This window comes from Protopterus annectens, chromosome 4.part1 (genome assembly GCF_019279795.1).
Source record: "Protopterus annectens isolate FY-2018-M chromosome 4.part1, PAN1.0, whole genome shotgun sequence".
Lineage (NCBI taxonomy): Eukaryota > Metazoa > Chordata > Ceratodontiformes > Protopteridae > Protopterus > Protopterus annectens.
In genome coordinates, this window is record NC_056734.1 from 640,860,213 (window position 1) to 640,932,301 (window position 72,089).

The following is a 72,089-nucleotide window of genomic DNA, read 5'->3' on the forward strand; positions in this document are numbered from 1 at the left end:
TTTCAAAGGTATGTTAAAGTCTGCTAGACAAATCTTTCCCACCAACATGTATTACTAATGTCACATACTAGATTAATGTCCTTAGATTAATCCATCAGTTATGCCACCTACAGATATGCAGCATGTACAATAAAGCAAAGTTACACATTGCCCCCTATGCAAGGCAGGGATCACTTCTGAGTAGTCTATATGCCACAGGCTACAATGACACTCATTTTGGACAGTTGAACACATACTGAAAACCTGAAATTCCCTTGTGATGGACCATACTGTTGTGTGCAATTACCAGAACTGCATGGAAAGGTACACAAACAAATTGCCATTGCACTCAGATATTGGCATGCTGAGGGAAGAGTACATGGACATCATGCGTATGTCAATTATGGGTGATTGTGCCCTCAGCTATAACATATGGTTCCCATCATATGGCTAGGAAGACATGGTGATCTCAGGCACATTAGGTGTAAACCTGTGTGGCCAAGTCTGTGTGCCCAGTTCTTTCACCTCTGAGTATGTATATCACAAGATGTGACCAATGTGCTACTTACTAGGTACATGTTTGTTAGGGATGGAAATAATACTACATATATATATATTTGCATGGAGTTTATGGCCAATAGTATGTCAACAGGCATTTCTTCATCAATATCCTCTTGCAGAATATTGACATAACTCACAGACTTCATGAGTGCTCAAAGTTTGCAGGCATCAGCCGACATTGTTAGCCACAGACATTCAGTATTCACTTGTATCATGGTTAAATGGATTCCAAGCAGTAGAGGACCCAGGACTGAGCCTTTTTGAACACTGTTGTTTACAGATCAGCTATTGGAGTTGGATGTCCGTATGTTGGGAATGTGTGCCATCAATGGGCCACTTAGTTACCCTAACAATGATAGAACCAAGGATGCATAATGGGTGCTTTGTAAATGATGCCTGGGCAGGGGATATAGTCAGACAGCTTGGCTCAATCCAGGGGGTTGTATGCCCTGATGTCCCCTCACCCAGGTCCTTGGTGACTGCCTCAGAAATGTCCACCACAGTTAACAGTTGTGATCCCCCTGGCAGACATCCAAACTGTGTACTGTGAGCTCTGTGTAGACCACATATTTTTTTGCTGATCAACTCCATGATGATTTCCCCTATGGGCATACAGATATGGATACTCAGGCAAAGAGGTCCATAGTTCTGGTGGTCAGTGGATGCACCACTTCTGTGCAAGGGTACAACAGCTGCCATTGTCCATTGAGCTGGGGTGCAGCCAGTGTTTTCAATATGATTGCAAAGTGTTCCCAATGGTGTTTGTAATCCATCTCAGATCCCATGTAGGATGCAGCCTGGGATGTTAACATGTCCAATAGATGCTGTGTATCCTCCATAGGGAGGCCATTTATGACCTGCTCTTTAAACATGGAAGATATGGGACAGGTTGTAGGAATGTCATGTGCCACATGTGGGGATTTGGGAGTGAAGTTGATGCAGAACATGCAGGACTACAGGATAGCTATGACTACAAACCCATTATTTGTGGCATCATTATGTATGAGTTCACCAACAATCTGAGCCTGTCCTTTGAGGTTACACATTTAACTACACCATGCTTTGTGGTTCTGCTTTGTGTGGGTTACTAATGTTGTCACTTACTGTGTCTATTATTGTACAGCCTGATAATGGCAGTTGTCCACCAGGCAGGTTTGCTGTGCCATAAGGAGCCTGTGTTCCTCCTGTCAGGTACAGCCAAATTCATGCAGTTGTAATGCTGCTGGCATAATGCAGGGGTGTAGAGCTCTGCATACTTGCCTGTCCCATCTGAGGGGGGCAGTGCAGACAAGCTTTGTAAACCATCCCACAAGAGGTAATAAATTGCTTTGTTGAAATATATGTTGGCATTGTCTACAAGGGAGGGTTTCTGCTGGTTGTTTTGTTGAGACTGATCTGTGGTCAGATCCTGCCAGGGAGGACCTCACACTGGGGGGCTGCAGTGTTCACCCATATTAGTAAACACATGATGCATTATGTTGGTTCCCATTGTGGGGATGTTATGGCACTGCTCCAGGTCATTATAGTTAAGGACATGGACTAATCTCTGGGCAAGTGAGATGCAGCATGACTAAGCAACACAGTTGGTGGTCATTTCATGCCACCCCAAACCATGATGTAATGATATATCTTGATAGACACACGCACATACAAATATGCACAATGGGTGTCTGGATTTGCAAAGCTGCTCATGTAGCTGGCTATTGCTTGATAACGTGCCTTTCCATTTGTGAATGACACATGCAGTATCTCTGGGAAATCACAATGTTTCACAAAAATTGGATGTCTAGCTATCCTTAATGACTATGTATACACCACCTGAATTACCTTGCACACTGCCACTTTAAGGTCTGAAAATGTGGATTGATGTGTAGTCTAGTATGGCTGTGGTGCTGTCCACAGCCTTGAACCTGATGGACTTGACTGCATGCATTTCTGCATGTTCCAGGGTGGGACACCTTGCACAGACTGGGGATCAGTGTTGCTATACCCAGTCTGTAGTAGCATAACCATGATGTTGTATATACAGTGGATATAAAAAGTGTACACACCCCTGTTAAAATACCAGGTTTTTGTGATATAAAAAATGAGACCACAATAAATCATTTAAAATCTTTTCCCACCTTTAATGTGATCTATAACCTGTACAATTCAATTGAAAAACAAACAAATCTGTTAGGGGGAAAAATATAAAAAATAAAAAAAGTACAACACACTGGATGCATAAGTGTGCACACCCTTAAACTAATACTTTGTAGTGTGTGCACACCCTTAAACTAATACTTTGTTGACGCACTTTTTCATTTAATTACAGCATTCAGTCTTCTTGGGTAGGAGTCTACCAGCATGGTACTTCTTGACTTGGCAATATTTGCCCACTCTTCCTTACAAAAGTGTTCCATATCTGTCAGATTGTGAGGGCATCTCTTGTGCACAGCCATCTTCAGGTCATCCCATAGATTTTCTATTAAGATTTAGGTCTGGGCTCTGGCTGGGTCATTCCAAAACTTTAATTTTCTTCTGATGAACCCACTCTTTTGTTGATTTGGATGTATGCTTGGGGTCATTGTCATGTTGAAAGGTGAAACTCCTCTTCATCTTCAGCTTTCTAGCAGACACCTGAAGGCTACGGACTGAAAGTGACTAATATTTGGAATCGTTCATAATTCCCTCCACCTTGACTAAATCCCCAGTTCTAGCTGAAGAAAAGCAACTCCAAAGCATGATACTGCCACCAACATGCATCACTGTGAGGATGGTGTTCTTTTGATGATGCAAAGTGTTGCTTTTGCACCAAACGTACCTTTTGGAATTGTAGTCAGAAAGTTCAACCTTTGTCTCAGCAGACAATAACACATTTCCCCCCATGCTTTTGGGAGACCTGATGTATTGTTTTTCAAATTTTAGCCGGGCTTGGATGTTTTTCTGTCTAAGAAAATGCTTCCGTTTTAAACCCTACCCCATAGTCCAGACATATGGAAAATATGGGAGATTGTTGTCACACGTAGTACTCAACCAGTACTTGTCAGAAATTCCTGCATTTTCTTCAGTGTTGCTGTAGGTCTCTAGGCAGCCTCCCTGACCAGTTTTCATCTTGTCTTTTTATCAATTTTAGAGGGACGTCCAGTTTTTTGCAATGTCACTGTTGTCCCATATTTTCTTTACGTTTTGATGACTGTCTTCACTGTGTTCCATGGTATACCCAATGCTGTGGAAATTGTTTTGCACCTTTCAAAAATGAGATCCCATTGATGCTTTGTAAGCTCTCTGTGAACCATGGCTTTTGCTACAGCAGGCAACTGAGTAAATATCAGGAAAATCCTACAAGGACAGCTGAACTTTATTTAGGGCTAATGAGAGTCTCTTTAATTGATGGTGGGTGTGTACCCAAGAAGGCTGAATGGTGTAATTAAATCAAAAGGGGCTTCAACAAAGTATTATTTTAAGGGTGTGCACACACAACAAAGCGACAAATGCAATTTTTGTTCATATATAGAAACCGACCCTGTCTTTCGATATCCATATGGTTCGGGTATTTACTACATCAGGACGAGGGGCAATTGTATGTCCAGAGATGTAGTTTACCTAGCCTGCTGCACAGTCTGTCCAGCCTACTATGTAGGCAAGACCAATAGGACACTGAGGGATAGGATTCGTGAGCATGTGTACCACACAAGGAGAGGTACTACACATAATGCACTATCCAAACATACTAATGACAAAGGTCAAGAGCATCGTTTTAAGTTCAGGATCTTGGAACAGATCTCAAGGACATACAGGAGAGGGGACATTAACAATTATACAGAGACCAGGGAAATCCATTGGATTATTAAGTTTAGGGCAGATATCACCCCAGGTCTCAATGGAAGGGTTCCCCTGCGACCTTTGCTGAAATCAAGAAGGTTATTGTCCAAAAGATGTTAAGAGGCTATGAAGAGTTTTTACTTTGTGGCCAGTAGGGTCTTTTTGAACCTTTATATGCATAGATGCTCTGTCAATGTTTTGATAGTTATGTTATTAAAAATTTTTCCTCCCCATCTGTCACACATACTTTTGATTCATTTATTCCAATAATGGATTTGAATATGAATGGCTTTGTTTTGAAATGCCGTACTGTTTTATGATGGTGTATAGGAATTTTATATATGACTTTTTTACATGATATTTTTAATGAGCCATGTACCTTTAAATAATGGACAGGATTTTGGCGCCATTTTGGCTTTTTAAACTGATGTTTACAGACAGTTTAGTTGTATAGGTCTGAAGAAGCTCATGCAAAGCGCCACCTCTTTTATTAATAAACCTGCTTTTTACATACCTCGCCTGCACTTGGATTATTTACATCATTGGCTATTGGATTTAGGAGCTACTTGTGATTTAAATGAGACTGCAATCCTCCATTGTTTTGCTCAGCGGTGTTTGTTTTTAACTATACAACAAAGAATTAGTTTAAAGGTGTGCACACTTATGCAACCAGTTTATTGTATTTTTTTTTTTTTTTTTTATATTTTCCCCCTAACAGATTTGTTTTTCAATTGAATTGTATAGGTTATAGGTAACATTAAAGGTGAGAAAAGTTTTGAAATGATTTATTGTGGTCTAATTTTTCTATATCACAAAAACATGGCATTTTAACAGGGGTGTGTGCATGTCTTATATCCACTGTAGATGGTGTTCTCATTTCTATCTTTGACCTCAACAGTCCATCTAAGATGCATTGTGGGGGTGTCATCAACCTTGGCTGGTACTGCAAGTCTCAGGTGTGAGAGATGAAGACCATCACTGGTGAAGCATTGTTGTCTGTTGAGCAAGGCATCTCAGGCAGACATGTAGTAGATCCCATTACAATGGCACCACATGCTAGGGCAATTATTGACTTCCATCAGTTTCCATGTGTATGGAGCCATCATCCTAGGTGAGAGTCAACTGCACCTGAAAGCTATGTGGATCACCGCAAGAGACACAGACTGGCTAAGCTCATTCATGTGTCTGCATACAGTCCGGTGACATATGCCCCTAGTTGTACACACCTGCAGGAACTATGATGTCAACATTATGTTAACTGATATTACTTGATTTGTGGCAATGTGTGATAAGGTCTATCATGTCAACCCACAGACAGCTATCTGTGATCTTTCCCATAAGTAGCCACTTCACACAGACATCAATGTGTCTCTCAATGTAATCACCTATGACTAAGAGGTGTGATTTTGTGTTTTGCCTCAGGTGTTTGACTGGTGAGGGAGTGGTGCCTGCAGTATTATGTGTATTGTGCTAACTAGAGGCAGGAGTTTCTGATGTGCCTATTGCTTAGCAATGTGTCAGGTAAGAAGCTGCACAATGCAGGTGTGTGTGATGTGGGTCTAAGTGGTACAGGATGTGAACACTGCATGTTGGCATAATGCCCATTGCCATATGTAATGACTGCTCTTGGATACACCATGGCAGCAAGGCTTGAAATGCAGTCACATCTGTCACACCTTGTGTTTGTGTTTTATAGGAGTAGAGGGGTGTGGACACTCCCGTCATCTCATCATCACGTCCTGCAAAGTTTGGGTCATGCTGCCACAACATTGGGGTTGACAGCCTGATATACATTGTTTGAAGACACACATTGCAGTAAAGATGTGGATGCCCATGCATGCATAGAGGACTTGTACAACTTTGTGACATTATATTGGCCTTGCAAGCATAAGATGCCTGTCAAGCAACCAGACAACACACTGGTGGTTGGGTGACATGATGTGGGAACACAGATATGTGTTTCAGGTACATAACTGCACAGTATGATATTTCTAAGGCATGTGACACATGGACACACATTAGCCAATGGTGGCCAGTCCACTGGAATAAGCCTCACAACCATGTCAAGCAGATATCCACCATTAACCTTTTGAAGGGGAGGAAGTATAACTAGCTGCAAAATTGCCACCTATGATGCCTCACCACCAGTGTGCTAATTGTTTCAGCAAGACTTGACATCTATGTCACTGGACATTGCACATTATATTGTGGTACTACAGCAGTGCTCCTAATCACCATCTTGTCAGTTCCCCAGTGACATACCACCAACCCTGGAACAGAAGGCATAATACATGCAAAAGTAAACTGAGTGCCCAGGTTGTTAATCAAGGCATCTACCTGGAGAAGGGTATGTGAAACCAACAGAGCCTTTCATGATGGGGACAGCTATGTGGACGAACAAACAGGCTGCATCCTGCTTCTCATCATGGGCTTCATAGTAACATGTTGTGTGTGATGACAGAAACTGTATCAGAGCATGGTATCCTATGTGAGAGTGGTGTCGGTGAGACCAACATTGGAAGTTGCCAGGCACTGGCAATTCTGTGGACTGCCATGCTTAAAACGGTCTTCACAAGGTAATTGTGTCCTTCCAATACTTACTGCTTTGGTAGTGTCCAACTGCAGAATACATGTGTAAAATCCCCACCTTACCTTCACAGAGTATACATATTATACTTCCCTAACTTGGTTGTCTGTGCTCTGTAAAGACACTTTGGATGACTCTCTTCTTGGAACATGCTGGAAGTAACTGCAATACTTAGTTGTACAAAGGACAATTAGCATGTATTGCTAATCAGTGTCCCTGGATCTCTGAGTTGTGTGACATGAAACAACATGAAAGGAGTTAGCATGGATAAGAGCAGTAACACTGTCGTATACCTACTGACACTGGACCAATCACAGTTTATTTTGCTCAAGCCCAGATCATGCCTACCAACTCTAACCAGTGGACCCCATTGAGTGTTACACTATGCAATGGATGACTGGAACATGACTCACTCTACCTGCCATGGCCTGGCAAGGTGTTTGAAAATATTAGGCCAGCAGGCCTGGCTGGAAATTGTGTAGGTTATCTACAGAGTGTTATGCCAGCTGGTGGATAGGCAAGTGTCTGACACTTATAATCTGGGAATATAGCATTGGGAGACCTATGCTACAATGATGCCAGTCACCAGTGGATTTCCCCAGACATCATTAATGGTGTACACTTCTATCCATTACCTTTTTTGCAGTCACAGCCAGTGTCAGTGCCTCTGACTTACTACATTAGCAGATGATTGCTTATTAGGACCTGTCACTGAATCCCACACAGAACCAACAATTATCCATGATGGCCTAAGACACTCATTCAGCTGTTGTCTGAGCCACTGCTAAATTATAAATGCCAACAAATACACAACATGATCTTTTTGGAAGTCATCCACCCCTGGAAAATATTGTAGTGTTTGCACACCACACATAGTTGAGCCATCAATGATGGACTTATGGACGCAGAGAGTAATGTAACCTTTGTCTGTTACTGGTCATTAAGGTGGGATACATTCAATTTAGTACAATCTATAAAGAAAGGTATGGGATATAAATCTCAGACTGTCATTGTTATACTGACTTTGGCACTCATCACACCTATTATTGGGTGTAACGGCACCCTTGCTATGTCACTACACAGGCATATCTTACAACTGTAGCAGCCACAGAGGTTCCATGGTAAACCAATACACATTGTAGATAACATGTCCTATAGAATCCATGTCAGGACTGTACATGTACAGTCTGTCTCCTAAATGCTTTGGAGGGAATGTGTATGGCTACCATACAGGGAGGTGTCAGATCCCACTGTGTGCCTCCTGCATATCCTTGACAGGACTAGCACATGTCTTACCTGTTCTACACACCTACATTTTCACTGCGGTATAACTATTACATGCTAGAGAGACAGGTATGTAACATAGACAGTACACCCTATATGTAACTGGCCCTATGCATGTGAAGCACACATCTGCTGTGATGCACATCATGTTCAAGTTACACAATGGGATGCAGAACAAGACACACATAACTGGTGATGGACAAATGTCTGTACTGGACACAATAAATTTGTAGATGAGTCAACTCCATCACTACAGCTTGTAGATGTGTTAGCTCTCAAAACCCTGGTGATACTTATCAAGGGTATCAGACCTTTTCACATATTAGGGGTCCATCAGTATGCTGAATGGTGCCATTGTCCTTGTTAGCCTGTTATATACCTATGAACCTATGGAGCCATGCACCTATAGTGCTGTACCTTGTTGAAGGCACATTTTGTATGTGTTAACATTCCATCCTGTGCTGTGACATGTATGGCTTTATTGCTGCTGTGTACCCATAGGTGTTCCCAACAGAATCCTGAAACAGAAACATAAACATGCCCATGATGTACATTTCATTGTGTAAGTATACTGCTATTACAATGTTATACAACATAAGGTACACAAAATTATGTGGCTTACTCATTACAAATGTCAGCATACAGTATTTGGCATTAGCAGTACAAGTGACATGGCAAAAGAACACTGCATTACACAAATACATTGTAATTTATATAGCCACCCTGTGAATGAGACAAATAGCTTCATTTCACTGCATCGATGATGAGAATGACAGGGATGTGGCACAGGTATCATTAGTTGCACAAGGTGTTGTGTAGGGGTGCAGGAGACCTAGGCTGACCATAAAGGTTGACAGCATGTGGTGAGTCAGGAAGGGAAGTAGGCAAGATGGACCATGGAAATGTGCCATGTGTGTCTGTAGGTGACCTGCATTTGACAGTGGTGTGTAAGTGTGTGCATGTACACAGTCATGCTCAGTTCTAGCCCTACATGTGTGTATGTTGGACAGCTTTGAATCACACATGGTAGAGCTGACAGTTCACCGTCGCTGGCCCCAAATATGGGAACTGGTGTTGCTAGAAGTTGCACTGGCTCCTCCATGGCCAAGGTCAGAAGTAGTGCTAGTACCTGACGGTGACTGCTATCTGCTGGGACCACGTCCTCCATGGGAATGCCAGGACCATGAACCTATGGCCTGCCACATCTTGGTGTGGACAACACACTCCCCTCTGTAGAGCTGGATGTACTGCTACTATGGGAGTGTGATTGTGGATGGCCATGTGGACTCTCAACAGATGGGGTTGCTGACCTACATCCATGAGTCTGATGCTCAACTCCAACCACACATTTCAGCACAGACACTGTACGATCCAAAACATATAGTGTGAGGTCTGTCTCAGCCCACCATCTTTCCACTGCATTAGTAAACTGATCCAGGGTGCCAGCAATGTAGTGGAGGTAGTAATGGATGTCAAACAGTGCTGTATCCATAACCCTAACCATACATTTGGAGTTCCTTTCAGAATGTGCATGTGCCTCCATGATGGCCCAAAATATGTACTGAGTGACTAGTGATGGGACACTTGCAACAGCTGGCGGACACTCAACAGGCCTCCTACAAGCACCCCTATCAATCTGCCTGTGTGGAACCTCACCAGCTCTCTGGATATGGTCAGTGCCTACACTCAATAGAGCTATAGTTGCCACACTTTCCTGTTCAATGCCCCACCCTCTGACTGTCCAATATCTATGGCCTTTGAGATGGAGTATGCGTGGGCATACTGACTGTGTGCAGTGACAATGAGGGCAGAAGAGGGTTGTCAACCTTCTGGGACAGATTCAGCCCCTGAGACCACCACCTGTGCCCAACTCTGGTCTACATCATCACAAAGTCTGAAGAAACACTGACATCAGGTTGCGTAGAGGACAGAGACCAAACCCCTGGTCACCTGTGATAACAGAGGAAAAAGCAGTACACTAATACCTGCACTATTACGCTCTGTAGTACTAAGTTGCAATATATGGAAAGCTCTATACACTGTTGTCACTATTACAGACCTGTTGAAAACCCAACCTCATATAGTAGGACAAGAGGACATTACTTTTCCCACAAACAGCTGCAGTTACTTGTAAATAAAACCTCTTTACACAGCAATCTCATCATCAACAATGAGGTGCACTGTTGATATTTGTGAAGGCTCTGGGCATTTGACACATATGATAATGTGTAATGTCCTGACAATACTGTCACATCTATCAGTGCCTGCACAAGGTAGCAGCATGACTCACACCTACAAGGCATAGGTATTACTCTAACATGTGTACAGTCAGAAAAATATCTATGCAATTGGCAATCATGCCAACAGTACAGCAATCCAGGCAGCTGGCCTGTGATGACACATTAGGAGTTACATTAATGTAAACCTACATCTATATCAAAACGGTGTCATGCTTACAAGAGCAGGACCATGGCCTTGTCAGATCCTCAATAAACATGTGAAAAGTTGAGGGAGAGGTAATGTCAGTACCACTACATATTGCGCCACAAGGTAATATGTCCATACACCTCACATTTACAGGAACTACTGTGTTATATCTTATATTGGTCAATATCTGAGCATGGAATCAAACAGCAGCTAACTCCCTGAAATGACAAAGAGTTATGTACACCCTGACACACTGAATGCTACAGTATTGCAATGCTGTTCAAACTAAGCTTATCTGCACACTCCTCTGCCATAGAAACTGTGACATCCACATCCTTGCTGTATGGTGTGATGGATCTCAGGAGTGGCTGTGTGTGCCTAAGTTCACCATGAATTCATCTGTGGTTCAGAGTGGTTGTTCTGCTGCAGGGCCTCCACTAGTGATGCCACAATCTCTGGCTACATCTGCTTCTCTTCTGCATGCAGCATTGATCATGTCCATTGCATAGTGTTGAACCTGCTCATATGTCCTACTCTGATGACCTGTGGCATTCATGTCACAGACAAGGTCACCCCTCAGTGCAGTACAGTCTTCCCTGCTTTGCCTCCCATGGACAATATGAGTTGATGAAGTTATGGGAGTCCTTCCAGTATAATATCATTCTCTGCATCTGTGAAAGGTGCACAGCATCTTGGATACATGTTTCCCAAAAGGAAACAAAATGGGAACACATGTCAGAATCATATACACGGAAGCGTACTATGTAGAGATACTGAAAGAACAAAATGGATGGCAATATCCACTGCTTGATCACACATGTCATATTCCACAGTGTGAAAACATACTAAGCGTGCGGATACAACTAAAATAATAGTGATAGTCAGCTGTTCCGATGTGTGCCATGACAGATACTGCTGTAAGATCATACACTCAACACTGGAGTCTATTGTAGTCTATTATATTGTGTCCCCTAGGGGCAAACCTCTCATAATATGTCAAAACAACAGTGCCAAACAAATAGCAGTGTACTATTACAACCACTATAAAGGGGCAGTCCCACAAGGCCAGTGTGCCACATAGACAAAAACATTCCCCCCTTGGTGGATTGAACTTCCTCTGTAGGTGTAACAAATCTGGAGATCAATAACATGTCACTGTTACATTTGCAAGAAAGGCTTAATGTTGTAATCCCTATTCCCCATAGGTATATTTACACTATTGCATCCTGTTGTAAACAAAAAGGTTATATACCTGATGGAGTGCAAAACCTCTCTGTTGATATGTGGTGATATTTAAGTTTCTGCAAATGTGTGTTCTATGTGAAGAAAGTCACATACAGAATGGTTCCCCATATCCAGCTGTTTTGCCTTTTTAACATACTTCGCATTACCAGGTGATTGGCTCTTAACCATTCTGTGGTTCTGAAATGCTAAATGCAGCCAACACAACTTATTTGCACTATCATCAGCCAATGACATGCAACACTGTGCAAGATATAAGGCCTTCATGTAGATTAGAAGCCCTTTCTGATATGTTGTGCTGGACATTACTGGGGTGAGGAGACTATGTCATCACATAGGGCAGGTCTGTAGGAGATACTTTTACATAGAGATGTGTGTGCTACAGGCTGCAGCTTCTGCTGAAGGTAATAAGCATAGGCAGAGAGTGTGAATACTTTTGAAGACAACAAGCTGTAAGAGTAACTGTGGGAGCTGTATCAGCCTTGTTGTAGTGCAGTGTAGTGCACTCTTCAGTGCAGAGTGAGGGTACAAATTCCACTCCAATTCTGGCATGTGTTTAAGGTAAGTATGTTAGGGAATGGTGTCACTAACAGAATACTAGTTAACATGCTTATTGTGTCCTGGAGCAGCATAAGGAATAACTATAACATTATGTCCACTATTTGGGAAACTGTCAGGCCATGTGTTACAGTCTGGTACTCATTTGGAATGTGTATGCTGGCACTCCTTGTTACAAGCAGGGGCTTCATATGTCTATATTAGCACTGTGAGTATGAAAGGATTGCATGCTGCACTCTGATATTAGTGGGGCTCATTTGCATAACCTAACTTAAACTCCTCTGTGAATGCATAATAATGAATGATGTGACACTTTATGCACTTATAGTTTTGCTATAGGGATGTGTGAAGTGTGTTCCTTTCTCCAGGCCTGTGAATTCCATCAGTGAAAAGCAGATATTTCATTTGAAATGCATTGTGTGGATAAAGAATACATGACTCAGTAATTAATTGCTGGCTTCACAATAATGTAATTTAAATACTACACACCACTGGATTTGAACCCATGACTGTGTGTGGCAAAATGTACTGTCTGTAAGACATATAACAGACTGCACTACTGAGTCACTATTACAGCAGGTGTATTTGCAAAATATACATGCACACATACAGGCTATGACATACTGTTTTTACATCCATCATTATGTGCATGGTTTATATGGATGTATTTTTGCACCAGGGTCCCAGTTGGACATGGATTTTGCCATTAATGCCTTAGCAGGTGTGTTTCTAAATGTTTCTGATAAAAGGGCACATTTACCTGCTAATATAGACTTTACTTACATTCATTATTCTGTGTTTGACTTTCTAGTGGTGTATTCTTGCACCAGACTTGAAGGTATACTCTGATTGTGTTCCATTACTCTTTAAGCAAGTTTCAAGTTTGTGCGACTTGGCACGATGCACAGCTATGCTTAAACACACTTAATGACTGTAAGTTGCAATTACTATGTTTGCTTAAACCACCTGTTATAATTAACAGCTGTCTGGCATGGCAGGTTGATGCAGTGGTCTGCAGGTGTGATGGGCTTGGGTTCACAATAGGGGTTAGGTGTTTATTTTGTATGTGTTTATTATAATTAGAACACATATATCAATATAGCTCCATTTAGCTGAGCATAGTGAAACTGTGTTACATGGTGCATTGTGCAAAAAATATATAAAGAAAATAAAAATGGGGAGACAGGAAAGTGATGAAATGGGGTGCAAGCAGGAGGAAAAACAGTGAAAAGCAAGAAGGGTGTAGGGAAGAACCATAGCTATCCATTTTTTGTACAGCAGTAACTGTATATTTTGACAGAATTTGTAGATGACTTGGGACTCTATCTCACAGAGAGGGGGTGAGGACAACATAACTGCATTGTTAAGCCAACTGGACTAAATTATGTGTGTCCAGTGGACACGTGCAAAATGGAGAGCTATGTATGGGACAATAATATTTTTGGGGACAGGTGCCCATTTTTTCTTTTTTTAATGTGAGAATACAATGTTGGGGAAGGGACAGAGGTATGTGTGAGGGAGGTAAGTTGGGTAGGTGAGGAAGCTTTGCAGACAGACAAGACAGATAAGACAGCAAATGGGGTGGTGTGTGACACAAGAGGGCTGAACAACTTGGATGTGGAGGGTGTTGTGGGTTTGCAATCCAATGTGCCTGCACAAGGTAGCAGCATGACTCACATACCCACCCATGGGACTGCTGGCACAACTCCGTCACTGCCCTGAGGGTGGCAGTGGTAAAGGCTGGACTCTGGGATGAAACTGCTCCACCAGGGTGGCCAGCATGCTCTCCATCTGGTGCAGGCGTTGTCCAAACCCACAGAAGACAATCCCATTCACCAAACCCAGCAGTTCATCATGGGTGAAAACTCCCCTTCCACCTCCGCTCCCAGAGGGGGGCCAGTCCCTGTTCTATGGGGCGGTACTACCTAATGCCACAGATAGTGCAGGGGCAGCAGAGGGGGCACCATCAGGCTGGGTTCCAGACATGATGAGGCCCAGTGCCACAGCTGTAGGAGGCAAGGTAGGTGGATCTGGAGGAACCAGCTGACCTTAAAAGTGTTATAGTGAAGTTATAACAATAAGTTAAGGTTAGTTATAACCAAACCAATGTTATTATTAACAGAATGGAACATAATGTAGATTAATCCAAATACATATTAAAGTATATTATGTGTAACAAAACATTAAGTAACATAACAGTAAGTATGTCAACAGCAAGCTAGTATGAAATAACTCATAAGGCCAACAAAACAGTTTAACAAAATATTTTAATATTAAATCATAATAATAAATAACAATAATAAATTAAAAAAGATAAGGGATGGAGAGAGAGAGAAAAACATAACATTAGTGACATCGCAGATAATATCCATAAAAAGACCAGTAATACATACTTCTACAGATGTGCACTGTCAGTTGTGAGTACAGTGACTACAATTCTTCTATAGCTGATGTAGCACATACATACCTCTCAAGCTGTTAGCATGGGACAGTATGGACCAAGCACTAACAAATGCAGGTACACAACAACTCAGAATAGTTTCACATAATGTCCACATACATGACTACCAAGGTGTTCTGTAAATCAATTTGAAAATACATCCCATTGTAGGTAATCATTTATCTGGTAATCATGGACCAGACAGATTAGGTGGTTGTAACTACATTATGAAAAATTGTGACAGTTGAGAGGTATGTCTATGTACATTAAGTAGACTAGACAGCAGTCATGCCTTTGTTGGCAGGCATGGGAGTAGAACCCAAAAGCTGTGACTGCAGGGGACATCTGCAAATAATATAACAATTGACTGCAGCAATTTAGAACAGGCATGCAGTGAAGACAGTCCTACTGCAAATATTAACACATATTTAGTTAGAAGACCGCAATCCTGCTTGACACTTTATTTGTACTGGTGTTAATTATCTATGAAGACTACACACAATATCTGCCCATAAAGTGGGCTACCTCACCCATATACCTTTTGTTCCTGGAGTGGGAGGAAAAGAGAGCATTATGTGACTGAAACTGGCCTGTAGACAGCCTTGAACAATACTATGAGTTGTGCAACAAATTTCTCAGGCCATTGATTTTGCATTCTGTAGCTATTACAGTTTTACAGCTGAGTACAGAAAGATTAGAGCAGATATGCAATGAATACACCCTACTGCAAATATTAAGATATATTTAGTTAGGACACCACTATTCTGCTTAACACTTTACTGGTATTGGTGTTATCAATGAAGTTTACACACAATAAATGCTCATAAAGTGGGCTACCTCACCCATACACCTTTTGTTCCTGGAGTGGGAGGAAAACAGAGCATTATGTGACTGAAACTGGCCTGGAGACAGCCTTGACCTGTAGTATGAGTTGGGCAATACATTTTTCATTCCATTACTTTTGTATTCTACAGTTATTATAGTTTTACAGTTGACTGCAGCAACCTTGCCATAGACATGCAATGCATATAGCTCTACTGCAATTATATTATTTCACCACAATCCTGCTTTACACCTTTTTCCTTACTGTTATTGGTATTGTTTATTGCACTACAGTTTTTATTGCTCGTTTATTGCACTACATTTCTAATTGTCACTTTATTGCACTACAGTTTGTATTGTTTATTCTTTATTACACTACAATTTATGTTTATTCTTTATTGTAGTACCATTTTTAATGTTTATTGTTTATTGCACTGCAGTTAGCATAACATATCCTTATTTACCACACTCATAGCACAACCTGGCCAGGCATCTGGCATGGGACTGCATGTTGTGAGCCCTCTCAGCTGCAGCTGTTGGGAGAGAAGCATGCCATTATGCATACCAATTTTGCACAGACCCAGCTTGCATTTTAGTAAAATCATGGAAGAAATACTTACATATGGCTATGACATGCCAATCCTGGCCTGTTGTACCCAGGTGTCCAAAGTTCACCTCTTTCTATGCTTCAAGTCATCATAGTGGGGGCGGGTACCAGTAGCACTAGTAAGTTCCCTAGCCAACTGATCCCAGGCTTCAGCCTTAAATTCTGAGCTCTGGTAATCGCTCTGCAGCAGCCTAGGTTCATAATTGCTTATCAGAAGCCCAAAAAAACCTGGACTCCTGCACACCCCATCTCTGCACCCAAAAGAGCGCACCCTCACCAACACAGCCTGACATACTGACACAAAGACTCCAACTGTTACAGAATTTCCACTTACTGGCCATAATATAAACTGTTTTCCCACCCTTACATGTCATTCAGCAACATTTAAAAACATGACACATTGCTTAGCATCACACAAATCAGTTAAGTGAAGCTGAGCATCGTGAAAGCTCGCATAACCATGGTTTTAGTGAAGCTTAGCCAAGCACAAATATCAGTAGACATTAATCATGTTTAAGCAGTGCTTAGCACCGCACAGCTCTTCCAAATGTAAAAGTTATGTTTTTACATTCAACAAAAATTTACATTACATTAAGCAAATGGTATGTCTGCTAGGTGCTCTAAACCTGGACCTATGAAGCTTTAGAATGTCACTCTACCCATTTAGCTACATGGACAGTATATAAACTAGTATACCTTCACATATACTGCTAAGCTACTGCACCGCGCTGCACAAACGGGCTTAAACATAACCAAAAATAAATACTTAATTACATCCGGTTTCTATTTTTAGATGTCTGGCAGGTGTCAGCTGTCTATGTGTAAGTGCAGCTGTGCAAATGGATATTAAAAAAAAAAATTAGATATTTAGAACATAAACTATTAATTCACAGCACATTTCAACAGTAGCAGGGAACATTACATGGAGCCTCACTTTGTACATAACATATGACCAGGCATCCACAACCATGGGATAGCCTCAAAACCTCTGCCTGCATGGATTCAGTATCCATGCTATTATTCTCTCCCTTGGCAGCACACCATGATTAATATGCATAGGGCTCTGTCAAGGGGGAGTCGTGGCCATGTACATGGATACATTCCATGTTGGCTCTACATGGAGCCTGCACAGATTTTATTGAATCCTGGGGCATACCTAAAATTTTGCAATTTATTTCTATTATTAATAATGGTTTCATTATATATACCTCTTTCATATCAAAAGCATATAAAATCATTAGAAATTACTTTGGCTCTTTAGACATAGCTTTCTAGGATTATTCAACTAAAATTAACAAAGAGGAATTTACAATAAAAAATAAAAAAAAAATGTTTGGAATCATTAGGAAAGAAAATCCCCCAGATTTACGAAAGCTTGTACGGAGTGCAAGAAGAGTGTAGGAGTTCACGCCACAATATGTCTGCTGTGCAATCCAGGTACAGCCGGCAGGGGCATGCACGAGAGCTGCTAAAGCTACTCTTGCATGGACAGCATCATGGTATGCAAATGACCTCATTTGCTGGTGAAAGCCATGCAAATGAGGTAAATTTGCGATCCAGGAAACACTAACCTGTCCGTGGAAGATTAGTGTTAGCTGCAGAAATGTACTCTGTTGGTAACGGAGTATATTTCAGCAAATAGCTAAACGGAGCAATGACAGCTCCAAATAAAGGATGCATACAGTTGAGGAAGCATGTCAGTGGCCATATATAAGGCCATTGGCATTATATAATGTTTAAAAATATAACAATTTAACTTTTTTATTTTCTCCGATCTCTGATGTTTAAGCATAGCGCAGCACTGTGCAAATGTGCGGCACTTATAAAAACAAGAAAATAATTTAAAAAAAAATCCAAAAATAGGTATTTTCACTAAAAAACTTATTCTGCCATTCAGGTGAATGGCAGGCTGAAGACCACATGGCCACTGAGTAGTGGTTGCTAAGGGGGTGAAGCTCAGTGTGAGAGATGTAACCATGCATTACTAGGCAATCCTATGCAAATGAGAATAAGGATAGTGAATCCCAATTTTCCCTAGCATGTGAGGCATGTCCCAAGAGTGTAAGAGTAGGAGTAGTAGAGTAGAAGAGTAGAATATAGGTGACATCAAGAGGCCGCAAGCTAATTGGAGCACAGTGGCTTGTGGTTGCTGTGAGTTGCTCAGGATTGCAAGAGGTGTGCCTACAGTTGTCCTACTTGAAAACATGAAACCAAAGGTGCACACTGTTAAAAGATAGGAAACTCCTTGCAAACATACACACAGCGTGTCCACACATGTGTGCGCATTTGCGTTCGTTTGCACGGCACTGCCCTGGGTGGAAACAGAAAGGCAAAAGGAAGGAAAAGAAGTAGTAGGAAGTTAACCAAGGAGAACTAGCAGAGCTGCCAGGTGAAATATATCAGAATCATCGAATTACAAAGAGAGCAGACTGGCCCAGCCCAGTCCAGCACATTAAACTCTGCAGACACCATTCCTCCTGTTTTTTCTCAAGAACTCTGCAACACTGCAGTATACAAAGAGGGAAAGCTTAAAAAGCTTAAGTCAGACAAAATGTTAGGGGCTGCTCTTGCTATCATAAACCAACATGTGCAAGGTGCTGAGGGTGGTGATGTTGTGAATGCTGCTAAGCAACCCACAGTGAGGAGACGGAGATGAGTGTACAGACCCAGGGTAACCTACCAGGGGTTACATGAGCTGGAGATAGTGAAGCATTATAGGGTGGACAGAGACCTCCTACAGCAAATTTTTGAGCTTTGACGGCCACGCCTCACACACAGAACCAACAGAGGGAAACCCATCCCAGTGGATACCAAGGTATGTGTAGGCCTAAGAATACTAGCTACAGGTACCTTTCAAAGACCAACTGGTGATATGATGGTGATTTCACAGGCATCCAGGGTACTCCACCAGTTCCTGGATGCCATGTCAGCACATGTCGGTGACCACATATATTTCCCCAGTTCCCATGAGGCATTCGCCAGTAATATGCGTCTTTTCCACCAAATAGCAGAATACCCTAAGGTAGTGGGTGCAATAGACTGCACGCACATATGCATCAAAGCACCACCCGGTGAGCGTGGTAGTGTCTACATCAACCACAAGGGTTTCCCCTCCATCAACTGCCAGTTCATGTGCGATGCCCACGGATTAATAATGAATGTGTGTGCTGGATGCCCTGGAAGTCATCACGATTCCCACATTTGGCATCTGACCCAGCTGTACCAGAGATTTGCCAATGGGGGCATCCCTGAGGGTCACCTAGTGGGGAATGCTGGATATGCACTAGAGCCGTGACTGATGAAACCCATCAAAAATGCACATACACCTGAACAAGAACTCCATAATGAGGCACACACACAAACAAGAAACATAATTGAGCATGTGTTTGGGATGCTCAAGTCATGGTTCCAGTGCTTGGACACATCTGGTGGAGCCTTGCAGTACTCACCAACTACATGTACCCAAATTGTTATGGTATGTGCCATGCTACACAATATGATCCTGCAGAAACAGCTGCAGCAAGAACAGCATGGGGCAGGGCCAAACAGTCCCACACCATTGCCAAGGCCTGCACAGGCACAGCGTGACTCAGAGGAGGAACAACCTGAGCCTGCCCCCAGTAGGCAGAAGGAGGCGTGCCCAGTATGCCCTGGCCTTGGCAAAGAGGCAGTGCATAGCACATACACTGACTCAGTAGGAACCCTGGAAATGACACCTCTCTCTGACTTGCACATACAGTAAAAGGGATGCCTAACTTGACACTACCTGTTTTCAAACATGTCTAGGGAGTGTACTATGTGCATCTGACATAGGCAGCCCTGCAGCACCACCTGAGGCATGAATGCCCTATTTTAAGCAATATAAAGCACTGCTAAGCACATTTTACCAGTATTGAGCATATTTAAATACAATTGGGCGTAGCTGTGCACCGCGCTAACCAGCCCAACGTCGGGCAACATTGTGGAAAGTCAGACAAAGTCGGGCAAAGTCGGATAAACATGCTCACACCTGCTTTACTGTTCCTTAACCAGTCAGGTCTGCACAGCAGGAAAATAAAAAGCAATGACAGGGCTTGAACTCAGGATACTGTGCACTATAGTCACAGTACTGAACCACTAAGCCATGACAGCATTTCACTGGCACAGACACAACTTAAGTTACTTACACATACCAGGTGGGGGGGGTCACATACCTAACAGTCACAGCTGGCAGGACAATTGTAGACAAACACAAACACATACTGTATCATGCCCTCTGAAGACGCATATGAGTAACCACCCCCCAGGCCTATGCAGACAGATAACAGCAGGCCAGGCAGTGTGATGTGAGTTGGGTAGGCTATAAAGTCACAAACTAATATGCATGTAATTGGAAGCTAAGGTCTGTAGTAGAGTGGTATGCCTCAAGCCAGTATGATAGACAACAGTACAGACTGAAATGGAGTACCTGACATAGTAATGCAGGCCTAGCAAATGTGTATAAGTGTCAGATGTACCCCTCATCCTATGTACACTCACAGTAACAATCAGGTGTGCCCCCCCGGGTAGAAATGTACAAACAATAGCTGTCCCACTTGTATGTAGAAATGTTGATAAGTCTATGCAAATTGACTCGTGGAAGCCCTGCAGGCACAGCATGCTTCCTGTCAATGTACAACACAAAGGTGAGCCCTGAAGTAAAAAACAACTTGAATTTTCACACACATATATAGTGTATATATGCTCATACTGGGCATGCTCATACACTATAACAAATTTAGCAAATGTCAGTCAACAACATACTGAAAGGTCATACTGGGCATGCTCACACACAAACAAACAAAGCAAATAGTCAACAACATGCTGAAAGGTCATACTGGGCATGCTCACACACTTAAACAAACAAAGCAAATTTCAGTCAACAGCATACGGAAAGGTCATACTGGGCATGCTCACACACTTAAACAAATGAAGCAAATAGTCAACAACATACTGAAAGGTCATACTGGGCATGCTGACACACTTAGGCCATGTCTGAGTACAGCAGTGGGCCACACATATCTGGCAGTTGCAGTTCTTACTCTAGACACATGTCACTATTCACCAATTCTACCTTGCATACACAGTGATATGAAAACAGACCCATATAATATATTGCACCCCTGTCATAATCAAACTATGCAATACAAATACTTAAGTTGTTCAAAGAAAGAGAAAATCCAAAAAAATCAATAAATCTCAAATCAGTATCAAGAAACAATGAGCACTCCTAACATTATCCAAGCCAAGCTCTGCCAAAAATATTGCCAAAGAGTCCACAGAGAACCATAACGCTTTCTTTAGCTATGTCATAAATATCGATGTAAACTCATTTATGTTCTGAGTCAGTGCAAAGTGTAAATTAATACATGTACATGACTGACATTGCCAACATCTTGTCAGACAGGTTCATACATATTTACCCCCCATCTCACTGACAAAAAGGCCCATTACCATACCTGGAGATTGTGAAAACCCAGAAATCACATATACAATAGTTAAACAGCTCCATCCAAACCTAAAAACATGGCGTCTATGGGATGACATGGTGTCCCAGGCTGTGTCGTATGTGAACTCCAAAACAAACAGACCCTGCACCTGAACAGTCTGTTGAGACTCACCCTCTGTACAGGATATGAAACTGTTGAATGGGTTACAGCAACGTTTGGCATATTCCACAAGTATTGGTGCACAACAGACCATAGGAACTATTGTCTTATAAGCCTAATAAGCCTGATCTGTAAGGCCATGGAGTCCATCATTATGGAACTCATAAACAGAGCTATTGGGAGCCTACAAACACCCAACCCTATCCATTTTGGTTTGGTCAGGGGCAGATCATGGTCCCTAAACCTGCTAGACAGTTTTCAAGGCAGTTACCCAGGACATACATCAATGAAATGAGCTCCACATGGCCTACATGGACCTTGAAAAGCCCTTTTCCAACATCCCACACACGTTGTATCCACAAAATCAACAACCTGTGCATAAACACGTATGTCATCTGATGGATTGCCAACTGTAGCACAGATAGATTCCACAAGGTAAGAATTGTAGTCTCCCTGTTGGACTGTAAGCTGGTAACAATTGCTGCCCCCCATGGCTCAGTTCTGGGACCCCTCCTGTCTGGTGTATACTTTTCAGAAATACAGTCAAACACACGAGGGCTATGTTTAGCAAAGTTTGTGGATGACTGCAAAAAGGTTGTCATAATCGATGTTTGGGACAACAGAGACATCCTTAAAAAGGGTCTCAGTCAGACAGATGTGGTGTCAAAATTGTGGCCTCAAGCTACAGTCATACAAATACCACCTAGGTGCCAACACCCTAAATATGGAGGTAATAATAAGGGATCTATGGACACATGTGGATAGTCATCTCTACTTTCAGAAACAAATTCACAAAGTGGTTAGACAATCATGCTATGTGTTCCCACAAATTGCCAAAGTCTTTGCATGTAGGTCAAAGGTGGTTTCCTCTACTCATCAGTCATCAGACCCATAAGAGAGTACCATGACACACTTGCAATGAATCAGACTAGGCACCTTCAGCAGCTGGAAAGTCCACTGAAGTACCTCAACAAGAGGATTACTGGCCTTTCTAGTGGGACTGCTGATGTGATGCCTGGCGTAAATTGTCTGTTTCCCATCCACTCATCAAGGTTCCTATTGAAGAGTGTCAGCGAGGGGCTCTGTCTGATGTACATTGGGACTCTGTTCCACAGTAAGGCAAGTCTGTGGGATGGTACTCTATCCCACCAGCATGTTGTATTCATTGTTGTGATGAGGTTCATACCCCTGGAGTGTGTAGTGTGACTCAGTTTTGTTATCCTTAGATGGAGCATGTTCAACAGTTATGTGTTGGACATGGCTCTGTATGTTAGGCAGAGTGTGCCTCTGAGTACGCAGTATGCAATGGAGAACAGAATTAGTTTTACCAGTTGTGTTGCATAACACAACTGTTTAAGGCCAGTAATCCTCTTGGTGCGGTACCTCTGTGGTCTCTCCAGCTACTGGATATGCTTAGTCGAGTATATCCAAAATGGTGCCATGTACTCAATGATGGGTCTGATGACTTAAGAGTAGAGGGCCACCACTACCTCTTTTGATCCTGATGCAAACCCTTTGTTGATTAGGTGGGCCACATAGGATTTCCTAATCACTTTGGCAACATGGTTGACAAAAGAAAGATGACTATCTACTTGTGTCTCCAGATGCTTTATTACCTTGCCAGTTTTTAGGGGGTAACACCTATGTTCATAGGTTGATAGGTTCATACTAGGCTATCTGCCCTAGGGCATTTACAAGCCTAGCCAGAGTGTGTTTGGCTTTCGCCACCCTTTGAATTGAGTTTACTGTGCCCTTTTTTAAGTTAGTTTACTGGGCCTCTGTCTAGTAGTGACACAGACGTAATCCCCAGGGTAAACCTACAATCTCCCATCCACTCGTCAAGATTCCTCTTGAAGAGAGTCAATGAGGGGCTCTGCCAAACCTGGACAGGGATTCTATTCCATAGCGAAGGGAGCCTCTGGGTTATGAATCTATCCCTCCAGCATGTCCAATTTATTTCTGTGCTGAGGTTCAAGTTCCTCGAGCGCGTAGCTCTAAGGGATTTGGATTTTCTGAGGTGGAGCATGTCCATTAGTTCCGGGTTGGACATAGCTTTATATGTCAGGCATAGATCGCCTCTAAGTATGTTGTATGCAACTGAATAGAGCTGGAGTTTCTTTAACCGAGCAGCATATGGCATCTGTTTGAGTCCCTTTATCCTCTTTGTGAGGTACTTTTGGGGTCTTTCTAGTTGCTGCAGGTGTCGGGTAAGGTACATCCCAAATGGGGCATTGTATTCTATTATGGGCCTGATGAGGGATGAATAAAGGGGCACTATGACTTCCCTTTATCTAGATGTGAATCCTTTCATGATAAGGTGGACTATATAGAAGGTATTTCTAACCACATTGGCAATGTGGTTGTCAAAGGAGATATTATTATCAACTTGGGTCCCCATGTCCCTAATTATTTCCTCCGTACTTAATGGATTACCACCTATGTGGTAATTTGTGGGCACGTTATTTTTGCCAAAGGGTATGACTATACACTTTTTGGCATTTAACTTTAGGCTGTGGCTCTGGCACCAGTTATCCGTCTCTGTGAGGCCGTTTTGGAGGATGCTTGTATCAGCTGGAGAGACAATTATGGCGCCCAGTTTGCAGTCATCTGCGAACTTGGTCAGCCACAATCCTCCCATGTTAGCCTGTACCTCGGAAAAATATATACCGAACAAGAGAGGTCCCAGGACTGAGCCTTGTGGGACGCCACTTGTAACTGGTTTTGAGTCTGACATGGCTCCGGCAATTCTGACCATGTGGGTTCTGTCCTTGAGACAGTTTGCAACCCATCTTATGACATAGGGGTTTATATTCAAACTGGAGAGCTTATCTATGATGCCTGAGTGGGGTTATTGTGTCGAAGGCTTTTGTGAAGTCCAGGTAGGCAGTTTGGACTACCTTCCCTTCATCAATGGCCTTGGTGACTGTTTCAAAGAAGTCGACCAGGTTCAAGAGGCAGGATCTGCCCTTAACAAATCCAAATTGGGTAGGATCCAGTGTCTGTAGGTCCCCAATATCTTTGTTTATGAGTTCCATGATGATCCTCTCCATAGCTTTGCAGACCAGGCTAGTCAAGCTTATGGGGCGATAGTTTCCAGGGTCTGTAGAAGCACTACCTTTGTGGAGTGGGACCACTGTTGCTGTATGCCATTCTTTGGGTACATATCCTGTAGTAAGGCTGAGATTGAACAGCAGCTGTACGTGAGGGTTTAGCTCTTCTTGGAGTTCATGTAGGACGCAACCTGGGACACCGTTTGGTCCCATTGATGCTGTGCTTTTTGCTTTGCGGAGGGCGGCTTTCAACTGAGCATCTGAGATGTTAGGGAGGCAGCACTCTGCTGGGAGAGATATTTGCTCTTTTGGGGGGGGAGTTTGCACTGAATCTGTCTGCCAGGATGTTGGCAATGTCTGTGGGTTCAGTGTATTGCTTGTCATTTTGGATCAACTCTGAGCATATCTGGGAGTTGCCACCGAGGTTCCTAACATAACTAAAGAAGGCCTTATGATTATCTTTAGTGTCCTGTGCAATTTTTCTCTTGAAGCTGGCCTTGGAGGATTTTATGAGGCATCGTAGTTTTTTTCTGGTACTGATAAGAGATGCCTTCCCTTTTAGGGATTTTGCTCTATCATGTAGTAGCTTCCTCCTTCTGTTGTACAGCTTATTTATGACTGGGGTCCACCAGACTGGACGCCTGCCTTTGGAAGATTGGGTCTTGGTTTTGTTTGGGATAGCATGGTCCATGCATTCCTGGAGGTGTCCATAGAATGCGTTTATAAAGGATTCTGTAGTTTGGGCTGTAGTTTCCACTGGCCCGGGGGCCTTGAAGGATTCCACCTCGGTTTTGAGAAGTGTGAAGTTAGCTTTTGAGAAGTTTTTCACTGTGGTTTTCTGGGCTGGGGGTGGGTTCGGGATGTGGATATCCAGTGAGATTAATTTATGGTCCGAACTTACCAATGAGGGGTGCACCTCTGGTATGGAGCATAGAGTTCCCATGTTGGTGATGACCAGGTCCAGTATGTTTTCCCCGCTTGTGAGAGTGGTGACTAGTTGTTCCATAGCATTTGTGTTCATAAATTCTAGGAACCTTTGGGCTAGGGTGTTTGGGCTTGAGTAATGCTCACAGTCTATGTTTGGATAGTTGAAGTCACCCAATATAATGGTGTTTGGAGAGATCTTCATATTCTCCAGTGTTCTCAGGAAAGCAGAGTGGGATTCCTGATTTTGAGTGGGTGGTCTGTAACATGCTACAAACTGAAAGGCAGTTTTGCCCACTGTTAGTTGCACATGGATGGTCTCCGATGCTTCGTACAATGCCACTAACCTGGAGGTATGGGTATCTTTGATGAATATGGATACTCCCCCTCCTTTTGTGGTTCAGTCCAAGTTTTGAGGCCGAAAAGCATGATATGAGGTATAACTTGATAGTGCTGGGGTGCTCTCTGGAGCCTTGAACCAGGTTTCTGTCACTGCACAGATATCGATGTTCTCCATACCGAGGAGGGCTTCAAGTGCGTACATCTTGAGGTTAAGACTTCTGGCGTTGAGCAGCATTACCATTAGTTTCTTATTCTTTATGTTGTCTATGGAGGTGGGTTTGTCTTTAGAGCTTTGCCTAAAAAAGGCACTATGGGGGTGGCAAGAGCCTTTGCCAATATCCAAAAGCCCAGAGGTGACAGGTGCAAGCCGTCCCTAGCAAAGCAACATGGCTTGACGAGCATGTCATCCCAGGCTGACATACACTGGATCCCCTTTGAATGACACCAAAGTTTTAGCCAATTGTTAAAATTGATCATTTTGTCTTTATACTGTGGCATCATTCTAGGTGAGGGTAAGATGCTGCTCAAGGTCAGGGTCATACCAGCCTGGGCTGCAAGATCAGAGAACTCCTCTATGTCTCTTTTCATGTAGTCCAGGGAGGTATGTCTCAGGTCATTCATGCCAGCATGGATAATGACTGAGTCATATTTGTACTTGCTTTGGAGTGACCTGAGTGCTTGTGTTATGTGGCGGATCCTAGCGCCTGAAAGGCAGCTCACTGTGACCTTCTCTTTGTTCAGCCCGGTGAGCAGGACTTCAGTGTGTCTGACTGTAGAGTCACCTATTACAAGTGTATCAGGTGTGTTATTTAACTTTAAGGGCTGTGACTGTTTGGCACACTGACTTTGTGAGCTATGTGTTGCACGTGTTTTGTTTTGTGGTAGCGTTTGCTTGGATGTCTGCTTTGGAGGTCTCTGCTGCTTAGGCAGATTTTTATTTAGAGCTTCTGAGTATGTTTTTGTGTGTTTATGTGTTTGCTTTGCTGTTGTGGTTTGACTATGTGAGACTGGATTTGTGGTGTGTGAGGTTACCTTCTCCTCCTGTCTGGTTGCACCAGTTTTGAGTTGAGAGAGTTCAGCCTCCAGTTTGCCTATATAGTTGCATCTCTCACATATATTTGAACTTGTTGGGAGGAGGAGAGGGTTGTCTGTATACATGAGGCAGTTGTAACTCGCCTCAAGATTCCCAGATGCACCAGCTGGACTGGAGAGAAAACCATTAACTAACCTTTGGACATGCTAGAATAGTATAGGGAACTCCTTTATCACTGAATCAAAAAGGACCAATAGGGGCAAGGTATTCGAAGGGAGTATATGAGAATGTAGTGCTTTTAGTTTAGTAGTGCTTTTAGTTTACCAGTGCTAACTTGTAAAATTGCTTATATAAGTAAGTGCAGGGCCTTAGATTGAGAATAGGGTGTTTAGTTTGAGAGATAGAGCAGTTCTAAGGGAAAAAGTGAAGAGTAGACTTTGTGGAGCCAGGAATAGTCTAAACCCGATTAAGCAGCGCGGCCTGATGCTGTGCTATGCACACAATTGCGCAAAGACATGCTAAAGCGGGTTTTTATACAGGGGACTTGAAAGAGCTAGAAATTAGCCCAAAACGGCCAATCGACTACAAGATTATGTGCTGAGATCACTCCTCTAGGGACAGATAGGGTGCTCAAAGCTCCCCGCTCCCACTGGTGAACAAAGAAGCTTCCTTCTATCCAAGTAAGGAAATGGGCAAGACAGGAACTATACTAAAGTCCAGAATACAGCAAAGCCTGTATTAGGGACTATTCTAGGCCAGGAAAGGTGGGAAACAAGGATTTTTTTTGTTTTTTTCTTTTTTGAGTGCAAACAGTAGAAATACGTACAGTAATTGCTTAACACATCTGTGTGGTAGTTTGGGGGTACTTTATTTTCCCCAAAGGGGATTACTATGCATTCTTTCGCATTGAGCTTGAGGCCATGATTCTGACACCACACATCTGTCTCATAGAGTCCCTCCTGGAGAATATTTGTGTCATCTGGTGAATCTATTATGGCAAACACTTTACAGTTCCCAGCAAACTTAGTCAATCACAACCCTCCTGTGTTGGCATATACTTCTGAGAAGTATATACCAAACAGAAGGGGCCCCAGGACTGAACTCTGGGGAACACCAGTTGTTACCAGTTTAGAGTATGACATGCAGCCAGCAACTCTTAATTTGTGGCGTCTATCTGTGAACCAGTTTGCAATCCATCTTGTGATGTATGGATTTATGCCCAGGTTGGTGAGTTCATCTATAATACCTGACTGGGTGAATGGTGTCAAAGGCCTTAGTGAGGTATAGGTAGGCTGTGTGGAGCTCCTTTCAATCATCTGTAGCCTGGGTAACTGTCTCAAAGAAATCCATCCAGTTCAGGAGGCATGATCTGCATTTGACGAAGCCAAACTGGGTGTGCTCAACTGTGTGAAGGTTCCCAATGTCTTTATTGTTGACTTCCATTATGATTGGCTCCATTGCCTTGCAGATCAGACTTGTCAGGCTTATAGAGTGGGAATGCCAAGGGTCATTTGTGGCCCCACCCCTGTGGAGTGGGAAGAACGTTGCTGTGCAACATTCTATGGGTACATATCTGGAAGAGAGGATGTAGAGAGAGGTGTAGGTATCCTTGATGAATATGGCTACATCCCCACACTATGTGCTATGATCCAGGATCTGATGCTGGAAGGTATGGAATGAGTAGTATTCTGGTAGTGCTGGTGTGCTCTCTGGAGCCTTGAACTAATTTTCTGTTACTACACAGATATCAATATTCTCCATACTGAGAAGTGCCTGGAGTGTGTGCATTTGGAGGCTGAGACTTCTGGCAATGAGTAGCATTTAGCTCACTTTGTGGTTATTTGTGTTGCTTACGGGGTTTGGTTTGTCTTGAGTGACTGGTGTTCCACACCTGATGTCAACGCCTCATTGGTCCGATCCGGCCATAAGCTAATTACCCTACATATCCACATTCTGCCCCCACCCCCCATTAAGGAAACCATGTTAAAAAAATTTCTCCAAAGCCAACTTCATGCTTCTTAAGACAGAAGTGGTGAACTTCATGACCCCCGTGCAGCTGGACAATACAGTTACGACTACTGAATCCTACACAATTGCACTTTATAAGCACTTACATGAGTGCATGGATTGTGCTATCCCAAACAGAACCAAGATGCTATCCTCCAAAAAAAGGAAGATAATCTGGTGGTCTCTCTGCCATAAACAAACTGTACAACAGAAGGAAGAAACTGTTGCAAAAGAGAGTAAAATCCCATGCGTGGAGGAGCTCCCTGGTCAGCCTCAGTAAGTAGCTGCGATCCCTGATAAAATTCTCCAAAGCTAGTTATGAAAACAAAATTGCCACTGATTCTTAAGACAACCACAAAGCATTGTATAGCTATGTCAAGAATCTCAATGGCAGCACTCAGATCTGCTCTGAGTTACAGCACAATGGCACTAAATATACAGACCCAACTGATATTGCTAACATCCTGGCAGATAGGTTCCATGCTAACTTTGCTCCCCTCTCACACATTAAAGAGCCCATCTCCATACCGGAAGAATGCAAAGTTCCTGTAATCATGGCTGCACAGGTAAAAACCACACTCTCCAAAGCCAGGAACACAGCATCCATGGGACCAGACAACATCCCAGGCTGCATTTACATGAACTACAGAATGAACTGGTACCACAACTAAGTACCATGTTCAATCATAGCCTCACCTCAGGCTTTGTGCCTGCTGAATGGCACACAACAATGGTTATCCCACTACTCAAGGGGGGGAGCCACCACGGACCCGGGAACTAGCGCCCCCATTACCCTGATGAGCCTGGTCTACAAGGCCATGGAATGTATCATCATGGAACTTATAAACAAAGACATTGGTAATCTCCAAACTCTGGACCCCAATCAGTTTGGGTTTGTAAAAGGCAGATCATGTCTCCTAAACCGGATAGACTTCTTTGAAGCAGTCACCAAAGCCGTAGACAAGGGTAAGGTGGTTCACACAGCCTATCTAGATCTTGCCAAGGCATTCAACACCATCCCCCACTCTGGAATTATAGATAAACTCACTAAACTAGGTATAAATCCCTATGTCACAATATGGGTTGCCAACTGGATCACTGACAGAACCCACTCTGTGAAAGTAGCAGACTCTAAATCCGACTTCAGACCAGTGACAAGTGGAGTACCATAGGGTTCAGTCCTAGGTCCTGTCCTGTTTGGTATCTACTTCTCTGAAGTACAGACTAACACAGAAGGTCTTTGCCTAATGAAGTTCACAGATGACTGCAAACTAGGAGCCATAATCAAAACTACTAACGATGTGGACATCCTACAAAAGGGCCTCACTGAGACAGATGCCTGGTGTCAAAGCCTTGGCCTCAAGCTCAATGCCAAAAAGTGCATTGTCTTCCTCTTTGGTAAAAACTGTGTACCCATGAACTACCACATAGGCAGTGGTATACTTAACACAGAAAGTATGATAAGGGACCTTGGGACACAGGTGGACAGTAGTCTCTCCTTTGATAATCACATCACCATAGTAGTCAGGAAATCCTTCTACATGGTACACCTCATCACAAAAGGTTTCTCATGCAGAAAAAAAGAGGTTCCCCTCTACTCATCACACATTAGATCCATTATAAGAGTACAACACCCCTTTTGGTATGTACCTCACAAGACATCTACAACAACTGGAAAGGCCACAGAAATACCTGATAAAGAGAATTACCGGCCTCAAACACATGCCCTACACAGACCGTCTCAAAAAACTCCAGCTTTACTCCATCACATATCACCTACTCAGAGTTGATCTCTGCCTAACATACACAGCTATGCCAAACCCAGAGCTCTTGGACATTCTCCACTTAAAGAAATCCCAATCCCACTGAGCTACACACTCTAGGGACCTAAGCCTTGTCACCACAATAAAAAGAACATGCTGGAGTGATAGATTCCTGTCCCAGAGACTTCCCATACTTTGGAATAAACTACCTATCTATATCAAACAAAGCTCCTCATTAGCACTCTTCAAGAAAAATCTTGATGATTGGATGGGAAATAGGAAATTCACCCCGGGGATCACTTCTGTGTCTCTGCTCGACAGTGGCACAGGAAAGTAAATTTCTTGGGTGGCAAAAGCCAGGGTACCTTTTTGGCTGGGCTTGTATAGGCCCCAGGGCTGATAGTCTAGTACAAACCTATGAATCTATGAACCTATGAACCTTTGAGCCTTGCCTAAAAAAGGTAATATGGGGACAGCAAGTGCCTTGGCCCATATTCAGAAGCATAGGGGTGACAGATGCAAACCATCTCTAGCGAAGAAACGAGGCTTGTCTGTCATGTCATCACAGGCAGTACAGAGACTGGATCCCCTTTGAATGACTCCAGAAGCTCAGCCAATTGTTGAAGTTTATCATCTTTCTGTTATATTGCAGTATCATGTAGGTGAAGGTAAGATGCTAGTCAAGGTCAGGGTCATACCAGCCTGGGGTACATGATCATAGAGCTACTATATATCTCTTGTCATGTTGTCCTGGGAGGTATGTCTCAGATCTTTCATACTGACATGTACAAAGAACACGTCATATATGTACCTGTTCTGGAGTGATGTAAGTGCTTGTGTTATGTGGCAGATCATAGCACCTGACAGACAACTGACAGTAACCTTCCCCTTGACCAGCCGAGTGAGTGGAACATCTGTGTGCCTGACTATGGAGTCACCTATTACTAGTGTGTTGGGTATGTTGTTTTGCCTTTGGGACTGTTGTGAGGCACACTGCTTTGGTATATTATGTGTTTTCTGGTGTGTGCTTGGAGGTGCATGTTGCTTGCTTGTCTGCTTAGGAGGACACTCTCTCATTTTCAGATTAATATTTGTATTCTCTGAGTGTGGTAATGTGTATTTATGTGTGTGTTTTGCTGGTGCTTATATTGTAGGTCTATGTGAGACTGTTGGTGTTGAGGTTGTATGACCCTACTTCTCTTGACTGTATTGTCCAGTATTGGGTTGACACAGCTTAGCCACCAGTTTGACCCTGTGTATGCCAGCATGTGGTGCATCAACCCATATATGATATGGTCATGGCCTATGTATACAATACACTCAAAATACACCTAGTATGATAAGCCTGCTGAGGTTAGCAAATGTGAAAAAAACCTTTGAGCAAACTGTCAGCGAGTAATGTCTGTATTGCACCCTGTAACTCCATATTGCTCGCTAAAGTGTAAAGACATACGAAGTTTAGATTAAGAACCCCGCATATGAAAAACTGTATGTGTGTGTCTGTCTCTCCCTGGGGAGAGGGCAATCTTTTTGGAGAGTACTCACACCCCTTAAAAGTGGTATATTCATCGTTGTCATCTGATGATGTCACCATCCTACAAATATACCTGTGGAAAGGTGAAATCCCAGTAATGTATATAGTGCATCGTACAAATGCGTACTACTGTAGTATTCTAACCTAGCTAGGTAGGGGGTTGAATTCTGCACTTGTCAACTGTGTGTGTGTGTCTCCCTAGGAAGGAACAACCTTTTTGGAGACTACTCACACCCCTTAAAAGTGGTATACTCATCTTTGTCAAGTCTGATGATGTCACCATCCTAAAAATATACCTGTGGAAAGATGAAATTCTAATGATGTGTATAGTGCGTCATTTAAATACGTATTGCTGTAGTACCATAAATTGGGTAGGGGCTTGAATCCTGTCCTTGCCAACTGTGAGTGTGTGTTTTTTCCTGGGGAGGCGCAACCTTTTTGGAGACTACTCACACCCCTTAAAAGTGATATACTCATCTTTGTCAAGTCTGATGATGTCAACATCCTACAAATATACCCGTGGAAAGTTGAAATCCCAATAATGGGTATAGCACATTGTGTAAATGTGTACTGCTGTAGTATTATAATGTAGTTAGGTAGGGGTTTGAATCCTGAATGTGTCACCCTGGGGAGGAAGCAACCTTTTTGGAGACTACTCACACCCCTTAAAAGTGGTATACTCATCTTTGTCAAGTCTGATGATGTCACCATCCTACAAATATACCTGTGGAAAGATGAAATCCCAGTAATGTGTATAGCGCGTTGTGTAAATGCGAACTGTTGTAGTATTATAACGTAGTTAAGTAGGGATTTGAATCCTGCACTTACCAGCAGTGTGTGTGTCTCCCTGGGGAAAAGCAACCATTTTGGAGACTACTCACACCCCTTAAAAGTGGTATACTCATCTTTGTCATCTGATGATGTCACCATCCTACAAATATACCTGTGGAAAAGTGAAATCCCAGTAATGTGCAGAGCATGTCGTGTAAATCCGTACTGATGTAGTATCATAATGTAGTTAGGTAGGGGTTTGAATCCTGCACTTGCTGAGTGCGTGTGTTTCCCTGTGGAGGCACAATCTTTTTGTAGACTACTCACACCCCTTAAAAGTGGTATACTCATCTTTGTCAAGTCTGATGATGTCACCATCCTACAAATATACCTGTGGAAATGTGAAATCCCATTTATGTGTATAGCGCGTTGTGTAAATGCATATTGTTGTAGTATCATAATGTGGTTAGGTAGGGGGGGTTGAATCTTGCACTTGCTGACTGCATGTGTGTGTTCCAAGTGTGTGACACCATTGGTCAATGTGGAGTGGGCTTTGATTCTTCTAGTGTATGACATATCACAATGACAACTGTATGTGCATAACACATGTAAGGTAGCTGTGGGACAAAGCCATATACTTACATGTGCCCTCAATTATTTCATAGGTGGGTACTCTGCTTTCTCCATGAAAGCATCTATTTTTGCCAGAGCGTGCTGGTGCTTTTCAGACCTTAGGTCACTTCTGTATGCTTGTGACAAGCTTAGCCACTGCAGTGATCTGTGGGCTATGTCTTCTGTTTCACATCCACTCATCATGGTTTCTACTGAAGAGTGTGTGCTTGAGGTATATTTGAATCCTGTTCCAAAGCAAGCAAAGTCTGGCAAAGCTGACTAATCATTATTTTGTGCAACAACCTCTGTGGATCTGCATGCAAACCCTTTATTACTTATGTGCTCCACAGAGGGATTTCCAAAACCCTTTGGTCATGTGATTTTCAAAGGAGAGATGACTAAACACATGGCTCTATGTATACATTAGTACCTGTTCCACATTTTGGGGGCTACTACCTATGTGGTACTCTGGGGATACTTTGTTTTCTAAAAGTGGATAACTATCCTTTCTTTGGCTTATAGCTTTACAGCATGAGTTTGACACCAGGTATCTGTCTCTATGATACCCTTTTGGAGGATGTGCGTGTCATCTGGAGAATAAAGTATAGCCCACATTATGCATTTTCATCAAACATGGGCAGACATATCCCTACTGTGTTTGCTTGTACCTAAGAAAGCTATATGCCAAACAGGAGTGGTCCCAGGACTGAGTGCAGGTGAATACCACTTGTTACTGGCATATAATTGTACATGGAGGCTGCAAATGTTACTGTGTGTCCTACATCTGTGCGTCAGTTGTCAATCCATCATCTAACAATCATTTATGGTCAGTCTGTTGAGGTTATGTATAATACCAGAATGTGGGATGGGTATGAATTGCTGGAGAGCTATAGCTTGGCTTTGTGGACCTCCCCTCCCTCACCTATAGCCTTGTTAACTGGCTTGAAGTCTACTAGGTGTAGGGGCCATGATCTGACCTTTAGAGAATCTAAGTGGGTATGGTGCAGTGTTTGCAGGTTATTAATGTCTCTGTTAAGTTCCATAATGCTGTAGTCCATAGTCTTCCAGATAACATTTGTCTTTCTTATAGGGTGAGAGTTTCTAGGATCTGTTGTAGTTCTACCCTTAATCAATTTATGTTAACATTTGCACTGAGTGTGACGAGAGTGGACAGGATTAGGAATAAGTATATTAGAGGGTCAGCCCAGATTTGAAGGTTAGTAGACCAAGCCAGATAGGCAGGATTAAGTTGGTTTGTACATGTGTCGAAGAGGGATGTAGAGTATATTGTGAAATAGATGCTAAGGATGAAGCCACCAGGTAACAGGAAAAGAGGAATGCCTAAGATGAGGTTTATGGCTGTGGTAAGAGAGGACATGCAGGTGGATGGTGTGACAGCAGAAGATGCAGAGGGCAGGAAAAAATGGAAACAGATAATCTACTGGAGCAACCCCTAATGAGAGCATCTGAAAGGAGAAGAAGACACTGTAGCTCAACCCTTGTGGACTGTGAACACCATTACCGTGCGTCATTCCACAAGTATGCAACCTGTATAGAGGCTGCATCTGGACAGAGTGTTTAGGTGAGTGGTGACTTCATATGTCAGCTTATGTATGACACAGCCAGGGATACTGTCCAATACCATTGCCACTGTGGTTTGGACTTTGGTAAAGAGATGTTTTAACTAGAGTGTCTGTGAATCATCAGGTTTTACATTCTTCAGGTCTGGAAATGTGGCCCTTGTGTAATGACAGGGTGGTGAAATCCACATTCAAACTGTCTGACAAGAAATTGGTAATGTCAGTCATATAAGTGTACTTTGTGACCATTTACATTAACTGTGACCCGATCTGAGATTTCCTCTGTAGATTATAAACAACACTAAAGAAAGCTTTAGTGTTGTCTTTGGAATTCTTGCTATTTTGTATTTTGAAGCTTGCCTTGTATGTTTAAGGAGGGCTTGTATTTTTCCAATGATACTGACCAAAGAGCTTATCCCTTCTTGGTATGTAACTCTTTTTTGGTACAACTTCACACCTTCTATTATATATTTAGTTTATGCCAGGGGTCCATGAGACTAATGCGCTTTTACTGTATAAGTGAGAATTTCTTGTGTTTGTGATCGCACGGTCCATGCAACCCTGTAGGTGAACAGTGTGCATTACTAAAGGACTATGCAGCTGGGACAGTGTTAACCTTTGTAATGCAAACCAATGACAGATAGCAACAACAGCGTCACCCACAGCACAGTGTCAACCCATGTCATACACACACATGCGTACTCAAGTTCCAAAATGTGTGTAGTACAATGCATACTGGTCACCAATAGAAACTATGGAGTGTTAACACTGGCCAATACAGGGCATGTCACCCTGCCCATGTGTCCAATATGCATGTACATGCAGACAGTGCACCTCCACCATGTTCACAAATGGATACCTGCAAATGTGTGTTGCACACACCCCACACTTACTGTCCACTGTATAATGCATGCTGACACAACTACACACTTCAGCCAAGTGGGACATGGGCAAACAAAACACAATTGTAATAAACACTGGTGAAAACAATACAACATTGCTAATTACAGCTTTAATGCATCATGCCTGCTCAGCTACACCTTCAAGGATATCATTACACTTTACTGCTGACAACATGCTACACATCCAACCATTGCTATACTTTATTTAAGTCACCCTGTGCATCAGCACCATGTTAGCCTGTTCCTGCATCAATGTTATAGATGACAGGAGGTGGCACAGGTTTCATCATATGCACAGGGTGTGTTGTTGGTTTGCTAGAGGCCTACACTGAGCCATACAATCGACATGTGTGTATGAGTGTGTGTATGAGGGACATGAGTACTGTTATGGGCCAATGTGGAAGTCATGTGCGCGGGTATGTGTTTGCCCTAGGTTTCTGGTTTATGTGTGTGTGTCTGCATGCACACAATTCCATCATGTGGCTGCCATATACGGGGATTTGTGAGACAGCTACAGACTGTACCTGGCAGGCTTTACAGATCACCATCTCTGGCCATGAATACAGAACCTGTGCCTGGCAGGGGTGCTACAGACAGTATCAGGTACTAATCCAGATTGGGTACTATCCAAGGAGGTTGACAAATGTCCAATGGATCCAGGTCCCTGCTGGGACCAGCCAGAGCCATGTGCACGTGGTCTGCTAGGACGGTCTATGGACAGATCCCCCCAACATTGCTGTGGTTGGTACTGGCACTACGGAAGCGGCTGTGACTTGCTGGACGTCCACGGTGACCTCCAGCTGGTGATGTTGCTGGCATACATCCACATCGACGTCTCAACCGTCCCGCACTGTCCTGACACATGGACATGACATTGTGGAGAACATCCAATGTCTCACCCCAACGTCTATCAATGACCTCAGTGTAGTTATGTATGGCACCTGCTAGGTCATGGATACTGTAATTTACAGAGGTGTAATGAGCCCTCTGTGCCCTTAGCCCTTGTCTAGTGTAGTGCTCCATTCGTGTGTGTGCCTCCATGACAGCCTGGAACATGCGTGTAGTAGAAAGAGGTGTGGAATGTCTGCCAGGGGCATGATGACCAGCAGTGCTCTGATGACAACCCCTGGGCATCTGCCTATGTGGTACCATTCCAGACATCTGGCTATGGCTGCTGTGTTCTGATACATGTGCCATAGATACCACACTGTCCTGGCCAGTGCCAACCATACACTGTCCTCAGCTAAGGGCAATGGTGATGATGGATGTTCAGGCAGTATGACTGCGTGCATGGATGGGGTGGAGACCTGTGTACTGCCAATTGGTGGCCCAACAACAGACCCTGACAAACCTGCCTGTGCCCCAACACACCTATCCTCATGATCACTGTCTATCTCAGTGACATCAGGTTCCCTGCTGTACTGAACCAGCCCCACCCAGCCACCTGTGAGAGGAAAACAGGAAACACACTTCAAGACCTGAACATGACTTCAGACCACATGCACACATGCACACATGCATACATGCACACATGCACATATCCACACATGCACACACACAAAACTACACTCCTCCTGAAAGCAGACACACACAACACCAGCAATCACAGAACATACACAATAGCAGGTGATGGTGGGGTACAGTATCACAAGCAAAACAGTCATATCACGCTTTCAGCATGCAGGACATGTGTTGCTCAACAGCATGCAGTGCAAGTGTAGTCATTCCTTATTACTAACAGTATACATGGCTTTGATGCATGTGTTTTGTTATTAGGTGATGACCCTCCCCATGGAACACAATGCATACATAGACACAACATTGCTATGCAGGTATTCATAACCCTGTGATGTACTGTGCACCACAACTGACAGGTGTACATACCATTGCTGGATGTGTATCTGTGTGTCAGATAGGTATCCAATGCTGATTACAGCCTCTGTGTCTTTAGCAAATAATTGTGGACACACTTTTATCACATGCATTATGAGTATTCACACAACATCATCAGTGGTGCATGGATAATTGATGGAATACCATTCGGCCACATACCCAATGTACGGTACTTATGGTGAGTGTAGATAATATTGTGGACATGCCAGTCTCATCCATGTCATGGCATGCTAAAACACAACTGCATATTTAAACACTCCACATACCCAATATGTGTCATATGACCTAGCCACTCAATAGCATCACAAGACATATATGTATCAGTTGTGCAAATGTTGATTAGTATGCATACTGTTTAGAGGTGCATATGTGTGCACACACGCATCGTTATGGTGTGTAGCAATAACAGCTATGTGTAGTACTGTGGTTACAATAACTGGATGGGGTATAGTACCATAAGCCATCATCATGAAGCATCAGGTGGTCACACAAGGCTACAAATGTTTCACAAACCAGCACTAATCATGCTGTGCCGGAACTGTACTACCTTGGCTAAATTCATCATTTCACAACCAGTTGTTATGTGAGTTTGTAAGGAGGCCAATAAGGAGCATTCCCTGACATGAATGTGTAGTGTGTTGCACGGTGTTTAAATGCTCCAGTATAGGCCTCTACCCCTCAGGTATATTATGTGCAATGTGTGGATGAGATTTTGGATACTGGAGTATGTCTTTACAGAGGGTTTGGGAATCCTTTATGTGTAGCATGTTAAAATGCTCTCCCCAGGATTCATGAAGTTTGCGCCAGGTGCAGGCGTAGCGTAGGTGGTATAACGCCATATATGGCCACCGAGCGATTCATGTATGATCCAATTCCACGTGCACTACCAGAGTACTCCAGATCTATGCAGCTCTTGGCTCATGTATGCTCATCACCCCATGTGCAGTAGTGCAGCATGCAAATGAAGGTACATAGCGATTCATGAATTGCTGCAGGCATAGAGTAAGCATACAGAAATGTAAACCAAAACAAATGGATGTTAAGTTGTCAAACTCGCCTTCATTCTTGCTGGATGGGTTCGGAGCCGATCCTCAGCTCCGACTTGGCACTTGCTAAGCTCAAGAGCTAATTTTACCAGCTCGAGGCAAACCTATATCCCATGATGCAAGGCGTGACTACCCCAGATCTCGTTTGCCGCTTCGCGAAGAGGTCTCTTTTTACCAGCTCAGGTAAAGTTTTGGATTTATACTATAGTTAGTCAGAGAAAATTTTCCCCTTTTTCCAGTTTTCAATCCTAGTTAGTTAGTGTTAATATATATATATATATATCTTTTGCCCTATATTCCCTTTTCTGCCTTATACAGGGATAGTTTTTCCTCCCTTCAGGCCTTAAGCCTCCCTTCCATTTTTTTCTGTCAGGGAGAGTGGCTGTGTTTTTCAGTTTCCCCGTTTTTTTCTCTTTAGATAACTGTGTGACTGGTGTGTGTCTGTGTGTGTTTTGGCATACTATGTCAAAGGAAGTAAAGGTCTCAGGCTTCAAGAAGTGTGACTCGTGCTGTCAGAAAATGTCTCTGACAGACGGTCACACTTCTTGTGTGTACTGCCTGGGGCCTTTACACCTGCAGGACTCCTGTGCTATTTGTCACTCCTTTAGCCAGAGAGTCCTGCAGGAGCGTAGAAACAAGCTAATTCTACGTGGCTTGTTGAAGCCAGAGGGTTCCCCGACTAAGACTGGGTCGGCTAAGCCCTCTAAGCCACCTAAAGCCCAGGCTGTGGTGCTTAAGCCTTTGGCGGTGGCTCCGACTCCTTTGGAGTCGAGATCGGCTCCGGCTGGAGCCGATCTTTCCACATTGGAGGTAGTGGTATCGGCTCCGTCTGGCTCCGATACACTGGTACCTATGACTATGTCAGCTCTGGCCGGAGCCGACGTCTCTTTAACCAGCACTGGAGCCGATAAGCTGTCGGCTCCATCTGGAACCGAAGTGTCTTCGGCTCCGATGGCTCCGTCCAAGAAGAGATCTCAGTCTCCTTCCCTGGAATTGATTTGCTCGGCTCCGGGATCTCCTCTACTTTTGGATGGGAGCCATCGGAGCCGATATTCAAGGTCGTCCAGGCTGTCAGACCATGACTTGGAGAGGGTGGTAAGTAGACTGTTGAAGTCACAGGCGCTGGCCCAAATGCTCCATAGCCCGTCTCAGCAGATGACTGCTAATTCTCATCCCCCTGAAATTCCTCCTCCGACTCTCCTTCAGAGTTCGGAGCCAGAGCTTCCCGGAACGGTGACTGTGGGTGCACCGGAGCCAATACTCCCCCTGTCAGCTCCGTCGTCTTCGACTCCGATTTCCTCCATGAGGCCTTCCTTGGAGGGATCTGGTCGTCGGGTCTCCCTTGTCGGCTCCGAGGGGGCGAGTGGCATCGGACCCTTGTCCGACCCCGCTTTCCCTCTTGGAGCTTCGGCATTGGTGAGCTCGGCACCAACATCAGCCTCGGAGCCTTCTCTTTCGGTGGGACCGGGGATTCCTGTCTCTACGGAGCAGGAGTCTTCTGGCCTCCCTGGGAGGGTAGCCTTCGAGGTGATGAGGAGTGTTCTAGCCTCGGAGCTGAGTTAACAGTCTGTTCCATTAGCTCCTCCCTCTTCGGTGCCTGTTGATGTCTCTTGCCATTTTCTTGCTCCCGGACCCAGAGATCCATCGCCCGAGGTTTCCCCATTGGGAAGAACTTCCTCTTCCGAGGTTTCTCCTGATCCTGCTGGAGAACCCCCGTGTAAGAGGACGTGCAAGAGAAAGCACACAGACTCCCCCGAGTCTACGACATCAGATACCAACTTAGATGAGTCAGAGGGTTCCCCACGATCCCCCTCTGAGGATGTCTCCTTTTCAGACATCCTGGAACTCCTTAAGCAGAGGTGGAACCTGGCCTTCCATTAATCCCTCTGAGGATGAGTCGGTATACCTGGAGGCTTTTGGATCTCGACCCTCCACCTCCTGGTTGTCTCCGCCTTTCGACCCACTCATGCAAGTGGTGGCTTGGAAGGCGTGGGCGGCCCCGGATTCTGTGGAACCAGTCCCCAGGAGGCCTTCTAAATTCATCACGGCCCCTTCAGACAAACAGTTTCTTACCAAGGGTGTCCCCGTTGATGCCATGGTGGTGGCGTCGGCCAGCAAGAAGGAACTTGCTGATCCTTCTGTACCTGTCCATCCTCCTAACAAGGACTCTAGGACCATGGATAGGTATGGTAAGCGGATGTTTTCTTCAGCGACCTTTGCTATGCGTTCGCTGAACTATCTATGTCACTTTACCAGGCTTCAGAGAGACATTCTCAAGGAACTAGGTGAGGTGGTTCAGGATCCGTCAGCTGCTGGGGCTCAAGAAAAGATTGCCTCACAGCTAGGAATCCTAAATTCTATAACTAACTCCTCCATGCGGCTCATTTCTTATGCAGCCGATGGAGCGAGTAGAGCCGCAGGCACAGGATGGCACTTAGGCGTCAGGCCTGGATGCGGCCTTGTAATTTTGCAGATCCCTTTAAGGCGTCCTTCACTAATACTCCCTTCGATGGTTCGGCTTTGTTCAGGCCTCAGGTGAAGGACACATTGACCAGGTGTGAGCAAGATGGCAAGACTCTTTCTGCCATAGGAGTCCATTTCTCCACCCCTTCAAGACCCTATCCAAAAGGTCAGAAGGGTGGGAAAATGTGGTTTCGTAAATCTCAGGGAGTCACGTCGGATACACGTGGTCAGTTTACCCCCAGAGGCAGAGGGGGTAATAACAATAGACGCCGTCCTAGGGGCAGAGGGGGTCCGCAGAATCAGGGTAGCAGGGAGCCTCTCTCTGATAAACCCTTCCAGCATCCCTGAGGTGTTGCCCGACTGTCCACCCTTGGAGGCAGTCGGGGGAAGATTGTCGCTGTAAAATAAAAGAAACACGATCACTGCCTCAAAACACCAGCAACCACACCAAGCCTTGGAAGTAAATCCTTTTATTCACCGACTAAGCGCTTTCACCAAATAATTGGCTTCCTCAGAGTCAGTGTTACACATAAAACATACACATTTTATACTATTTAGTCATAATGACTTCACCTCATCATTCAATTAATTAATTCCAATTGAACAATTTTATCCAATAACTTTTTTTGCAAAATCCAAACATTCTTGTCACTTCCAAATGCATACATACAATAATTTTACACATAACTTAAAATATATATATATATATATATATATATATATATATATATATATATATATATACATATATATAATTTGAAACAATTTAAAAAATATATATGTATACAAATAAACCTCAGTGTGCTTAACCACTTTTAAAAAAACTTTTTTTATATAATACTGGCCTTGAATTTCAGAACTGGTTTTAAAGAAATATAATCATTAATACCAGGATATCTAGTGGCATTTAATCTCAACTGCCACATAGTTTCTAATAAAGCTACCCTGTTGTTGATATCCCCTCCCTGTTCTAACAATACTCTATCTATAATGAAGAATAAGAACTTCTTGAACTCCTTGCAATTTGCACTATGAATATAAAGTGCGTTGTGGGAATCCCTATTCTTAATTGCTCTCACATGCTCAACAATCCTTTCACGTAGTCTACGAGTGGTCATACCTATGTAAAATGCTTCGCAGGTTGAACATAAGGCCACATACACTAAATTCTTGGTGTTACAATTACATTTCCCGGGCAAGATAAAGTATGCCCCCATCCTTTCACACACACGTAGGATCCTTCTGCTATATACCTGCAGCATCTACAATAACCACATTTAGACATCCTAGATACTCTGTTCCTAACCTCGCACTCCAGAATACTTTTCAAGTTGTCACCTTTACTGTAAACAATTCTAGGATGTGTTCCCAATATCCCCTTCGTGGTGTCACTTAAACAATACTCCCACATCCTACGTAACACTTTAACTATATCCTCACTTCTGTCATTAAATTTCAAGACAAAGCATGCTCCAAATGAAGTTGTTCCGTTGGGCACCTCATGGTTCTTCTCCAAATCATTCACCCCACACAAAATAGGTGAGTACAATGAACCTCTCTGTTTATATACATCCCTTTTTAACTTTAATAGCAATTTGAGCGGGTACCCCCTATCCATTAACATACCAATCAACTTAAACATTTCCAGTTTAAATAAACATTCATCACTCACCAATCTAGATAATCGCACCATCTGTCCTTTAGCCACCCCTTTCCTCTGATGGTATGGGTGGCAACTTTTAAAGTGCAACAATGAGTTAGAATAGCTATCCTTTCTATATATAGAACTAGACAAACCTACGTCACTCTTAACAATTGCTATATCCAAAAAGTTAATACTATCCTTTTTCCACTGAAAGGTAAATTTCAAAAAACTAGTGGTGTTATTTAAATACTCAATAAACTCCTTTGCTTGAAGTTCATCACCCTTCCATAAAATGAGTAAGTCGTCCAGAAACCTATTGTATAGAATAATGCTCTCCATAAATCTAGTTGGGAAAACAAACGTTCTTTCCCATGTTAAGAGAACCATGTTCGCAAAGATAGGGGTGCACCTAGCGCCCATAGCTACACCCGAGCTTTGTTGAAACGTCTCTCCTTCAAACCTAATGAAATTATTCAAAAGAACCATCTCCATTAACTCACAAATTAAGTTAATCCTACTCTTGTCAACATTGTTGCTCATCACTAAACTCTCACGAAACATGTCCAGACCCTCCTTGTGTGGGATGGTAGAAAACAAGTTTACTACATCTATGGTTAAAAAACTGTATGAACCATAATCTTCCTTAACATCTCTCAGTCTTTCGAGGCAATGCCATGAATCTCTTAATACATGGGGAACCTCATCCAACACCCTCTTACACATAAAGTCAACAAAGGAGGCTAGGGGTTCAGTTTTAGAACCCTTCGCTGCTACAATAGGTCTAAACTGTAAGTTAACCACACCCTTGTGGACCTTAGGGATCCCAAATATATTGGGTAAGACCGAGTTTTTAACCATCAAGTAGTCATACTCAACTTCTGTAATCATGCCTTGGAAAAGGGCATCCCAGAGATATAATTCAATCCTTTTATAGGCAATATTAATTTCATTTCTCGATACCCTTTGATATGTTCCATGGTCTTCTAAGATAAACATCATAGATGCAATATAATCTAACTTGCTCATCAAAACCATCCCCCCACCCTTGTCCGGTTTCATGCACCTGATGTCGTTAGAGTTCTTCAGTTCTTTTAACAACAACCTTTCATGTGTTGTTAAATTGTCAATCAAAATGTGCCTAGTACTACATATTTTCCTAAACTCAAAGTCCAACAATTTTTCAAGAGCTACCACTTCACTAAATGGTGGGGGAATAAAGGTACTTCTCCTTGTAAGTGTCTTAGAACCAAATGCTTCAACATTCATTTGAATACTGTGATTGTCATGAAAATACATCTCCAAATTTAATTTCCTTGCAAATAATTTCAAATTGATCAACAATTGTGCTACATCCAGTTTAAAACTAGGTACAAAATTAATTCCCTTCGTAAATAATTCAAAGTAAACATCACTAATTTCCTTGTCCGTGTAGTTGTAAATAAAAAATTCACTTTTCTGTAAAATTTGACAAGTCGGACCTAGGTCGGCACACCTGAAATCACTGTCAAGCACATTCTGAATAGAAACCCCCAGTGTAACGTTTGTTAACTCATCGTGTTCATACATCATATTAGAATCAGGTGAACCCAAAACAGTAGTAGGTTCAACCACATTGTTGACTTTTACAACTTTACTTTCATTTCCATTCACATTTGAACACACACTTTCACATCCAACCTCAGTACCCCCCAATGGACACACATTGTCTTGACACATCACATATACAGGTGAACAAATAACAAAAACAGAGGAGTCATTTGCACATGTGCTAGGAACAACTGTCCGGTCATGTCCAGGGTCACAACCGCTACAAACATAATCACTCTCAATCAATACTGTCCATGATGTTCTTCTCTCCCCCAGTCCTGTTGCTGTTTGTCCATAATGACTGTCTTTTGTGCCTTGCTTAATAGCCTCTTGGACCTCCGCGGTCCCATAGGTGGATCCAAAAAATCCACTTCATCAAAAATTTGATCAGATATTTCCCTATTAGCACCCTCAGGTGCTTCATTGTCCTGAACTGAATCAAATTGACCGACATGCGAGTAACGGTTGTTCCTCAAGTTATAATAAGGGTTTGCATTTGAGTGTACATTTGAGTTTAAATCACCCCTATTCATATGTTTACCAGGCGGATAAGCCGTATTGTGTTGATAGTCAGCTGTGTTCCTTGCCAACTTTTTAAATTTGAGCACCATATTTTCGTTCACAAACCCTTTAAGTTTTTTGTGCACATTGTTATAATGGACCTCGTGCTGAAAAAATAACAAATCAGAACAAATACTATTATGGAGTTTCAAAATATCTTCACGTATAGAGAGCAATTTGCTAGAATTATTTTTGATGATAATGTTTAACATATCAAGACCAGTTTTATCATATAAAGCAATCAACTCCTTATAAGCCACAGAGCCAAACTCAATGCCCATGGGGAGCTTCCACAACCGGAGCCCCTTCGGCACCTGGTTAAGCTCCTTAGAGCGACCAAGAAAAAGATTGTCCAACTGCAACGCTTTATATTTGGTACACAGTCTATCGTACCTGGCAATCTGCTCCTTCAATGACAACGGTACTGTTGGCGCCAACCTCGAAAAAACTGTCCGATCAATAAACTCAGGCTCTTCAAACCAGGAAAGTAAATTGTGAACCATAACTTCCCCCTCATGCCTCACAGGGGGAACACGAAACTCGCTCAAATTGCTATTAAAGTTAAAAAGGGATGTGTATAAACATAGAGGTTCATTGTACTCACCTATTTTGTGTGGGGTGAATGATTTGGAGAAGAACCATAAGGTGCCCAACGGAACAACTTCATTTGGAGCATGCTTTGTCTTGAAATTTAATGACAGAAGTGAGGATATAGTTAAAGTGTTACGTAGGATGTGGGAGTATTGTTTAAGTGACACCACGAAGGGGATATTGGGAACACATCCTAGAATTGTTTACAGTAAAGGTGACAACTTGAAAAGTATTCTGGAGTGCGAGGTTAGGAACAGAGTATCTAGGATGTCTAAATGTGGTTATTGTAGATGCTGCAGGTATATAGCAGAAGGATCCTACGTGTGTGTGAAAGGATGGGGGCATACTTTATCTTGCCCGGGGAAATGTAATTGTAACACCAAGAATTTAGTGTATGTGGCCTTATGTTCAACCTGCGAAGCATTTTACATAGGTATGACCACTCGTAGACTACGTGAAAGGATTGTTGAGCATGTGAGAGCAATTAAGAATAGGGATTCCCACAACGCACTTTATATTCATAGTGCAAATTGCAAGGAGTTCAAGAAGTTCTTATTCTTCATTATAGATAGAGTATTGTTAGAACAGGGAGGGGATATCAACAACAGGGTAGCTTTATTAGAAACTATGTGGCAGTTGAGATTAAATGCCACTAGATATCCTGGTATTAATGATTATATTTCTTTAAAACCAGTTCTGAAATTCAAGGCCAGTATTATATAAAAAAAGTTTTTTTAAAAGTGGTTAAGTACACTGAGGTTTATTTGTATACATATATATTTTTTAAATTGTTTCAAATTATATATATATATATATATATATATATATACATATGTATATTTTAAGTTATGTGTAAAATTATTGTATGTATGCATTTGGAGGTGACAAGAATGTTTGGATTTTGCAAAAAAAGTTATTGGATAAAATTGTTCAATTGGAATTAATTAATTGAATGATGAGGTGAAGTCATTATGACTAAATAGTATAAAATGTGTATATTTTATGTGTAACACTGACTCTGAGGAAGCCAATTATTTGGTGAAAGTGCTTAGTCGGTGAATAAAAGGATTTACTTCCAAGGCTTGGTGTGGTTGCTGGTGTTTTGAGGCAGTGATCGTGTTTCTTTTATTTTACTTGATTATCCTGGTTTTGGGAAGTGCTATTCTGAAGATTGTCGCTGTACCCAATAGCCTGGCGTTCCCTCTCTCAAGACAAATGGGTACAGTCGATCATATCCGAGGGCTACAATATCCCTTTCGAGAGATATCCCGTTCCTCATCAATCCCTTCCAGACGTTTCACCCGGTCTAAGGGAATTGGCAAAGCTGAAGGTATCAAAGCTCCTAGCAAAAAGAGCCATCCAACTAGTTCCAGCAGACCAAGTAGGATCCGGCATCTACTCAAGATTTTTTTTGGTCCCCAAAAGGACGGGAGATTGGAGACCAATTATAGACCTCAGCAAACTAAACAAGTTTGTCAAGCAGGCAAGATTCCGGATGGTCACGCTTCAGTCCATCCTACCCTTTTTGGGCAAGGGCAACTGGATGTGCTCAATAGACCTTCAGGATGCATACTATCACATAAAAATTCACAGGCGCTCCAGAAGGTTTCTCCGCTTTCAGCTGGGGACCAGTCATTTTCAATTCAGAGCCCTGCCCTTTGGCCTCACTACAGCCCCCAGAGTGTTTACCAAATGTATGGCAGTGGTCACGGCTCATCTGAGACATCAAGGATTCCAGGTGTTTCCGTACCTAGACGACTGGCTCCTCCCTGCCACCACCAGACGTCAACTTCTCAAGGCCAGAGACTACACTCTTCACACCTGCAACCAATTGGGGATTTCTGTAAACTTCGAAAAATCTTCTCTGTCGCCTTGCCAATCTATTACCTTTAAAGGCGCAGAATTAGACACTGTCAGTATGTCAGCGAGACTCACAAACCAAAGAATTCTGGACATCCAAAAGTACGTTCGGATCATATTACTCAGCAAGAGGATCAGGGCCAGATTTATCCTGAAGGTTCTAGGTCTTATGGCTGTGGCCATCGTACTACTGCCGTTAGCCCGCTTCCACATGCATCTTCTGCAGTGGATGTTGTTCACCCAGTGGTCATTCCAGCAGCTCCCCATGCGACATGAGATATTCGTGACACAATCGTGCAAGAGTCATCTAACCTGGTGGATGTCTTCTCCGGAACTCCATCAGGGCCGACTGTTTGTTCCCCCAGTCCCGGTTGCCACAGTCACTTCGGATGCCTCTCTGATCGGGTGGGGGGGGCATTATCAGGGCAGGATGGTCCATGGGACTTGGCAACCCATAGAATACCATCTGCACATAAATGTCCTAGAGATGAGAGCAGTGCTTTTAACGTTGCAAGCCCTCAGCGACTTTCTTCCTTTAGGGACTATTGCAGTTCAGACGGACAACATGTCCGTAGTCTGGTATATCAACAAGCAGGGCGGGACCAGGTCCTATCCACTGTGTCGAGAAGCTCTCAGACTTTGGCAATGGGCAATCTCCTCTTATCCGTTTCTGATAGCAACGCATATCCCCGGGAAATCCAACCTCTTAGCGGACAGGCTGAGCAGAGCTATTCTCATGCCACACGAGTGGTCTCTCAGACAATCGATAGTGGACGAGATTTTTCAGAAGTGGGGTGTCCCTTACTGCGACCTTTTTGCTACACCCCAAAACAGCAAATGCCCAGACTTCTTCACTCTCCTTCCTCTACCAGGCCATCCCCTGAGAGACGCTCTAATCCAGGATTGGCTCCGGGGACTTCTTTATGCTTTTCCTCCATTCCCACTGATACCTCAAGTAATTCAGAAAGCTACCATATTGAGAGCCAAGTTGATTCTCATTGCCCCTTACTGGCCTCAACAAATTTGGTTTCCGTCCCTGCATCGTCATCTCTTGGTGCAGCCTTGGCATCTGGACCCAGTTCCAGATCTTCTGACCCACCATTCGGGTCAACTGCACCGGTCGATTCCTTCCCTCAACCTCACTGCTTGGTTGCTCCACTTCCTTCCTTAGCCAGGCTTCCTATGATCTCTGACCCTGTTAGAGAGATCATAGTAGCTTCTCTAAAGTCCTCTGCCAGAAGGATTTATGCTAGTAAATGGCAATGTTTTTCCTTCTGGGCAAAGTCTAGAGACCTAGATCCCTTTACTGCTCCAGTGCATTCAGTCTTGGAGTTCTTAGCTGAGATTTTTCAATCGGGTTCTTCTCCCTCTACAGTGAAGGTTCAATTGGCAGCAATCTCAAATGTTCATGTTGGCTTAGTGGATCAAAACATTATGTCTCACAAGCTTTGCAAAGCCTTTCTGAGAGGGATATTTCTCTTAAAACCTCCTATCAAAGATCCCCCTCCGCAATGGGATTTGAATTTAATGCTGGCATCCTTGATACTTCCCCCCTTTGAACCGGCTGCTACATGCTCATTAAAACTTCTTTCCTGGAAGACAATTTTTCTGGTTGCTGTTACTTCAGCCAGAAGGTTGTCTGAACTTCAGGCTCTCTGTGTCTGTTCCCCATACTTGGTTTTCCACAAAGATAGGGTATCTTTAAGAACTAATCCATCTTTTTTGCTCAAGGTTGCTTCCCAGACGAATATCAACCAATCTATTGATTTGCCAGTTTTTTTCCCTAATTATTCTAACAAAGCTGAACAAAAACTTCATTGTTTGGATGTCCATCGTCAGCTCAGGTATTACTTGGATAGAACTAAACAATTCAGGAAATCTGATCAACTGTTTCTTTCTTATGCAGAAAACAGGAAAGGTCTTCCGGTCTCCAAAGTGACCTTATCCAGATGGCTGTCTTCTATCATTTCTTATGTTTATCTTCTTAGGGGCAAGCAACTGCCCTCGAAACCAAAAGCACATTCTACCAGGAGCCTAGCCACTTCCACAGCTATTCAGAATAGGCTACCTATTGACACCATTTGTGCGGCAGCCACTTGGGCCACTCCTTACACCTTTGTTTCTCATTACAAATTGGACTTGGCCTCCAGGGACAGGTCTAGGTTTGGTTCCACAGTTCTCAAGAGTCTGTTCCATTGAGCCACCCAGGATAGAGGTGCTAGGGACGCGGTCCCATCCAGCAAGAATGAAGGCGAGTTTGACAACTTAACATTTAGAAGTTATGTACCTACCATAATGTTCCATGTTAGTTGTCTTCTCTCGCCTTCTTTCTTGCGTCCCTCCCTCCTTCCCCCTAGCCTGGACAGACCTTGCAGTTGTACTCCTTTCTGGGTATGGTTCACTCTTTCCATAGGCTCCCAGTAGGAAGTGTCACTACTCTTAGTGTTTATTGGCCTTGTTTCTTTCCACATTTAGTTTCTCTTCTTCCTTTTGGGAAGAAGTTTTTCTGGCAGGGTTTTTTCATAGCTACCAAACGAGATCTGAGGTAGTCACGCCTTGCATCATGGGTTATAGGGTTGCCTCGAGCTGGTCAAATTAGCTCCCGAGCTTAGCAAGTGCCGAGTCAGAGCCGAGGATCAGCTCTGAACCCATCCAGCAAGAAAGGTGAGAGAAGACAACTAACATGGAACGTTATGGTAGGTACATAACTTCTAATTTACATTTTTCCAAACAGAACATCTGAGCCATGAAAGTGGACCAAACTTACGTATTACAAAGTTAACATATGCCAGTGGCTAAATATACAGCTAATGGAATAAAAAACATGCACAACACATAAAAAATAACATGTAATGTCATGGCCACACTAATGCAAAGTACAACCGCAGGGCATGTGTGCGTAAATGGGAACACAAGGAAAACAGATACAGATGTCATAAAATTGCAATGTAACACAAGTCATGATTTCACCATAATAGTCAATGGTATGCATGCTACACTACAACCAAGCTGCAAGCATTGCTAAGGGTCTGTGACAGTGTCCGGCATGGTAACTTTGAATTAGTAGTCAATGCCATGCAAATGAGGCAAGTAATACTGAATTGCAAACGTCCCGCTGGCCAAAGGATGTACCATACGGTGCAGCGGTACAATACCGAGGAGTGGTCTGGAGGTATACATGACATCAGCAGTGGGGTGTGCCACCGTAGCTGTAAGCCCATTGGAGCATTGCAAATCCAGGTTGCCCATTGCTAAGCAAAGCTGCAGGATAAGGGTGTGGATGTAGCAATTGCTTTGCTTAGCTGAGATACACATGGTGCCTGAAAGCGCATGTGTATCGCTCGAGGCAACCCTATATCCCATGATGCAAGACGTGACTACCTCAGATCTCGTTTGGTAGCTATGAAAAAACCCTGCCAGAAAAACTTCTTCCCAAAAGGATGACAACGTGCTCAAAACCCGGTAAACGGCCGCATGCGTCACGCACCACAGCTCAAATAGGAAGGTTATGGGAAGACAATAAGGAAATGCCGCAGTAGGGTAATTGGAGTACAGCTGAGTAATTAACACCAATTAACTCACAGTGGGCCATTGGCAGCAGCTAACAAAGCTGCTAGTAGCAACCGGCAGAACAGGAAAGGGGAGGTGTCGGATTGCAAAGAAAAGAGAACTGTCACTGCAGAGCAAAGCAAACCTGCAGTAGATTGGCTATAGAATACATTTTGCAACACAATCCTGGTTTGGGAAAGTACAAAACAAGAAATCAGGCTGCTGGATGCATGCCCGGCAATGGGAGGGGAATCGTTCAGAAAATTGAAGGCAAGGGCAAGAGGTTATCCATGGCAGCTAAATGTAATTCGACACCAAAGTCACTACAATAGCAGTACCTGTGGTAAAACACATAAGTAAGATACACTGCAGCCCTGATTGTACATACACACCCTATGACATAATCGGTGTTCAAAGCACAATAGTATAAAGTGTGAAGGCACCTCACACACACACTCGTGTATTCCCAAACAATGCACCATCGGTGTAAACAGACGGGGAACTTTTACAATGTATTTGTCGGGAGCTGCCATAGCTGTGATTCATCACCATGTGTTGGAGACTGAAGGTGGTATGGAGGATGATGCTGACAACCACCTCAGGCCCCGGAGGAGGAGAAGAGTGTTCAGACCAAGGGTGACCTACCAAGGGCTACATAATATGGAGATAGTAGAGCATTACAGGGTGGACAGGGACATCATACAGCAAATTGTTGAGCTGTGCCGGCCATGCCTCAGATCCAGAAACAACAGACGGTAACCCATCCCAGTGGACACGAAGGTATGTGTAAGCTTGAGAATACTAGCCACAGGTATCTTTCAAAGGCCAACTGGAGATATCATGGGGATCTCACAGGCATCAGCATCCAGGGTACTCCACCAGTTCCTGGATGCCATGTTACCACATGCCAATGAGCATATATACTCCCCCCAAACTCAGGAGGAGTTGGCCAGCAATATGCATCTCTTCCACCATGTGGCAGACTACCCAGAAGTACTGGGTGCAATAGACTGCACGCACATACATATCAAGTCATCACTCAGTGAGCATGGTAGGTGCTACATAAACCGCAAGGGATACCACTCCATCAACTGCCAGGTCATGTGTAATGCCCAGGGCATTATCACGAATGTGTGTGCTGGCAGCCCTGGAAGCTACCATGACTCCCACATCTGGCATGCCTCACAGCTGTATCAGGTATTTGTCAGGGGGGGCATCCCATATGGCCACCTTGTGGGGGATGCTGGCTATGCACTGGAGCCGTGGATGATGACTCCCATCAGAAATGCACACACACCCATGCAAGAACGCCATAATGAGGCACACGCACAAACCAGAATCATCACAGAGCATGTGTTTGGGATGCTGAAATCACGGTTCTGTTGCTTGGACATATCTGATGGAGCATTGCAGTACTTTCTAGGCACGTGTGCCCACATCTTCATAGTATGTGCCATGCTACATAATATGATCCTGCGGAAACAGCTGCAGCAGTGACATAATGGTGAAGGCCCTCACAGCCCACCGCAATTACCAAGGGCATCACAGGCACAGAGGCATTCAGACCACGAACACCCTGTGCCAGCCCCAGTAGGCAGACGGAGGCGTGCCCAATATGCCCATGCCTTGGCAAAGAGGGAACATATAACACATGCACTGACAGTGTAGACCCCTACGGACTGACACACTTCTCCATCTGCACACACAGTAAAATGGATGGCACAAACACGACCACCTGTAAATTGTTATGTATAGGTGGTCTACTGTATGAGTCCTACATAGGCAGCCCTCAACTATTGCACACACAACAGCTATTGGTACAAGGTAAGTCAACACCTGAACAGTAAATGAAGCTAACAGGATGTGTTGATACTGTATGTATAGGTTCCTAGGTACATCAGTAAGTACATGCCTGATTGTCAGAGGCCATTCATCAGCCTAGGAAAAATGTGTCTGCTGTTGCCACCCCATCGATTAACTAACTGTCCCTCTGTGGAGCAGAGCAAATTGCGGGATCCCTGGGAAGTAACCACTGTTCCCCACCCACTCTGCAAGGATTCCCTGGTGTGTAAATGAGGGGCTCCATATAATGTAATCAGGGATGTAGTTCCAAAGCATGGGGAGTACCCATGATAGGTATCTGTCACCCCAGCATTCTCCAGTTATGGTTGTGGCAAGGTGTAGCACATTACAGTGTGTGGCTCACTGTGACATGCATTCCCATGCTGGAGCACATCCATTAAACATCACTTGGACATACCATTAATAGGTATCATCCATATGTAAACTAATTGAATTACACATATGTTTGCAGTATGGAGGAACAGCCGTAATACAGTCCACATACAAAACACCATAACACTTGTACATGTCCCAGATGCCCCAGTGGTAAAGCCACTGACTGTGTCGTGCATATTCCCGGTTCCACGACCTGCAAGGGCTGTTATGTAATTCCGATGGCATGAATAATGGATGTTGGATGCAGGTTATTAGAGCACGTTTAGGCACATGTTAGTGGGTTTATGCACCGGCAAGTCAGGGTAAGAGTCGTTTAAACATGACTACATGGATATGCGCAAAACAGGTATAAGCTTTGCTGAAGATCGCGCAGATCACGGTCAGAGATGGCCAGAACAGCTGAAATCTGCAAATTGAGTAAAAATATCAATGTCCTACAATCTCGAGATGTTCTGCATGTTCCATAGTGAATATAATGGTTGCATAAAATAGTCATCTGTATCTAACATACCTACATGTAACAGGATAAGCAAGTAAACCACTACAAGAATATAAGCTTTTATATAAGCATATATGTAAAGTTCTATACTTTCTACTGATCATGGGTGTGTGTTGGCCTCTAAAATCCAATGTGTGTCCTGCAAATGTCCCACTATGGCCATTTGGAAAGGTGGCAACCCAAGCCAAAGAGGTTCAGTCACCAACACAACTTCAATGAGTGCAAATATCTGTGACAGAAATACATGAGACAGCTTTCATGTAGCAACATTTCATTACATACCGATGTATTTCCGGAGGGACTGAAGGATCAGCATCACCTGCATGCTATATAGGAACCAGTTAACAATGGCTTAATGAATAAGCCTGCAATAACCATAGTATTAGTCTACTAAATGATGTCTTCAATTAGGGAAGGAGCCCTCACACACACATATAGAATACGTATAAATGCAGTCCCCACAAACCTTTTTCTGCTATGTACACCCACCTACATTTCCCACACACCCAAAACAATTGCAATACAGACTGTAATAACATCACAAACATCCACTCACTCAATGACATCTGCAGAAGTCTTAACATACCTTGTGAGAGACACACTATAATGGCAATTCGTGAAATTGTTGGTGTTGTACAATGGAACAGACGCCGATGTTACAGGTTTTGTTTGCAATAGTCTCATATCAGATGGTTGAGATAACAGCTGCACTCACATGTAGAACTACATCCTCTAGCCATTACACACAATCCACGGGGGACATGAAGTTAAAATATCTCTGTGTCTCTCCATATAGCAGTTGCAATTCATCACAAACAACACATCCAGGCCGTCTTCCTCAAAGGTAGGGCAAAGGGACAATGCCCAAGTGGAGTATTCAATTATACCCCACTGTTGCCATGTAATTGGCTAATGGAGTAGCTGCACAGCTGATGTGCATGTAATCATCTATTCCAGAACACGAAGCAAAAAAGAATATGTCCAAGTGCCAAAAAACACACAAACTCAATTAGAAAGCACTTTTAGGAAATAAGGCTGCAGGCTGTAGTTCGAAGTTTTAATTAAGGTACCAAAGACACATAAACGCCAAAAACACTCCACACTGCGTTTTCGTTTTCAGATAACTTCATCAGATAACCTGATTAAGTTATCTGGTTATCTGATGAAGTTATCAGAAAACGAAAACGCAGTGTGGAGTGTTTTTGGCGTTTATGTGTCTTTGGTACCTTAATTAAAACTTCGAACTACAGCCTGCAGCCTTATTTCCTACAAGTGCTTTCTAATTGAGTTTATCTATTCCAGAACACCAATTGGTGGCAGGATACCACATGTTACTGGTATCTACATATAAAAGGATGGCTTGCCATGCATTCAAACTGTATGCACATACGAGAAAATCGTTAAAACAGAAAAGGAATAAGACTGATATTTTCGTAAACTCGGTCTACTAGGAAGGTATGTAGAACACTCAGTATGTTAGTGTATGTAGTGCCGTTCTGTATTAATGAAAGTGTACACAATGCATATAGTGGGAAAAGATATTATGTAGTGATGTATTGTTGAACATAGTAATGCTTGCAGAAATTGTGTGTACTGCTGTGGGCCACAAGGGGAACACCTCATACATCACAAGGGATGCTACATAAGGGCTTTAAACACAATTCCACTCCAGCCGCTGTCAGTGGCAGGGTTTGTCCAACAAGTACATGCCATAACAGGGGATAGTATATGTTGATATACTGTAACAGTAGGCATATGTATGGGCATATAACTGAGAATAACATGTCCAAGGTGGTCCTGCTGTGCAATTATGATTTGCATTATGGGATATTGTTGCAAAAATGTGAAATGTACAGTATTGTAGGTAGATATGTCTCACATTTTACATAGCATTACTGTTATATTATGCAAACATCAGGTATGTCTATTGGCATGTACAATACACAATAACAGGATACATATGTATTGTAGTCACCAGACAGTGTAATAGCATGATAGCTAATTGAAATGGAAGACCTACTCAACTATCCATGCACAAAGGACATGTAATAGCTTCATAGGTTCATAGTTAGGTCCTATGCTGTCTGGCCAAGTCCATTCGTAAGCCCAACTACAGTGTTTTCACTTGCAGCACCTCCCTAGGTTAGTGTCCTGTGTCTGTGAACAGCAGAGCCATTTGTTTCCTGCACCTGTGTACAGTAGAGCCACTGCAGTGATGTCTGTCTCCCATCCACCCATCGAGGTATCTCTTGAAGAGTGCTAGTGAGGGTCCCTGCCTGATCTACATAGGAATCATGTTCCAAAGCATGGTGAGTGTCTGGTTCAGGAATGTATCCCTCCAGCATGTCCTAGTCATCATTGCATTTAGGTACATATCCCAGAGCATGTGGCTCTCAGTGGCTTTTGTTTATGTGGAGCATATCCATCAATATTGTTTTGGACATGGGCCTTGTATGTTCAGCAGAGATCACCTCTGAGTATGCAGTATGTAAATGAGTACAGTTGGGGTTGGGCTGCATACGTCATCCTTCGGAGGTCAGTAATCCTCTTGGTGTGTTAATGTTGTGGTATTTAAAGCTGTTGCTGTTGTCTCATAAGGTACATCCCAAATGGGGTGTTGTACCCTTTAACATGTTTCATAAGTCAGGAGTAGAGAGGTACAATGGCTGCCTTTGTTCTGGCTACAAACCCATTACAGATTAGGGTGGCAATGTAGAAGGATATCCACGCCACTTTGGCAATATGGTTATCAAAGGAGTGGGTGCTATCTACTTGTGTTCTAAGATCCCTTATAATGTCTTATGTATGTAGGGGACTACCACCTATGTGATAGTCAGCGGGTGATTGGTGTAATCCAAAGGGGATGTCTATGCACCTTGTGGCATGCAGCTTGAGGCCATGTTATTGACACCAGGTATCCGTCACAGTGACACCCTTATAGAGGGTGTCTGTATCATCTGGTGAATCAGTCATGGCCCCTAGTTTGCAGTCATCTGCAAACCTATTCATGGTAAGTCCTTCTGTGCTAGCCTGTACCTCAGAGAAGCATATACCGAACATGAGGGGCCCTATGACCGAAGACTGGGGTACGCCAGTTGTAACTGAGTTACAGCAGGGAATAGAGTATGCTACCCTCACTGCGTGGGTCCTGTCCGTGAGCCACTTTGCATAACATCTCATGACGTAGGGGTTAATGTGAGGTGGATGTGTATGTTGACAATACCAGAATGGGGAACGGTGTTGAAAGCCATTGAGAGGATAAGGTAGGCTGTGTGGACCTCCTTACCCTCATTTACTACCTTGGTAACTGTCTCAAAGGACTCCACCTGGTTTAGGAGTCATGGTCTGGCCCTAACAAATCCAAACTGGGTGGTATCAAAGGTTTGGAGGCCACCAATGTCTCTGTGAATGAGATCCATGATAATGTGCTCCATAGCCTTGCAGAACAGTCTAGTCAGGCGTATAGGGCACTAGTTCCTCTGGTGCATTGTGGCACCACCTTTGTGGTGTGTGGTAACTGTTGCTGTGCACCATTCAGTGGCCACAATGCCTGATAGAAGGCTATTAGTGAATTTGGTGCCCAAGTGGGGAGCCATTTCATTCTGAAGTTTGTGTAAATCGCAGCCTGGGATGTTATACGGTCACATGGATTCTGTGTTCCTGGCTTTAGAGAGTGCAGCTCGGAACTGCGTAGTTGTGACCGCAGGGACTCTGCATTGCTCCTGTATGGATTTGGGCCCTTTAGGGTTTGAGAGGGGTGTAAAGTTAGCACTGAACCTATCTGCCAGGATTTAATGTTCGTGCCTAACCGCTGTATGTCAGAGCAGATGTGGGTATCGCCATCGAGAGTAGTGACATACCTCCAGAACACTTTGTGGTAGTCCTTGGAATGAGTCGCAGTAATGTTTATGTAGCTAGCTTTGGAGGATGTGATAAGGGATCTCAGATTTCTACTGAGGCTGACCAGGGTGCTACCTCACCCATGGGATTGTACTCTACTTTGCAACAGTCTCCTCCTTCTGTTGTACATTATGTCCATGGCAGTGGACCCCCAGAGTGGCGACCATTATCTGATGTGTACTGTCATGGCTCTGTTTGGGATAGCATGATCCATGCAGTCGTGTAAGTGCTAATTAAGTGCAGTTGTGTATGATTCAGCATTTGTAACTATATTGTCCATCTGCACGGGTGTCATGACGTTTACTACTGCTGTCATAAGAAGCCTGAAGTTGGCTTTGTAGAAATATTGTACTGTGTTTTCCGTGAAGAGTGTGGTGCCGGGATGTGGATAACAAGGGTGATTAGCATACGTTTGGATTAGACCGAGGGGATAACCCCAGGTGTGGAACACCAGTCACACATGTTGGTAATGTCTAGGTCTAGGATATTGTTGGCCCTGGTGGTGGTGTGGATAGGTTGATCCAGCCGATTGGAGGTTATGAATCCCAGAAAGCGTTGGCCTAATGTGTCGGTACATGAGTAGTTATCCCAGTTAAGTGTGGGGTAGTATCAGTCGCACATCAGTAGTTCCCATTTGAACCCTACTTTCCAGTACACCAAGAAGTGAGGACCGTTAACCGTGGGGTATGGTGTGGAATCCGTAGCAAGCTACACTTTGTGTAGCAGTTATGGCCAAAGTTAGTCGCACTTGGATTACCTCTGATGCATTGTGCTAAGCAACCAGCCTGGAGGTGTGTACATCCTTGGGAAATATGGACACACCTCCGCCGTGGGTGTTCCAGTCCTGGTTACATGACTGAAAGGTGTGGTCTGAGTAATAGCCTGTTAGTGCAGGGGTGCTCTCAGGAGCCTAGAAGCAGATCCCAGTCACTGCAGAGATATCGAAGTGGTCCATTACAAGGAGTGCCTCTGGTGCGTGCATTTGAGATGAAGATGTCAAGCATTGAGTAACATTACCTTCAGGTTTTGCTTGCCTGTTCCTGTTATGGTGGTGAATATGTTATTTGAACCATGCCTAAAACAGGCACTATAGGAGCAGCAAGAGCCTTAGACGTTATCCGTAATCCCAGGGCCGACAGGTGCAGGTCATCTGTGCCAAAGCATCGTGTTCTGTCGACTGTGTCATTTAAAGCAGACAGATACTGGATACCTTTGGAATGACACCAGTAGCATAGCCAACTGCTGAAGTGAATAATTCAGTCGTTGTACTGAGTTATCAGTCTGGACGAATGCAGAATGCTTCTCAGGGCTAGGGTGATACCTGCCTGGGCTACAAGATCAGAGAGCTATTGCATGTCGCTGTACATGTAGTCCAGGAAGTTACATCTCAGGGCATTCACACTAACATGGAAAATGACAGTCATATTGTACCTGTTGAGGAGTGACCTGAGTGCATAGGTTATGTTGTGAATCCTGTTACCCGACAGCCAGCTGAAAGTGACTATCACCTTGTGTAGCCTGCTGAGTGGGACATCAGTGTGACCGCCTATAGAGTCACATATGACTAGTGTGTTGGGTATGTTATATCGCCCTATTGGCTGCAGTTGATGGGCACACGAGTCTGTGGGACATAAGTAATTGGTGTTGTGTTTGGTGATGGGGGCTGCCTGTGTTTCTGCTTCGAAGTCCTCTGTTGCCTACACAGAGTAGTATTGAGAGGCTCTGCAAATGTTCTAGTCTTACTATGTGTGGCCTGTGGTGGTGGAGATCTAGTGAGACTATGTGATGAGTGTGGTGTGGTGCAAACGTTTAACATCCCCACATGATTGTCAGGTTCAGTCTGGGTTGGAGAGAGCATTACCTCCAGCATGGCTAAATATGTGCATCTCCCACAGGTTATAGTGTTGTATGTTAGGAGGTGAGCATTGACTGTGTACACGAGACAATTGTTATATTGCCTCATGATGCCCATATTCATCATATAGACAGGCGATAACACTAGGAATTGACACTTGGACATGCCTGAATATTCAACTATTTCTCACTAGATATGTGAGGTAAGTGTGTACAACAGCTGTTTTACTCTAATAAAGCTGGAAATGTAAGTACAAACAGTGTTTATCTGTAGGAAATGAGTAGGATTGAGTGCTACAGTAATTAGTAGCTCATGAAGTGCTTACATGTTCAGAACAAGTGCTGAGCATGAATAAGCAATACAGATATGGTGTCGGATAATATAAACTCACTGCCCCCCCAACAGGTAATACAATCACATATCCATGAACACTACAGTGCCCTTGTAACCATTACTATGATGGTACAAGGTGCACTCAGGCTGCATGTGACATGTCCACATCCCTGGTTGTATCATACATATATGGCAAAACAGTTTTCTCTACACATACACATCGTGTAAAACATAGGTTCATGCCAGTCTGTGAAAACTCAGAATGGTGCACACCAACAGTTATCAAAACCCACAAAGTGGAGACACCACTCATAATGGGAGGCACTGCACAATTACCCTGCTGAGTCTGGTCTGAAAGTCCAAGAACCTTAATCAATGTATATGTTGTTAGCAGTACAGATGTAGATGACAGTACCGATGATTTCACACTGCATATCATACCTGTGACAGGTCAAAGGACATCATCACCCATACTGTGTTCCACCTACACTCAGTATACTAGATGTACCATTGTATGTCACAGGAGTGTTCTGCCAGTGGCCTGTTGACAGAACCAACACTACAAAAGGTGTCTGATTGACATGTACATATCACACCAGTGGCAGCTACAGTAAAAAGGGGTTAATGTTTTGTACTCCCCCCTCATTGTAGCCCATAACACACAGACAAATGGGAGGCATCTGCGTATGTAAGTATGTGAATGGTCATAACCTAGGAGCAATAGCTGACTCAGTGTTGTGGGTGAGGTGCGTGACATATGTGCACAATCTGACAGCTGCATATTGCATTGTCACCACTAGGTTAATAACCCTGTACCCATGAACTACCACCTAGACAGCGGTCAACATAATGGACACTGTGTGTAAGTGATGGTGCTGTGCCGTTTACCTCCCTGAGCTAGTGACGTCACCAAGCCTATTAGGTAGTCATAAGAGGCAACCCTAGTCATGACAGGGTGCCATCCATGAGCATGGAGATCATTGTGCAGCCATACTCATCACTCAAGTGACCAATATTGGATCACATATCTCCTTTAAGGGGTATTGCCCATGCTTGGATGGGCAACACCAGCCTTCACAATCCTCATCTCCACTATGCAGCATGCTGCCTACCCTGCATAGAGACATGTCCAACACTGTGATGTTGGACATGCTACACGTACATATCCTGATCTGAAATACATACGTCATGGACAGCCACCTTCCTAGTACAAGGATCGCCACATGCTGGACAAATCCTTGTGCCATACATGTTACATACTCCTGCCATACTATGCAACCCTGTCCAGCAAAGCTGCACATTTCATATCTGTCAGACATGGTGTGATGACCGCATGGTAGATGTATAATTAACCGTCTGGATCAGTTATGTGGCACTGATTCACCTGGCGGTGGGAACATGGCTGTCGGATACAGCTAGAAAACCTTACATCCTATGCTCATAAATGGCCCAGGACATACACACTACTAAATGACCTTGGCCGTACATGCTATAGTTGATAACCATCCCTGCAAATACCATCCAGCTAGCCATTGTCCCATATGTATCACATGTGCAACACAGGCGATATGTGGCAGGATGTTGAACTACTGTACGATGCTGTGTAGATGTATATGGCAAAACACATGCATGTAAAGGTTTCCGTGTGCATGTCTGCATTGTCACAGGTCATGTCCGTTAAGGCAGTGTATGTGTTGATATGTGACATATACACAGCATCAAGGTCAACAGCATTAATGTGGACACATCCAGGCATGTGCTGATAGGTAAGAACACCAGTACAGGCAAACAGACATGCTCACATCAAGACAGCATTCACATGGAGTATGAGCAATGTAATGAGGTGACACACATATATGGTGATAATATCCAATCGCCATTGGGTGTCAGATGTGTGTGACACAAACATGTCAGTGGTGTCAGTGTCATGAAGATTTGCAAAGACAACTGTTCATATGTAGTAAATGTAATACACATGTATGTGCAGCTATATCTCTGTGCATCTCTGAGATACTGTGACCTGTCTCCATCATTATGTCTTCCAGATATGCCTCGATCAAGACTGCCAGCTTATAGCCGCTTGGAGGATGAGGCCCTCATACCTTACCTCCAAGATAACTATGAAGTATTGTTCAGCCATGTGCCACAGCATGCCCAGCAGTGTGATGACCTGTGGCAGGAACTTCGCAGGAAGGTTAATGATGTGGGTGGCCATAACCGCACCTACCAGCAGGTGCGCAGACACTGCACGGACCTGATCAGACATGCGAAACAGCATGTGAATGCAATCACCAGGGAACAAGGTACAAAAGGTGGTGGGCCACCAACCCAGCTCCCACTCCCACGTACCGAGGAGCTACTGGCCAACCTGGGGACACCATCAGAATAGCATCCACAAACCCTAGCTGCCATCGTGGCGGTGGGTGTCTCCCAAACACCGTGCCTGGAGTTGCCTGGTAAGTCACTACTGCACATATAACTATTATATCCCATTTAGTTGCATGTGTCACTGTACAATATGTAATGTAATATCATATGCAAGGTATGTTTACACACATGCCGCATACTATAGTATGCTACCCTGTGTATGCACACATGTGTGTACTCCATAGTATATCCTATTGTACTGGCAAATGTGTTAACATGCACATTGCACCCTGTAGCTGTCATACAGTCATGGATAATGATCATACTGCTGTGTCGCCCTTATATAGGTACCTCTGGCGTGCCGCAGAGACAGCAGGCCATTGCAGGTGAGACAGTTATCAGTATCAGGTATGTTAATGCACAGATGTATACGCCATGTGGCCAGTTAACACGTGTACACATAATGTATGGTCCAGTCACGATATACAGGTCGCATCTTTAATCAATCACACTGGCTACCCATGTGCAATACATACAAACTAAATGAAACACCGACATGAAACCACAGAAACTGTCATTGCTAGATGTGTGGACAGCTGTGCATACAACAGTGGAGGTGTTGTTCAATGTAGGAATATGTACTATACATCAGAACAACACATGTGGGGTACGCATACAGTACTACACAATGAGCTGGAGTATGGGCAGCCCACAGGATTCACCATTGTGGAATATGCCCCTGCAATGAGTGCCAACATTGTGATGTGCCATCTGACATGTCCATGACATGTAGTGGTCCGGCTGCAACATTGTCTCACTATCCCATGAAACATACCCCACATACCAAACATACAACCCTTTGTCTGCATAACCCTGTGGACAGTGGAGTATCTGACATCTATGGGTGTATGTCATATGGGACAACACAGACATGTGAGATAGATGGCCATCACAAACATTTGGCCAACACATGTTCACACATGGCCATGGAGGATGGCCAGAGACATGTAACAACACACAGTAGATGTGATGTGGTTGTATGTACACCCAGTTGTACACTGGCTACACATGGTCCAATTATAGCCTTTGTTGAATGGTTATATAACAGATGTGGAACACTGGACATCCTACAAGCCTGTGCACAGCTTGTGGAGGCGTCACTTAATTCGACCACATAAGATGTGTTGAACATCATGACTGTGTCACAGCATGACAGTAGTCACCTGTACAGCATCCACATACATACACAGACACCACATCAGGCCACAGATACAGTACATTTCCCTTGCTGCTGTTGGACATCACTGTCAGCCGTGCACCTTGTGTATGTGGTACACAAATGTCATGTGGGACATGGTGTATTGACAAGTCTGCCATGTGTGGACATGGTTTCCAGGCAGCTAAGAAATGTTAGCAGTTGTACAGGGGTGTCATCCCTATGTCCTTCTGTGACCTGTCACACATGACACATCATGGTTTAGTGAGTATACACCTCAGCGACGTGGGTCACAATCCACAGTATTTATGTATTGTGTATGCACACAGTCATGGCTATGCACCGTGTGTGTAATCCACACTGTATAGCAATAGAGACGTCTCATGATTCCATGCAATGGCACTGTGTCTGTACTTCACACTGTATAGCAATATAGGTGTCTCATAATACCCTTCAGTGGTCATGCACATCTGCTAAAAGTGCATTCTTTCTGTAGGACGTGCAGACAACACTGCAATGTGACACCATTACACCACTGTACATGTGTCAGGACACCATTGTGTCAAACATGTATGCATGTCAATGCACACGTCAGCAGATTACATGTCATACTACATGTTAATGTCAAGGTCATATGCCTCACATCAGCCATGCATACTGTTAACCTGTGCTGGTCCATATGGTGTAACACAGGGATGCATGCTTACTGCCATGATTGCGTGAAATGCATGGCTTCTGCTATGACACATGCTTGCTGTTGTGTGCAACCCAGGGATGTATGATAACTACCACTATTAATGTCTGAGCTGCATGCCGTCTGCTGTATTACATGCATGTTGCATGTCTTCTGTCAAATCACATGCATTGTGTGTGTGTGTGTGTGTCTGGGTGCGTGTGTGTGTGTGTGTGTGTGTGTGTGTGTGTGTGTGTGTGTGTGTGTGTGTCTGTGTGTGCATCTGTGTCTGTGTGTGTGTCTGTGTGTCTGTCTCTATTGTAATGTAGAGTCTTTGTTTGCCTTCACAGGTGATGTAAGTGCATTACCCTCCTGCGGTCCATCTGATGTTAGTGTCCCCACAGACTCTAGCAGTGATGATGAACATATGCTTGAGGTACAGGCAGGGTTGTCAGGGGCTGAATCTGTGCCATTGGTTGCCATTCCAACTATATCCCCCTCTTCCCCGCACGCTGTTCTCATGCCAACACATATCCCATCACCAGTGGCCATAGAGGAAGGACAGTTAGTGTGTGATAGCTTGGAACAGGAATATGTGGTGGCTACGGAAGGTGTGTATTCACACCATGGTGTCAGTCAAATGACTGCAGATGTGCCACACAGGCATGTGGCCAATGCTGCTCGTAGGAGGACCTCAGACCGACATGCACCTGCAGGACAGAGAGCAGCAGCTGTTGTCACCAGGCGCATGTTTCAGACTGTAATGGCAGCACAGGCACGTGCTGAATGGCAGAAAAGAGAAGGGCAGAGGCTTCAGAGGGCTGCTATCCATTCTTTAAAAGACAACATCCAGGCATTGGCAAATGCTCAACAGCAGATTGCTGAAGTTTTGGACAGACGATTGGGTGACATGGTTGGAATCCTTGACCGTGGCATGACAATCCGCAAGCATGAGCTGTCTGTGCTGGAACATCTGGTAAGATTGAGGTGTAGGGCACGTGGACGTAGGCCAGCTACACCACCTGGTGCAGGTCTACGTGAACGAGCTACCTCACATGCCTGCTCCCATAGTGCCAGTAGCAGCAGCAGTGCAGCTGGTGCTGCTCTGTCCACACCAGGACATAGCAGGTCAATTGGACGTGGCCCTGGATGGTCCTAATGGGGACACAGTTCCAGTGGACATGTGTCATCAGACAGTACCCAATCTGTACCTCTGCCTGGTAGTGCCTGTGCAACCCCTGGCAGGCACAGGTCACGTGGCCATGGCCGGACACCGTGAGCTGTAAATCCTGGTGTGTACAGTCTGGAGCTGTCAATAATACCCCTGTGTAGGCCGGACACAAGGCAGAACTGTGTGCACACATACACGCACACACCAGAAACATCTGTAGGGCACCGCAACACTCACATGCATAACAACCACATATGGCCAATTAGATCATAGGCCCTAACCCACACACATGATGTCATCCACTGGTGCAGCCTAGGCCCCTGGCAAACATTATCACCCTATGCATATGATGATGCCTGTGCCACAACCCTGTCATCCACACCATCGGTGCAGGGACATGCTCATATGGTCTGATGCACAGGGTGAACAGAATAGGGAGATAAGTGTATATTACAATTGTTGTGTACTGTTGAGACGCAGCAGACATACCATATAGTACAGGTTTAGAATGCATATGTTCACAGTGTGTGTCTTGGTAACAACAGTAACAGCATGTTGGTAATGATGCCCTGCTTCCCTCCTTAAGGTCTAATTGCATGTGCCATTAAGTACCAGTGTTTGCAGTTTCCCATGTGCAAAGGTGGACTACTCACAGGTATGTATGGCAATACCTGCATGCTATACGTAGCCTCAACCTCACTGTTAGAAAGGCTGACATTCCAAAGATGTCTACACATCTACTGATCCAGGAGCATGTGAGCTGTGTACTAAGCTACAGTGGCTAGAGACATGACATCCATAACGGGTGACATCACAGGTACAGTTACATGGTGCAGGGAGTTTACATAGTGGTCTAGCTGATGTCAAGGGTAGAGGCCAGTTGATAGCATGAGGCCTCACTGTGTAGCAGTAATACACATTCACATTACAGGATGAGAACACACAACTACACTCACACACACACACACACACACACACACACACACACACACACACACACACACACACACACACACACACATGTATTCAGACACAGTAACACACCCACACTCACGGGGTCAATGATACTGTAACACACACACACACACACACACACACACACACACACACACACAGACACACATACACACAAACACACACACACTTAATAGTGTTGAGGTGAGGACAACTGCCTATGTGGTAATCACCATTACAGTACTGTGCACCCACATGATGAGACACAGAGAATGAACATGTACAGGTAGTCAGTAATGCCTAAGACCGACAGCATCAACAGGGTAGTAGATCGAATCACCTGGAGGGGTTAGGGGTCCTATCTGTTCACTATGGTAGCATACATCCTCACTCCCTGGACCAGACAGCCATACATACATACACACACACACACACACACACACACTGTGGAGTCCACAATTTAATTCACCTATGTCATGCACATACAGATAGCTAACGTGTGTGATACACACACCACCCCTGCCTATGTCTTGCTTTCTATACTGCAGTATGTACAGATCTCTACAACGGTGTACAGGGGTGTGTAACAATTGGGATGTATTCCCCACCATACAAGGCATATATGGACACACAAGCAAACACACATGGCAGTACTGTGAATCAAACACCTGCTATCTTATGATACGTATGACAGACATGCAGCAGTATTGCCAGTATTACAATGTGTACCAATGCTACCTTCAGCAATTGTGTTGCTATATGCACATGGGAGGTCTTAAGTGTTACAGGTGTCAAGTGATTTACAGTCAGTGACACCCTGACCGCTGTGTAGGTTGTATGTCTTCACCTTCAATTAACAGAGACATAGCTTAGTGTTTGCACATGTTATGGTAGGACAGCTTGTGACACACATGTGAGCTGTCTTCAGCAAACATCTATCTGCAAAGTTGGCCCACCGCTTTATGTACACACATCCATCCATACCTGATGTATATCTTACCGTACTGTCAGTATTTCACCATATACAGGTGTCAGTGATGGGGCAGCATTGCAACTGCATGTTGTAGTAAGACACAGATGAACTGCAAACATCAACTACTGCACATGCATGGTAGCTGAATGCACACCACTACATGTAGATGTGTGTAGGTCTTACAATCCTGTAATTTAGCCATGTTTGTAGGCATTGCAATTGGTGGACATGTGTGATGACATACATGACACATGGACTGTTGTATGATATGATAGTTGTCATGGGTAACCAGTACAGAGGGAATGTTAACTCAGTCAACATTGCTATCACACCTTATGTACTGTTAGCATTGAACAGCCATGGAGCTACCTTCCATGTGCATGCGTGTAATTGCTGTAGCCACTTGTCTGCATGAAGGACAGCAACAGCTATGCTATGTACATATGTGTTGTGTGTGTGTGGGCATGTACATATCCATGGCAGGTACATGTATGTCATAACCAAACATGAGTGTGTTTACTGGTATACAGCAGCAGTTAACTGTTACAGCTGTATATGACCCAGGGCCCCTGTTATGTCTACAGCCGACCTGGTTATGAACAGTGGTATCATTGCATTGCATAACACATGATGGAACCATGTCAGTACATGGGTAGTCTGCACAGTTGCTGTAGAGCTAGGTACAGTCCACTGGTCATGAGTAACATGGTGTTGTACTAATGTATGTTCTGCCACATGTATGGATGTGTATTGTTGGTCCAAGGACATGGTGATGTCTGAGGGCTACATCCTAGAATGCGGCTTTTGACACTGTGATCTGCACCTGACACATCTGTGATGGCTTTTGAGAGTGTACTGGTCAGTACATGTGAGTGGCGTTCACGTATGTGGGGACACTACCGCCTGAAGTGGTCCGTAACGTTGTTATGGCCACCGTGTCTGTATCTGAGGTACACGGTGGTAGTGCTATTGTGCACAACTGAACCTTATGCCAGGTGTTCCTCACTGCATAGATGTCAGTATTCCCCAATGTTGGATCTAGATTGGCAGCTGTGATTATGAACGCTACATATCTAGCACTGTTTAGCATACACATACAATGCAGTTGTCCTGTAAGTGTCAGGGTGTTTACTTGGTCTCAGGACATTCGTCTATGAATGGTACTATATGGGTGAAGTAGCCACTTCTGGCAGGACATCACCATGGGTGGTATTAGTGTAACAGGTTTAGATTGGTACAGCTAAGGTGCTGGACAGCAGCAGATGTTGTGTAGAAGACTTGTGTCTGATATATGTAGTGCAGCGTTCATGCTAACAATGATGACTATCGACACACTGTATCCTTCCATGTTTAGAATCAGAGTGCATTCAAGACAGCCCTTCACTGCTAAGTGTGTGAGCATGCCCAGTATGCTGTTGTGTAGATGGACACATAGCACATTCCAAACGGACGTGCGCTACTAAGTGTGTGACCATGCCCAGTGACACCTTGTGCCTCTGTGTGTATGGGCATGACCAGTGTAATCCTATATAGTGATAGTAGTCATCCAGGCATTCTGTAACTGCATAATGCTGTAGTGTGATAAGGTAGTTAGGTCTACTTTCTAATCCCAGCCCTGCTAATTGTGTGTGTGTGTTTCTATCTGCCTGCGGACCGAGTAATGCTTTTAGACTGCTCACACTCCATACAATCCATATCAGTGTCTTTTCCATTGCTGATGATGTCACCCACCTAGAAATATGCCTCTGGGAGTGCTGTGATCCAGTAATCTCAGTAGCGCATTCAGTAGCGCGTTCTGTAACTGCGTAATGCTGTAGTGTGATAAGGTAGTTAGGTCTGCTTCCAAACAACCCTCAGTGAGGAGACAGAGAAGACTTTACAGACCATGGGTAACCTACCAGGGGCTACATGAGCTGGAGATAGTGGAGCGCTATGGGGTGGACAGAGACCTCCTACAGCAGATTGTTGAGCTGTGCCAGCCACACCTGACACATCGAACAGGCCGAGGGAAACCCATCCCAGTGGATACCAAAGTATGTGTAGGCCTAGGTATACTAGCCACAGGTACCTCCCAAAGCACAACTGGGGATATCATGGGGATCTCACAGGTATCTGCATCCAGAGTATTGCACCAGTTCCTAGATGCCATGTCACCACATGCCAGTGAGCACGTACATGTCCTCAACACACGTGAGGTGTTGACCAGCAATATGCATCTCTTTCACCTAATGGCAGACTACCCTGGTGTACTGGCTGCTATAGCCTGCACGCACATATGCATCAAAGCACCATCAAGTGAGCAGGGTAGGGCCTACATTAACCGCAGGGGCATCCCCTCCATCAACTGCTAGGTCATATGCAATTGCCAGGGCATTATACTGAATGTTTGTGCTGGCTGCCCTTGAAGCTATGACAGTTCCGATATATGGCATCTGATGCAGCTGTACTACACCTTTGCCAATATGGACATCCCCTACAGTCACCTAGTGGGGGATGCTGGGTAACCACTGGAGCCGTGGCTGATGACACCCATCAGCAATGCACACACACCTGAACAACAACGCCATAATGAGGCACACGCACAGGCAAGACATATAATTGAGCATGTATTTGGGATGCTCAGGTCATGGTTCCAGTGTCTGGACACATCCGGTGGAGCCTTGCAGTATTCACCAGTTACATGCACCCAGATTGTTATGGTATGTGCTATGCTACACAATATGATACTGCGGAAACAGTTGCAGCAGGAACAGCATGGGGCAGGGCCACACAGCCCCCCACCAATGCCAAGGCCTGTACTGGCACAGTGTGACTCAGAGGAGGAACTACCTGAGCTGGACCCAGTAGTCAAAAGGAGGCGTGCACAGTGTGACATGCCCTTGGCAAAGAGGTAATACATGACACAGTAGGTACCTAGGGAATTTCACCCTCTCTGACTCGCACAGGCAATAAAAGGGATGCCAAACCTGACACTACCTGTGCTCAGCCATGTATACGAAGTGCACTGTGTGCATCCGATATAGGCAGCCCTCCAGCACCATCCTCAGGTCTGGCACACCCTCAAGGTAAGTCAATCGACCTACCAGTTGGCAGTTGTATTAGAATGTGTTTTTACCTGTAGCTATGGTATGGATGTGAGCATACAAGGGAATTTGGTGGCCGAATGTTAGGGCAGCAGACAGTACACGTCCATAGTGGCACCATGACATCTGTAGCACATACCGGGTTCACAATAGTAGTCAGTAGTACACAGGGTGTCCTAACCCACTGCAGGTTATGGGTTGAACATCATGTGTGTCCGTACAGCTCACACAAGTCTCAAACAGCTGGACAGGTGTAGACCAATACAGACAAATGCTATACAATGGCCTCTGGATATGCCCAATGGATGACCCCAACCCCCACAGACACACACACAGACTACAGCAGGCCAGGCAGTTGGATGTAGGTTGTGAAGGCTAGGACATCTGAAACCACTATGCTGGTAATTAAAGCTAGGATCTGAAGTACACTGGTATGCCTCTAGCCAGCACATTAGGTAGGTCCACACACTGAAATGGAGTACATGGCATACCAGTACAGTAGTAGCAAAAGTATACAACTGTCAGCTGTGCCCCCCTTCCAACATACGCATGTAAAAGTCATGTGCACCACCCTCGGTGCTGTGTAGGAATGTGGATATAGTTGGATGTCACCCCACACTGTGCAGAAATGTAGCAACAGTCAATGCCACATGACCGATGGATACCCTGCAGACACAGCATGCCACCTGTCAGTGCACAACGCAAGGGTCGGCACCACAGTACTGACTACCTGGACATGTGACACATGCTATCCAGTTGACCATACTGGGCATGCTCAAACACAAGAAGGTATGATGGTAATGTCAGTCGACAACATGCGCAACAGTCATACTGGGCATGCTCACACACTTAAATACAAGACGGCCAGGTCTACAAACACCAGTGGTCCGGACATATCTGCCAGTACATTGCTATACTATTGGATGACTGTGCTGCATGGTATGTGTGTGGTATTCTCTATTGTCTGTATATATACCGTGGTGTATTGGTAATTCAGATCAGCTGTGGGCACAGGGTGTTGCTACCAATACTTGCAAAGGACGGTTCTTTGCTGCCAGAACAAGGCCTTTGGATACGGAGTGGGTAAGGCACATTGCAGCAGTTAGGAATGGTTGTGCGTGGGTTTGCATGGTGTTAAGCACTGCTGACCTCTGGTTATAGCACCTTATACTTGTT